At 41.7% G+C, this 72,089-nt stretch overlaps 2 protein-coding genes across 2 annotated transcripts; both read right to left on the bottom strand.

Annotated features, from left to right (window-relative positions):
- Positions 1-4,451: 4,451 nt before the first annotated feature.
- On the bottom strand, positions 4,452-15,583 carry LOC145389556 (zinc finger MYM-type protein 1-like). The gene is made up of 2 exons (XM_080264818.1): positions 15,529-15,583; positions 4,452-6,724 (listed from the first exon to the last, which is right to left on the bottom strand). Exons 1-2 carry the CDS (start codon positions 15,581-15,583, stop codon positions 4,452-4,454), a joined length of 2,328 nt encoding a protein of 775 aa, XP_080120944.1.
- Positions 15,584-42,253: 26,670 nt separating this feature from the next.
- On the bottom strand, positions 42,254-44,089 carry LOC145389557 (zinc finger MYM-type protein 1-like). Its single transcript, XM_080264819.1, has one exon. It carries the CDS (start codon positions 44,087-44,089, stop codon positions 42,254-42,256), a length of 1,836 nt encoding a protein of 611 aa, XP_080120945.1.
- Between the last annotated feature and the right edge of the window lie 28,000 nt (positions 44,090-72,089).

The raw sequence follows: 72,089 nt of genomic DNA on the forward strand, positions 1-72,089 counted from the left end.
CTGCACAAATATCTGTCTTATATACAGGCTTATAATTATCTTCTTGCTCACAGCTCTAAAAGGGGAAGTTTGCCTCTTATATGCCTAGTACAAAGTGGTGTAACTGCACATTGGTAACAGACCATAAACTCTGATTTTGGCTGCTGTGTTTGATTAGAAAGATCTGGGACTAACATGCAGTAATAACTGAGGTATGTAACTCAGTGGTACCTACTTAAATCATTCATCTTGGTTGAAAGAGAGATTGTATACTCATCCATCCATCATCTAATCCTTTATTGCCCCAGTCAGAGTGTAGGGACCCAGGCCTAGACGACTCACTTCAGACATTTAAAGTGAGACAGACAGAGAGCGAAAGACAGAGACATGCATGCATGCACGCACACACACACTGAGTTTGATTGATCAGGTAGACATCAAAATGTTGAATCTGACTACTGACCTTGTGAATGGAGAGTTTATGGTATATAAGTTGCCTAATAACTGTAACAGCTTTGTTACAGTATCAGGTATACTGTACAGGTTACTTTGTACGCCAAACTTCCCCTCACCCACTGAACACTAATTATTGTAAATGAGATATTACCAAGGTTTTTCACAGCTGTGGTGTTGAAACATTACATTTTGTCTTGTGGTAACGATATTAACAGACAAGCTTCCATTAGTACGGGTTCTCCCTACCACTTACAGTCTTTAAATGTCTCGTCTCCTTCAGCATGGCAAACTTATCACTTGGAACCAAACACCTCTTCCTTCATTACTGTTAATCTGTGTAAGGTATCTGAGGAGTGTTAATTCCTGTGCTCAGGGAGACTAAAAATTAATAGTGGTATACTGTCAAGGGATGGCCACTGCATAGGCTACACACACTCACAGCCAAACAAGTCTGTGTTACAATGTTTAGAACAATATATGAAAGGAAAATATTGAACAGAATATGATTTACATTTGGAACATAAATTGCTCTAGTGTTTACCACTGGAATGTTGCTTTGCTTTTTTGTGTGAGTACTCATACACACTTCCATACACAATACAGTCTCTTGACATTATCTAGAAACTAAGAATGTCCCTTCTACAGTACTATAATTTTCTTTACTGGTACAATCTCTGCTGCACAGACACTGTATAACAGTGCAAGTCAGCACAGACTAATCCATCTACATCACTCAAAAATATAAATATTTCCTAGCAGTCTTGAGACTCTACACCAAAAAAATAATGTTCTTACCATAAAGGTTGGCAAAAAATTAGCAATTTTACCTTTAAACACTGCAGCTCTGAGGTGCATTTGCCAACCGTATACAGTACTGTAATGTACTGCTTGAGAATCTGTACATAAGTTCATGAATTGTATACAGAAAAGATGTTAGGAAGTTAATAAAACGGCTATGTCCAGTGGGTGAGTAAATCAAAATGTTGCCAATTGTATGAATTTTTTGTATGTCAGTAGATTTTGATAAGATATTGACTATTGAATTAAATGTGAACCAAACCTGATCTAGTACAAGGAATATTGAAATATACAAACTGCAGTGCATTAGGGTTATAGGCACTGTAACCTGTCAAGAGGGAGGGAAGGTGATTCATTGCTTAAGTTTTCTCTGGCACAAGAGTATCCTGACATTACTGTATATCACTAAGGATACCATACCGAATAACCCAAGTCCTTCCACATCTACAGTAGTTATTTGATTCTGGTTAATGCCAGATTTTTGTTGCTTGGAAACCCCTAGTAGTAATAGAGTTAACTAACTTTGGGGTATATATATATATATATATATATATATATATATATATATATATATATATATATATTTCTTTAGAGAACAATATATTTATCAGTCATAAATTTCAGAATGTTCAAGAAATTATTATGGATGAGCAGATGAAGGGTCAAGACTTTCACAATGATAAAAGCATTGTTATACACTTCCCTGTACCTATGATGTCATCTCTGCATCTTACTTTTTCACCCCCACTTTTGCAACAGTGATATCACACCCAAAAAACATTAGTTTGAAAAATGGCTCAAAAGCAGTTTTAGAATGGTAGTATAAAGCCAGCAGCCAAGATTTTGTCTGGCATTGTTCCCTGCTGTGTTTACTGCCCATCAACCCAGCCCCTCAGTAAGATTTATCCTCCACAAATTTGCAAAGCTTGCCACCCCTCCACTGCCTAGGAGAACTGTACAAAGGTTATTAGGCAGTCAGTACTTTTTGTTTTATTACAAAGAATAATACTGTGCTGAATAAGATATTTCCAAGCCCCTTCCCCTTTCCGTACAAATTCCCACACTTCCATGACCAGCACATTTGATTGACTGGAACAATCCGTTTCCACTCCTTCCCCTTTCACATATCACCTCCATGTCTGGATTCCTTTCAAAAGAAGATCAGGATGGCATGGTAATTTTTTTTCTCTGCATTCTGTGTCTTTACAGTTATGTTTATCTTCATTTACTTTAGGTTTCTTTTTCCTCATCCATACTTTCTTCCCAGAGAAGTGAGTTTTCCTTGCTTTGCATTCAGCTTAAAATCAGAGCTTTAGAAAGGTGTTAAAAAAGAAAAAAATGTATGCAGGGTGGGGCAGTAAGGTTAAAATTCCCAGCGTCGTGACTTATTCCACCAGTAATTTTTACATCCATTATCTGTTAAAAAAAAAAAAAAAAAAAAAAAGTGAGGTACGCTCATTAGTAAAACACTGGTGCGAGATGGAGGATTAGAATCACCTCAGGCCGGGTGCAGGAATGTGTTAATACTGAATGTAAGGCTTGCTTCTCTACTTCTGTACATAGTAACTTATAATTGATGTATTTGAGAACCAGCTATGTTATGGTTTCTGCATATTGCTTACAATACAGTATTATGATGGAAAGTATCCTTGGATGATGAAGTCAGAGTTACTGAACATTATAAACTCTGACACTGAAAAGACAGGATATGTGTGACATTTATAAAGACAGCATTGCTGTACTGTGTATTTATAAGTCCAGAATAAGTTATCAGATAATGAATTGTATTTTTACCCGATAACTCAGTTAATGTGGTTATCAAATCACATGCATCAAATCACATGACAGAGAAATATAATGGTAAGAAGATGATAGGGAGTCTCGTAAACCTTTGTGTGACCCTTCTCATTTTTGTAACATCTCACTTCATTGTGGCATCTTTTTATTTTGTGAAATCTCTTTATATTATGACATCTCCCTCCCCAGTCTGACTGCACCTTTTCCCTCCACTCCCATTACACCTCCTCTCACCTCATCTCCTCCCCAGTTTAACCCCACCCAGTCCCTCTTCTTTCACCTCCTGCTGTCTTCCAGAAAAAAAAAAAAAAAAAAAGCAATTAAGGAAGCTTTTCCTATGGTGTGAGTCATCTGGACTTCAACTCATTATCTCTAGATGATGATGTTCTTGCTGCCATCAGATATTTTTATTCAGCTTAATCAAGGTTCTAAAACTGAAATGATTTTTTCAGGAGCTGTTTGGACTGTCATTCATGGACTTTGTCATAGAGGAGAAGAGGAAGTGAGAAAAAAAGTGGAACAAAACTCCACCTTCTGCCTTCATTCTCTAGTAAGTGTCTGAATGTGTCTGCATTGTTATGTTTTGGCTCTAGGCCCATCTGGACATGAATTTGGTGGTCCAGTTTTTTTTTTTTTTTATTAGCCAGAGAGATTGTTGGGAAGGACTGTTGCTATAAGTTGTTTTGGCAAGGGGGGACAGACGGATATGGAGGTGTTGGTGTGATGGTTGCGGAGAAATGGGTGGAATATGTTAATGAATTGTATGAGAGCAAGCGATAGGATATTGGTAGTGAAAATTCTGTTCGGTAGAAGGATAGCTGTGATTATATCGGCATATGCTTCACAGCCAGGATTGGATGAAGCAGAGAAAGATAGATTTTGGGATGATTTAATGCATGTAGTGGGTGGTATGCAGGATGATGAGATAGTGGTTGTGGGAGGGGACCTTAATGGTCATGTAGGTGAAGCAGCACAAGCAGTGGCGGCGCCAGGAAATTTTCATTGGGGGGCTGAGGAGGGGCTGGGGTAAAATGTGGGGGGGCTTCACAAAATGTCATCAAACTGAAGTGTTGATGGAAAATTGATATGTACATATTCATAATATCCGAATGTACTGAGGTTCATTTTAGACACCTGTACTCTTTGAAACTGCGGTGTTAATGTACAACATTTCTTATCTCATCAAAAATTCTGCCAAATGAAATACATAAAACTAGCAAGGAAATTCAGATTAATGTATATGCAACATAATAACATTTATTATTTCCAGTTTATTCCATAAGATTGAAGTTTAACTCAATTAATTTAGACATCATGTGTAAGCAAGCAGTTAACATGACAGAAAAAAATTCTATGTTATGAAGTTAATACAATCTGAAGAATCAGAAGAATTTTTAAATCAAGGTGTAACGACTGTCACGTTACTTTAAAACTATGCGCCTGTTCTGGTGATTGGCAGCAAATGTGTCTATAATGGCATCAATGTTCAGCTGTTTGGCCCTCCTAGAATTAATTGATATTACAGCAAGGTTGCTGGTGCGGTTGTTGCCACTGCTGTTCCTCAAGTATGTCTTGAGGAGTTTCAGACATGAGAAGCTCCTCTCACAGGCAGCTGAGGTGACAGGGAGGGTCACTGCAATGCATACAAGTTTATACAGATCTATAAAGGTGTCCTTGTTTGACTCCAGCATGGCTGCGAGCTCAAGTGGTGTGGACACTTCCAGGCCATTGTCTCTCTTCCTAGCTATTAGTCTTGTCAATTGGTGGACCTCCACTGCAAGATCACCCTCTGCCACTCCATAACTGGCTGCCATTCCTGACAGCGCTTTTTTGTCCAGAAATGTAATGTGCTTAGGATTCAAGGCAGCAGCACCCATCAGAACATTACAGGCATCAGATGAAAATCGCCTGCTCAGCTCATTGAGCATTCTATCTATGATGGCATAGAAGGTCCTTCTCCTGGCATCTGGTATAGCTCCATCCCTCTGACCTGTACTGGATGTTATGATGAATTCATCCAGGTGTCTGGGAGCAGATCGTTGTCTACCTGGACGCTCAGTCTCAGTGCGTATCCCAACTACCTTGCACAAATCCTCAGCAGCCTCCTCTAACTCCTTCCAGGCAGCTTCAGTCCTCATTTCTGTCAGTCCAGACATGACAGACTGCATCAAGTCCTCTGCAGAGGCCAGCTGAAGGTCATGTGACTGGAGGTGGTTTGACAGTTGTTTGGTCATCAGTAACACTTTTTCCATGGCCATCAGAATTGTCACAAATTGCTGATCTAGCAGGATGCACAGGCCCTTTGCCTCAGTGGCTCTGTGTGCATTGTCTCCCTCCATGAGACGTTTCAAGGTTGTCACTATGGCAGGTAGGGTTCTTTTCACTGCCAGACAAGCAGCATGTTGGGAGGTCCATCTTGTGTCAGACAGTTGCTTCAACTCTATGTGCTGCCTTGTGGGATTTAATTCTTTTTGCACCTTTATAAATTCTTCATGTACTACTGACGTAGAGAAGAACTTGTACAAGCTCTGTATAGCCTGGATATTGTGTACACAATCAACGAGCACAAGGTTGAGCCTGTGAGCATAACAGTGGACATACACAGCCTGTGGTACCTTTCTCCTAAACCTCTCCTGTATACCACTGATGTGCCCTGACATGACTGCAGCTCCATCGTAGCACTGGCCAATGCAGGCGTTGTGGTCAGTACCACATTTGGCCAGGGTCTCCAAGATCTTGTTGAGCAATGAGTCTGCATCCAGACCCTCGGCTGCTGTGAAGTCAAGGAACACCTCATGAAGGCTCTGTTTGTGGAGATACCTCACCACAATGGACAGCTGTTCTTGTTTGCTGACATCCTTGGTCTCATCCACCATTAGGGCAAAATGCTCTGCTCTTAGGACCTCGTTGCTGATGTCCTCTCTGATTATTGAAGCTATGATGGCGAGCAGTTCATTTTGGATATCGTGGTGCGTATATTTAGCATTGCCAGGACCACCACTCAGTTTCTTTTTGACAATGTCATCATACCTGGAAATCAGGTCCAGCAGTTCCAGGAAGTTACCTTTGTTGCCAGAATCAGTGTCTTCCTTGTGACCTCTTTGGGCAACATTTTGGCAGGCTGTGTAGAGCAGTACGTCTATTACTGCTCTAATGTAATGTCTGTTTTCCTTTACAGTTTTTTCATGGTTGGTAGTAAAAGCATGTAGGATCCTAGAACCTGTTGCTTTCTGCATCTTAAACTCTGTCCAAGCTTGCATAGAAAACTTGTGTCCTGCTGAATTAACATGAGACTTCAGAGATGAGGTTGCCTTCTTCCAGTTCCGAAAGCCGTCATGGGTGAAGGACTTCTCACATTTGCTTAAGTGTACATGACCGAAATGACGACATGCAAAGCAGAATGCAGCATCTAGGGTCGTGGAGTACTCCAGCCACGAATGATGATCACGCCAGTTCTTGTTGAATGACCTTGACTGGCCACTGTATTCTGTGGCTGGGTATCTCTTCAAGTCTGGACAGGTGGGACCACTATCTGGAAGCTGGCTCAGGTCCTTGGGTCCAGGTAGTAGTTTCTCACCATGGGTGTGAGAAGTGCCCTCTTGTGGCTGGGGTTCTGCACTAGCCTCACCTAGTAAGGCTGCAGACTCACAATCACGATCACCACTGTCCAGGTCCTCATTAACAGCAGGTGTGTCTGTAGGAGGATCATCATCTCACGGCCTCTTCTTGGGAATCTTGGGTAACAGGTAGCGTTCCATGATCAACCTGGCCTATGTGATCAAATATGATAAACCACCATCAGTTACTTTCATAAACAGGGAAAACAGCATAAACAAGCACACAGATCACAGAAGCATAAAACTGCATATTAGCATTACAACAGACCAGATATTTTCACACTATTTTATTCTTCCTTCCACAGCTTCTTATAATCTTATAGTAGCCTATATACATTTGTAAGTAGAAAAAAATCAACTTACACCATACCTGTAAATCAGTGCAAGACGAAAACCACAACTAATAAGCTCAGCTGCTCAGTAATTCAGTGTCTACTGCACTAAGCAATTAACAGCCAACAGACTCGGAGATCTACACACAACCGCGTCGCGTGGTAGACTGGTCTGGTAGCTGACGGGAATCGAACAGGAATGGCTCATCGTGCACTTGATTCGTGAATGCTGGGCTAGGCTAGGAGCCTAGGACCATGTAGGCCCTATAGCAGTGTGAATCCTTTACTTCATTTTAATCAAATATATTCAAATTTATTAACTTCCTGCCTCGAATTATGACATAATCGACATTCAATTATATTTCTGAAGACGAGATAATAATCGTACAGTCGTAATACACTAAAAGAATGGCTAATGTAGTTTAATAAAATAATGCTGTATTTTACTTTCACTTATCATTTTCATTATAGGATATGTAAACTAACCATCTGAATTACAAGAATTTCACAGAATATATTATAACATAAGTTACCCTTAGTATTAGAACTAGGCTGGAAGTTTTCCTTAGAAGTTGAGTCAACTGATAAATTTTCCGTAATTTCCGTGAAATTACTATAATTCAGAATCTGCTAAATGCTAACAGCTAAAAATAATAATCACGATTTAATCTATTGTCTTGAATCTTTTCCTAAACTTATAACACTTCGTTTCGTCAACTTTTGTGTATTATTTGTAAATAGTAATACAAAATTGAAAGTTCAAATAAGGGACGTCCTGCCTAAATTCGCCTTTGGAATCTGGCAATATTGCTGATGGGGGGGCTTGGCTCATTATTGCAAGCCCCCCCTTGGCGCCGCCACTGAGCACAAGGTTATGAAGGAGTGCAAGAGGGATGTGCATATGGTATAAGGAATGCAGAAGGGGAAAGGATGCTCGAGTTTGGGGAGGCAACGGACATGATTGTGTGCGACACGTATTTTAGGAAAAGAGACAGTAGGTTAATTACGTATGAGTCTGGGGGAAATAGCAGTCAGATAGATTATTTTCTGGTTAGGAGGGCCGATAGGAGGTTAGTGAGGGATGTTAAAGTTATAGGAAGTGAGGAGTGTGTGCAGCAGCACAAACTACTGATTTGTGATATGGTGCTTAAGGAACGATTGATGAAAAAGGGGACTTATGTACCTAGGAGGAAAATATGGAAGCTGAAAAACCAAGTAGTAAGGGATGCCTTCTATAGCAAGTTGAGGAGAGTGGTGGCTGAACAGGGAGCTGTAGACAGAGGCGTTAATGAACAGTACAGAGCCCTCAAGAACAATCTCTTGAGAGTTACTGATGTAACATGCGGTTGGGCAAGAGGACCACCAAGACATAAAGTAACTTGGTGGTGGGACGAGGGTGTAGAAGCTTCAGTTAAGGAGAAAAGAAGGCTTTTCCGGGAATGGAAGAAGGTTGGTAGCAAAGAGGAATTTTTGGCTGCCAAGCATAGGGCTAGAAGAGAGGTATACCAGGTACAGGGCAAAGTCTGAGTCACAGAGACTTTTAATTGATAACCTAAATCATGGGGAAAGGAAAAATATGATATTTAGGGTGGCAGGTCAGGTGAAGAGGGATAATCGGGATATTATAGGTGAGCAGTGTGTGAAGAATGATGAAGTAAGGGTACTGCTGAACAGTGAGGATATTAAAGATGCATGGAGAGAGCATTATAACCGGTTGTTGAATGAAGGAGTTTGACTGGGACAGAGAGGGTTTGGAGCCAGCAGATCCAGTGTCTGGCCCTTGCCCTTTGATTGATGCTGCTACTGTGAGTGAGGCAATAGGCAGGATGAAGGTGGGGAAGGCAGCAGGTGTGTCAGGGTTGACTGCCGAAATGTTGAAGGCCTCAGGCGATACAGGGGTGAGTTTAGTCACTGACCTGATAAATAGGATTATTTATGAGTGTGTTGTCCCAGATGATTGGCTGAAGAGTGTAATTGTAAATGTGTATAAAGGGAAGGGTGATGCCCTGGAATGAGGAAATTACAGAGGTATAAAGCTTTTAGATCAGATAATGAAGGTAATGGAGAGAGTTTTAGAAGGTATGATTAGAGAAAGAGTGAATATTGATGAGATGCAGTTTGGGTTTATGCCAGGTAGGGGGACCACTGATGCCATATTCATTGTTTGACAGCTTCAGGAAAAATGTATTGGTAGGAGAAGGGATCTTTATTTTGTTTTTGTTGATTTGGAAAAGGCCTTTGACAGAGTCCCTACAGAGGTGGTGAAGTGGGCAATGAGAAAGCTTGGCTTGGAGGAGTGGCTGGTTAGGGTGGTTATGGCCATGTATGTGGGTGCTCACACCCAGGTGAGAGTGAATGGAGATTTGAGTGATGAGTTTTCTGTGAATGTTGGTGTGCATCAGGGGTCAGTCTTGAGTCCCATGTTGTTTATCATGGTACTTGAAGCCATTTCACGTGACTTTAGAAACGGACTCCCGTGGGAGTTGTTGTATGCTGATGATTTGGTTTTGATTGCAGAGAATGAAAGGGAGGCGGAGGAAAGGTTTAGGAAGTGGAGAGATGGTATGGGGCAAAAGGGTTTAAGGGTAAATGCAGATAAAACAAAAGTGATGATATCTAGGGTTGGTGGCGGTACTGTCAAAGACGAGGGAGAGTGGCCATGTGCAGTTTGCCACAAGGGCGTGGGAAGCAATTCCATCTTGTGCAGTGTGTGTGATAAATGGGTGCATAAGAGATGTAGTGGTATCAGAGGTAGACTACGAGATAATGCTGATTTTATTTGTACGGCGTGCCGGGGTGAGCAGGTGGAGATTGTCAGACGTGAAAGGATTGAACTTGCTGGTGAATCTCTTGAGTGTGTGGAAGAGTTTTGTTATTTGGGAGACATGTTGTGTGCTGGAGGTAGCTCTGTGGCTAGGGTGAGAAGTGGTTGGAAGAAGTTCAGGGAGCTCTTGCCTCTCCTGACATTGAGAGGGCTCTCCCTATGTGCTAAGGGGTCTTTGTATGCAGCATGTGTTAGGAGTGTAATGCTGTATGGCAGTGAAGGAGGAAGATATTCGCAGGCTCAGACGTACAGAAATGACAATGATTAGGTGGATGTGCAATGCGTCCCTGCCTCCAAGGCCTGGAGGGGCTTGGTTTACAATGGAAGAGTTGAGAGGTAGGATGGGACTGGAGTGTATTGGTGTTGTGATGAGGAGAGGTAGACTGAGATGGTTTGGACATGTGAAGAGGATGGGGGATGATAATTGGGTGAGGAAGGTGAGAAGTGTTAATATTGGGGGTGGGGTTATGAGGGGTAGACCGAGAAAGACATGGGACGAGGTCATTAAGTGTGACCTTAGGGTTAAGGGACTGAACAGGGAGGCTGCAATGGATCGTACAGCGTGGAGAGCCGCCATTAGGTGACCAAGGCCGACACATGCAAGCATGTTGGAGCCTTTAAAAACGAAAACGTGTGTATGTGTGTGAACCTGGTGGACTGAAGATTGAAATTGCTTGTGTATTTTACCATCACTTTGGTGGATAGGGAGGGGATTAGGGGTGTTTGTAGACCCAGGAGGGGAGCTGTCCAACTATACATGTTCCACACCATATGAAGGCATCCCTCTGCAGCATTATTCCTTGTAAAAAGAGCAGTTATATTCAGCTTACAGGAATTTTTTTTTTCCCCTATCAGCATGATAGACTTAATTTATGCACGATAGTGCCAGGTGATCGGACTGATTACCCAAAGGTGATTTTAATCGTGTTACCATCACATGTTTCTGTTCACTTTATCTCGCTCAGTTTATTCCTGCCAGTGTCTTTTTAATTTTATTCTTAACATCTTCTAACCATTTTATTCTCAGCTTAGAATAGGCATTTCAAACTGGAGGTGCGATTATAAGTCCCGACTCCCAACATACGAGGCCTTGCTTGGGTTGAATAAAATCACATGATACTAACTAAAGATAGTTATCACCTGAGGGTCAGTGAATTAATCAAGGGTCTTGGATGAAAAGTGTTAATTTATAATATATTCTTCAGGTTCTGACATTGAATCTGCCTTATGGAAGCTGCATGGTCATGGAATCTCCGTTGTTGAAAATACCTGTTTTGACGGTCATCCACTTCTCAGTCAACTGCTTCCACTATCAAGTAAGTAGCCACCTGATGATTTTGTGTGTGTGTGTATTTACCTATCTAATTTACCTAACTGTATTATACAGGATTTGCTCTAAGCTCGTCATGTCTAAGGTTAGATACCCTCTGAATAGACCTCGTATATGCATGCACATTTACATACACATACACATGCAGGCATATGCATGTACACATGCACATACAGGTCCATATACGTGCACATTTGCATACACGTACACATACAGCCAAATTTACGTACCATACTTATACACATATAGGCACATTTACCTATACATACAGATACAGGCACATTTATGTACACATACATATAGTCATGTTTTGATATGCATAGTCACATTGAAATTCACATACACAGAGCCACATTTATACATATGTATTCATATACAACCATATTTACATGCACATATAGGTACATTTAGATAAATACATAAACAGATAGAGAGATATTGAACACATACATTACCACACAGTGTAGAGTTGTGAGATGAAAAAAGAAAAAAAAAGAGAGAGAGAGAGAGAGAAAAGAAACGTGGGGATGAAGTCATACATTGTGACCCCAGGGATAAGGGACTGAACAGAGGCTGTTAGAAATCAAGCAGGATGGAGAACCATAAAGTGACAAAGGCCAACACATTAAGCATGTTGGAGCCTGTATAAACAAATTGAAACAACGCTGCTCTGTGGTGGAACTCTGAAGGTGCCATGAAAAAAAAAAAAAAATAATAAGTTGTCTATCCTCCATTTCCTCTCTTTATTTTTTTCTTCTGTTTGTTTAGCCAGGGAAGAAGGAAGCAGAGGCTGAAAGCCTATAAAATTGTTCCCTTCAGGAAAAAATAAGAAGTGATTAATTCAAAATCTGTTCATTTAGATTTTAGAGATACCAAGACACAGTGTGCTGAAAAGACTGGTGGGAAATACAGGAAAAGGAAGACAGTTCCAGAGTTGACCTGTTGCATTCATGAAGGACTGGAAGTATCAGTTAATTCTTGCATTAGAGTTGGACAGAAAAGACTCATTAAATTTAATGGTGCCATGACTCATTCTTAGATCTTTAGTGGAAAAGTTTCTAGAGAAAGGAAAGAAGTTGTATGCGGCTTTCATGGATTTGGAGAAAGCATATGACAGGGTGGATAGACAAGGATTGTGGAAAGTATTAAGAATATATGGAGTAGATTGGAAGTTGTTGAATGCTGTGAAGAGTATGTATGATGGTGCTAAGGCTGCAGTGCGTGTTGATGGTGAACTAAGTGAATTTTTCTCTTTGAAGGTTGGGTTGAAACAGGGATGTGTCATGTCTCCATGGTTGTTCAATCTGTACATGGATGGGGAAATAAAAGAGGTACAAGGTAAGGTAGTGGATGTTGGAGTGCCCCTGGTGAGAGAGGATAGAGTTTGGAAACTCCCTGTACTGTTGTTTGCAGATGATACTGTGTTGTTGAGTGAAGACGAAGGGGAGCTGCAAGGCTTGGTGGATGAGTTTGGGAGAGTGTGTAAGAAACGGAATCTAAAGGTGAATGTAGGGAAGAGTAAAGTGATAGTCTTTGAGAGAGGTGAAGTCAGTGAATGTACAGCGAGGTTGGATGGTGAGGAATTGGAAAATGTGAGTACGTTTAAGTACTTGGGTAGTGTGATGAGTAAGGATGGAGGTTTGGAGGATGAAGTGCTTGAAAAGGTACAGCAGGGAAGAAAGGTTGCTGGTTCCTTGAAAGCAGTGATAAGAAACAGGGAAGTGAGCATGGAAGTGAAAAAGTTACTACATGACAGTATTGTGATACCAACGCCAACGTATGGAAGTGAAGCTTGGACGTTGTTGGAAGGACACAAGTCAAGTGTGAGAGCAGTGGAAATGAGTTATTTAAGAGGACCCTGTGGAGTCACAAGGAGAGACAGGCTGACGAATGAGGATATAAAGGAGCGTTGTGGTGTGGATGTGGATGTGATAGGAAGCGTTATGAGGAACACATTGAGGTGGTTTGGCCATGTGGAGAGGATGGAGGGTGAAAGACTGACGAAGAGAGTGTATGTGAGTGAGGTGGAGGGAGGGGGAGGCTGAGGATGAGATGGAGGGATGGGGTGGAGAGGTATATAAGAGAGGGGGGTGTGAGTTGGGAGCAGGGCAGTGAAATAGCGGGGGACAAGGCGATGTGGAGGCTATTTGTTTGTGGCCACCCCAAACGGGATTGAGGCGTCTGGCAATAGATAGATAGATAGATGACTCAGTTCCCCAGTTCTCTCAGATGAAACCAAGCTAGTAATACAGTATCTGCACACAGGGAAAGTGTATAGAGGATACCATAATGAAAACTGCCATTTCTCATGCTACTGTATCAACATAAAACTACAAAGATCAGATTGACACAAGTATCATACCTTCTAACACATTAGGACTATCTACATACATTACACCTTGATAGATTGTACTAACACAGTACTATCCCTCAGAATATGTTATCTGCATTAAAAAAATATATATATATATCTATAGCCCGACGCCCTAATCCCGCAAAGGGTGGCCGCAGACAAAACGCCTCCAAGTCGCTCTGTCACCCACCATTTGACTACCCTCCCCCAACTCACCCCCCCTCCCTCATATACCTCTCAACTCCATCCCTCCACCTCATCCTCGGTCTACCCCTACCTCTGCCTCCCTCCACCTCACCTACATACACGTTCATTCTCCATTCTCTCCACATGTCCAAACCACCTCAGTGTATTTCTCCTAATCTTCTCAACCACATCCACATGTACTCCACAACGTTCCTTCACTTCTTCATTCGTCAACCTGTCCCTCCATGTCACTCCACATGCCCCTCTCAAGTAACTCATTTCCACTGCTCTCACTCTTGACTTGTTCCCCTCTTGCAAGGTCCACGCCTCACTTCCATACATCAGGGTAGGGATCACAATACTATCATGCAGTGACTTCTTAACTTCTATACTCACCTCTCTATTTCTCATCACTGCTTTCAGTGAACCAACAACCTTCCTTCCCTGCTGTACCCTGTCACACACTTCATCCCCCAAAGTTCCAGCCTTACTCATCACACTACCCAAGTACTTGAATGCACTCACATTCTCCATATCCTCACCATCCAACCTCACTGTACATTCTGTGACTTCATTCCTCTCAAACACCATAATTTTACTTTTGTTTACATTAACTTTCAGCTTCCTCCTCCTACACACTGTCCCAAATTCATTCACCAAACCTTGCAACTCCCATTCATCTTCACTCAACAATACTGTATCATCAGCAAACAGCAACACCGGAATCTTCCAACTCTCACCCTCATTCATTAGAGCCACCCCCACATCCACTGCCCTACCTTGCACCTCCTTTACAACCCCATCCATGTATATATTAAACAGCCATAGAGACATCACACAACCCTGTTTCAGTCCTACATTGAGATCAAAGAACTCACTCAGCTCACCATCCACTCTCACCATAGCCCTAGCTCCTTCGTACATACTCTTCACAGCACTCAACAATTTCCCCTCCACTCCATATATTCTTAATACCTTCCACATACCTTGCCTATCTATTCTGTCATAAGCTTTCTCCAAGTCCATGAAGGCAGCATACACTTTCTTTCCCTTCTCTAGATACTTTTCCACTAAACATCTTAGAACAAATATCTGATCTACACACCCTTTTTCCTTCCTAAATCCCCCTTTTTCTTCTCCAACTAGCTCCTCTGTCATATGCCTAACCCTATCAATGAGTATTCTACCATATATTTTACCAGTCACACTAAGAAGGGAAATTTCCCTATGGTTACCACATACTTCTCTCTCCCCTTTTCCTTTGTATAAAGGAACAATTATACCTGATTTCCAGTCCTCTGGAACCCTTCCCTCTTCCCAAGCCAATCTACACAACTTCCATATCCACTCCACAACAATCTCATCCCCACACCTCAGCATTTCACCACACACTCCATCAATTCCTGGGGCCTTTCCCAATTTGATCTTCTTCATCGCTTCCACTACTTCCGACCTACTGATCTCTTCCTCCCTCTTCTCATCTCTTCTTCTCCCAGCCATTCCCCAACCACTTATACTCACACTGCTCTCACTTTCTACATTGAACAATTCCTCAAAGTGCTCCTTCCATCTCCTCAATTTCTCTCTCTTCTCCACCAACAATCTATTATTCCTATCTTTCACTCCCCTACTATTTCCCCTTTCACACTGCCTTACTTTATTTACCTCCTTCCAAAACAATTTCTTACTCTCCCTCCATTTCACACTCAGATTCCTCCCAAACTCTTCATCCACTTTCTTCTTACTCTCCTTCACCAGTCTTAACACAAATGCCATCTCTCGTAATACATTAGCTACATAAAAGAAAACCAGTTAGATGATATTAACATGATACGATACCATCTCTTTCAGCTCACATTGCATACTGTTCATTTCTGCATCACTGTCTATCCACCTAAAGCCAGACGCCATGATCCCGTAAGGGGTGGCTATTTGAGTTAGTTGTTTACGGGGAGGTGCACTAACTCTCCGCCAAACCACTTGTGGACACGTAGGTAACACGTGTGGGTTGGTTATATGGTTACCACCCAGCTTTGTAAGTGGTTTCCTGGCATACAGGCAGCCATTAGGCTTGTCATGCAATGTAAAGCCTTCTGTTAAGGAAAGAGGAGGAATAAAAAATGACAGGAAAAATGAGGGAAATGGGAAGGTGAGGCAGGCAGACACAGAGAAAGAATGATAAAGGTGAAGGAGTAAGTAGGCAGCACTACATCAAGTGAGTGGATGATGGTCACCACCACCTACCACAAGATAATAAAGTACATCAATTAAATCCTTCTCATAGTTTTCACAAACTCTCCCAGACCACTTGCCAGCTCAGCCAGGCAGACAGGTTGATGAACAACACCAACACCAACTCTCTCCCTGCTTGTATATCAACAGGTCATCTCGCTCCTCAATGCACCTTACAAGATGTTCGTCTCTCGTATCGAACTCTACGAAGTGTACAAGATCGAGATCATTGGAGACGCCTATATGGTTGCATCAGGACTGCACGATGAAAAGGTGAGTAGGTTAGGGTAGAGTAGGGCAGGAGAAAGGCAGGAAAAGCAAAGATGTTTGGGATAGAACAAGCAGTGAATATATGTATCAAGATATATTCTGGCAGCATTGGCAAAGAATTATTTAGCACCAGATCATTTTTCACAGTATGCTCAAGTTGTGTATAAATTGCCAAAGGGTACCAAAATATTTGTAGCTTTTAAAAAGTGGAGTTATACCAAAGTATTTTTTTTTTTTTTTAAATGGGGTAGAGTCTAGCACAGATTTTTTTGTCTATGCATGGCAGGTGTGTGGTGTATCACTGTGGTGCTCGGGTAACTCACTCTCTCCCTCACTAGACACACCCATAGGCTCCACCAACCTGGACCACTCATATACACTTCACCTGTCTACAAAATCATGAGCCACATGGGCCTAGGTAACGTCATGTTGATTGTACACATAAGGCCGCTGACACACTTGCCTGAAGTATGTAATTGACATGGTGAAACAACAGCACTCAGGGAGTGCATACTTCTGCCCAGGTAGCACCACCACCCTTTTTGACCTTGACCTTTGATCTGTTTGTTTCCAAAATTTAATCATTTGTTCCTTTGCTGGTCCTCAGTCAGTAATCATTATTTGGTGCAGTTCCATTCACATTTTTCTATAATGTTGCTAACAGTTAGACAGACAGACAGACACAGACAAAGAGAGACAAAAATATAACCTCTTTGGCAGAGGTAATGAAGCACAGGGTTAGTGTGTGTGTCTGCACCGCACGAGTTCGGAATATTTTACCATACGAATTGGTCTCATCTTAAACGTCAGGACCAACTGCCTAGCCCCGGGCTTCTACGCTCCTCATGGGGCAACATAGGATTGGATGATGGATGGATGGATGGATGAATTGGTCACTCAGAATTGTTCACATCATGCCTGGGATGTGTACTCAGAAGAACTTGGCTTGTGTTGGTCAGTGTTAATGTTATTTTGTTGGTCGTCTCCCTCTCTCTCTCACCTCCCTCACAGCTGACAGTATCAGAATATGGAAGTATGATAATCTTCACTGGAATATTCAACATTTGAAGCTTACTTCAGTGAAAAATTAGCCTGTAGACCTCTGGAGGTTCCCAGTGGTGAGTAAAAGTTTTGACATGGGCCAAAGTAAGATACATAAGATGTCCCTCAAGATTCAAGAGTAAATTCAAGATGGTTTCATAACTCAGACCTTGAAAGGTTCCCCACTGACAACTAATATTGCCAAGCAATTGCCAGACAGTGCTGGTGCATCCCCTAAGCTCATTTGGACATGAACCCAATGGACCGGAGGCTGAAACTAACCTCTTTTGGAGGACAGGGAGTGAGTTGTGGCTAACATTACACAAACATTAAGTGCTCAAATAGCTAAGTTATATCAGAGGTGTAAACAGTGTTCATACCAGAGTTAATTATTTTGTTCATTTTCCACATATCTGGTCCTGTCTGTGCCTCCTGCGTATTCATCTGTGTACACAGATCATTAAGAATAGTAAATTTTTAATGTTATTGAACTTGAATGTATCACTGAGCTATATTGCTGTATTTTTGACATAGCATACTTCAAGTATTTAGTACTGTGCTTGATGAACATCAGCACCACCCTCATTAACACCACCACTGCCAAACATCATCACATCCTAAGCTTATATCAGGACATCACTTCAGCTGTCAGCATAGATTTGGAATGGGTGGAATCACATGTCACATATGACATGTTTCCTGCTTGTAGTCCATTTTTCAGGGGATAGGGAGGGAGGTGAGGGGTAGAACAGCTGCCTTGTTATATCAGTGCCACCACAAGAAGGCTTCTCCCTCTGGCAAGGTTATGTGGAGCCTGATAAGGTGCCACTGCTAACTGTGTGGGGCGACAGATGCAACATCCATCCAGTAAAGGGATGGCCCTGCAGGGACGATTGCTGGTCTGCAGGTGATGGGTCCATTTGACATTTCAAATTATGGTTACTTGACAATAAAAACTGTATATAGTTTTAATAACACAATTTCTGTTTGTAGTATAATGTGAATGATAATTAAGGAAAATTCACTGTGAAGTCTGTGGCACCTTGAGTACAGATGAGTGGTTGAGGGTTTGTAGGTAGCTACTGTAGGTTGTATGTGCCAGACTTGCTGTAACCCTAGGCTCATCAGGGCATGAATGCAGTGAGTGCCATAAAGCGGTCATCTGTCTGGTTGCTCCTAGAAATTTTTTGTTAAGGCGTAAACCTACCACTGGTGAAGAGAAAGGATGAAGGGAGTCATTGTCAGGTGAGTTGTTGAAATTTAAGTAGTGGAGGGAGGGCAGCATGATGGCAGGGGACAGGATGACATGGTGATTTGTTCATAACAAACCCATCATTGATAAAGGTCGATCTATCTATCTATCGCCAAACGCCTTAAACCTGTAAGGGGTGACCACAAACAAATCGCCTTCACGTTGCCCTGTCCCCTGCCATCTTGCCCTGCTCCCAGCTCACACCCCCTCTCTCATAGACCACTCCATCCCTCCATTAAGGTGCCTGATATAAATAGACAGGCACATTAGAAAGACAAAGATAGATTAATAGGCAGACAGATGGGCTGACTGATAGACTGCACAGAGGTAAATTCATATAGTCAATAGCTCAGTAGGGTTAAAATAAAAAAAAAGTATTACATAAGTCAGATAGTTAATAGTCATCTTAACCCTCTCATGATCTGTCATATTGGCCTGTGTTAATAGTTATGTTCCTATGGCCTAATGGGAACTGAATTATTTTGGCATTAGCTGCATTAAAGTATAACCAGTTTAGCTAGGCGTTAAATTGCCATCTTGAATACTATAGCAAAAACTTAATCTGCAGAATTTGGTGCTAGTCACAAAGAACTGTGGGAGGAGTGTAGAGCCTGAGTATTGTATTATTCAAGTTTTCCCAAAATTCGAAGGTTTCCCGCCTGCCCATAACTCTCTAACAAATGCAAATCCTTCGACTCATACAGACACTTGAAGATTTCGGCCGTTAATGAACGTATTTACAGCCGTAGAAAAGATCATTGCATTAGAAAATATATATATAACTTCTTGCCAAAGTTTTAATTAAACTTACAGGTACAAGAAATGCTTGTATGTAATATGCAATGTTGCACCATTATTGGAACCAGGTGGTTGTTGACGATGGAGGTAGGCTTCATTACAGTAGGTGCGGTGTAATTACCATGTATCGCTAATAATCTGTGTCACAAACATAGCGATGATTGACTCCCTATTAGGTAGGTATCTTGTGGTTTTTCTGATGTATAGTGAAAATGATTTTACGGATAATGTGAGGAAATTCGTCCGTGTGTAGTCGGCCCAGGAACTGTAAGGTGTGGCCAGGTGACAAATGTGCACAGTTAAATTTGCTTACACTATCCGTAAAAACATTTCCATTATATATTAGGGGCATCAAAAGATAGCCACGTAATATGCAGCGAATTATCATAATATTTCAGAGACAGATTATTGACGAAATACGGAAATGGGATGCTCATAATTCAAGGTATTTATTTATTTTTTTTTCGCGTCTTTAACGGGCGATCTTAACATACCAAGTGGATTTTTGCTGTCATTTAGTGTATGTGTGTTTTCGTGTGCAAATTAATATTTCTATTTTCTATTAATATTTGTAATTTCGAGGATCTTGGGTTAGGTTAGGTTGCGATAGCATGTCGGATGAGTCAGAAAGGACCATCAGGGTAAATTAGGTTAGATTCATTTTGTTAAATAGGTTAGGTAGGCTGAGTTTTGTGGCATAGGCACGGTAGTTGCACTACTTGAAGGACTTCGAATTATGATTCGTAGTTATTCAATATAATCGAACAAGATGTGACCTAGCTGTGAGTGGAGGGACTTTTTAAATGATGCAACTGAGTCAGCACGAACAGTATCATCTGACAGAGTTCCAGAGGTCTATACATCTGATACTGAAAAACCTGTGTCTACACTCGGCTGAAGTGCGGGGCTTGGCCACCTTGAATCTATGGCCCCTGGTGTGAGTTAACGAAGGAAGAGAAAAAAGCTCTGGTGGTGCAACTGGGGACTGGTGATGGAAGATTCTCCAGCATTTAATGAGGTCAGCTCTGATCAGTCTCCCTTTCACAGAATACAGACCCAGGTTTTCAGACGGTCAGCATAACTGAGTTCAGACAGGCCATTGATTTGCTTAGTCCATCTGCGCTGTACAGACTCCAGGAGCCTCAGGTCTCCATGGTAGCCTGTATTCCATACAGTGGAGGCAAACTCCAGGATAGGTCTGATGTGGGATTTGAACAAAGTCAACCTAAAATCTCGGTCACAACAGAGGGTGGACTTCAATAAATTATTTGCGAGTCCTGCTGCCTTTTTTACGGTAGTAGCTGATAGATATTTGTATAACATGGTATTTGAGCCACCCCATTACATCAGTGCCACCATTTGAAGGTTCCCTACTCCAGCATCAGTCCCCTGGTATGAGGTTAGTGAAGGCTGTACATAATCCTCCAGTACAGTCTTACCTAGTAAGGTATGGAATGATTAGCATCATATTCTGTTGTTCATTTATTTTTAGTTGTAGGGAGAGATGGGAATTTATTCCTAGTTATAATTTATAGTGTAGATAGGATTTTTTTTTAATTAGTTGTGTACGGTGCAAGAGTTAACTGTTACTCCCAGTCCCTCATGCAACAGGTCAACTCTGGAACTGCCTCCCTCTGTATTTCCTGCTAGCTATGATCTCTAGTCTTTCAAACGCAGTGTGTCCACGCATCTTGAAATGGTCGGATCTTGAATTTGGCTCGCTTTTTTTTTTTTTTTTACGGTTTGCAGGCTCCTGGCCTTTAGTTCCTTCTTCCAAGCATTAAAAAAAAATACACACACACACACACACACACACACACACACACACACACATTAACCTCATAACCTAGGCTTAAAACATCATTACATCATTAGCAATATCAGCAGGATGATACTGTATTGTGTATGTACTGCACGTCATTCATATCATAAACAATCTGGTATGTCATGCCTTGTATCCAGTAACCCTGTTTCTATAATCATTTCACCTTAACTTGGCCCAGATATTAACCCCTAAACCACGGCTGTCGACAGCCAACCCCCCCCCCCTCTGGTGTGGTGGGGTTGTATCGCGGTCTGAGTTGTTTACCTCACCTTTTCATCAGCTGAGAATTATCAGGGTAGTAATGAAGTTTGTTTTCAGCTGCACAGTTCCCTAGTAATTGAAATGTATTTGAAAATTGTGTTTATATGGTTTTGGAGTTTTCTGTACAGGAATTTTAATTGATAGCTAAGTACCCTGTTGGTGCTAAAAGAGAAAAAGTTGGTGTGTAGTGTCATAATTGTACACTTTTCTTTCAGTGTGAGGGAGATGAGTACAGAGGACCATGTGATGACCAAGACAGACATGGTACAAGAGATGAAGAATCGTGTTTGGGTTAGAGGCAGTTGACACCAGGTGACTGGTGTGGATTTACCAGGTGTAAGAGCCATGAATGAGAGTATCAAACTGCTGCCGTCAACACTGCATCATCACAAACCACCTTGACATCACACCAGTCCAGTACTTCCTTCAAGGTACCATATAATACTCTGTTTGTATGGTGTGTGGGCATTATCTCTTAAACTTGGTTACATGACCTTTTCCTTTTTGTATGACTCTTGATGATCTGGTGGTAGAGTTCTTGGTTCAGGGTAACAGTGATGCTGTAAAGGCAGGTTTGAATCCTGTACACTCATGTCTCTCTGTACAATGGGATTATGTCAGGTGAAAACCTATCACAACGATTTATCATGTACCAAGGTCGATAGAATGGGTTCATTGTGGTTAGGGAGGGTGCCCTTGATTGTCAAATAAAAAATCTATAAAAACATTCCGTTTGCCCTTGGCACCCCTGAGTAGCACCACCCTTTCCACCAGGGGCATTGTCGTTGCCACACATGATTCCAAATCCCAAGTTTCAGTATGTCAAACAAAAATAGTATACAGTGTTTAAAATTGCACACTGCACCATTTGTTACTTGCACTGCTATATTGTGATAGCAGTGGCATTTCATTGGCCATACACACACAAAATTGAATGAAAGGCGGATGACCACAGCAAATGGGCAACCATCTTGGCTCAGTCACCTTACTGGGAGTCATCGTTCTGGTGAGTTTGTGACCATTTTGCCGTCGTTATCCCAAATATGTGTCTGACTTATTGTTCATCATTATAGCAATGTATCGCATTGCTAAGAAACATACATCGACACATGACTTCATGGGTGTCAAGGGGTAGTTCTATACAGATGTTGCCAGGGACATTGGTCTGTCTCCCTACCCTTGAATGATCAAGAATAAGGTTGCAGAATATCACACCCCTGTGATCTGAAGGTGGAAATGGGACAGGCCCCCCTTGCCCCTTCTCTCTCTCTCTCTCTCTCTCTCTCTCCATCATGTAAAACTGTGGCAAGGCAGCAGGTCACTATCTTAATATTAATCCTTGAAACCAGTGTTATATGTGTTTTACAGGGTATGTTAGTATTGGACAATTTCATGCAGCTTTGGGTAGTTGTGTAGCAGTGATGGGGTTGGTAAAAGCTGCATTACTGTCCATCACAAAAACAATACAAAATACATCATCAGTTTGAAGGTTAAATGTTCTGGGCTGTGAAAGCTTTGCCTTAACCCTAAGTTGTATGTCCTAAATTGGTGTACATTGGAGTAACTTTTTCCCAATGCTTGGTACTCCTCCTGGCTTTTTCACACTCCTTGTTACTCCTCCAGGTGTCTTGTCCAATTGCCTTTACTGCCTCTGTGTGTTGTTCCTTCACTCACTCTTCTTTCTTTTTCCTCCATACAGAATTGAGTCTATGCCATTTCTCCCTCACTCAGATAGCTATTATGTAGTCATAATTGAGTCCTGGGAAATTCTCAGCTCCATCCCACAGGCTATACAGTATATGTGAAACACCACAGGTCATGGCACTGATGCATCAAGTGCTGGGTTGTTCACTTTAATCGTTGCATTCAGTGTGATGCATTTTTGAATCATATTATTGCTGTCAGTGTATAGTATATAATGTTGTATATAATTCTGCCTTACTCCAGGGAATTTTATTCAGCTCCAGGGAGACCTTTCTGGCATTCATTGAAGCATATATATATATATATATATATATATATATATATATATATGGTGAACTGCATGAAAGGTAGGCAATGATTGATTATGTGTGTGTGGATGAAAGGATGCCAAGATGTGTAATGGATGCAAGAGCTTATAGAGGTTGGGGGAGTGGACTTTCTGACCACTACTTGGTGGCCAGAATTAGGATCCAAGTAAGATGGAGAAATAGAAGAAGGGAAAGACGAGAGGAAGGAGTAGTTGCAAGGAGAGTGGAAAGGTTACAAGAGGACGAGAAAAAGACAGAGTATAAGAGAGAAGTGGAAGAACGATTGGGCATATATGAATTGGGAAGAGAAAACGGAGGGGGGTGTAAGGAACAGTGTGGTGGACTGAAGAGGTGAGACAGGCTGTGGCACAAAAGAAGAAAGGATACAATGAATGGATGAGAAATAGGGGCGTGGAAGAAGTTGAGAGGCGGAAGAGAGAGTTATATGTAGAAAGAAAGAGAGAAGTGAAAAGATTAGTAAGAGAGAGTAAGAAGAGAGTGGATGAGGAATTTGAGTGTAAAGTGGAGGGACTGTTAAGAAAATTTTCTGGTAAGAGGTGAAGAGAGTAAGACAGGGTGGAAGTGAGGTTAGCAGGGGAGTGAAAGATAAAAATGGTAAATTACTAGTGGAGAAGGGAGAAAAAGTGAGCAGATGGAGAGAACACTTTAAGGAATTGTTGAACATACAGGATGGAAGTAATGCGAGTATAAGTGGCTGGGGAATGGCTGGGAAAAGGAGGGAGGTGAGAAGACAGGAAGAAATCAGTAGGATAGAAGTTGTGGAAGCAATGAAGAAAGTTAAATTGGGGAAAGCCCCAGGAATTGGTGGAGTGTGTGGTGAAATGCTGAAGCATGGGGGAGAGATAGTAGTAGAATGGATGTGGAAGATGTGCAGATTGGCCTGGGAGGAAGGTAGAGTCCCGGAGGATTAGAAGTCAGGTATAATTATTCCCTTGTACAAAGGGAAAAGGGAAAAAGAAGTGTGTGGTAATCATAGGGGCATTTGTCTTCTTAGTATAATAGGAAAAGTGTATGGTAGGATACTTATTGACAGAGTTAGAGAAAGAACAGAGAAATTAGTTGGAGAAGAACAGGGAGGCTTTAGGAAGGGAAGAGGTTGTGTAGATCAGATACTCATTCGTAGATCTTTAGTGGAAAAGTTTCTAGAGAAGAGAAAGAAGTTGTATGCGGCTTTCATGGATTTGGAGAAAGCATATGACAGGGTGGATAGACAAGGATTGTGGAAAGTATTAAGAATATTTGGAGTAGATGGGAAGTTGTTGAATGCTGTGAAGAGTATGTATGATGGTGCTAAGGCTGCAGTGCATGTGGATGGTGAACTAAGTGAATTTTTCTCTTTGAATATTGGATTGAAACAGGGATGTGTCATGTCTCCATGGTTGTTCAATCTGTACATGGATGGGGTAATAAAAGAGGTACAAGGTAGGGTAGTGGATGTTGGAGTGGCCCTGGTGAGAGAGTGTAGCGTTTGGAAACTCCCTGTACTGTTGTTTGCAGATGATACTGTGTTGTTAAATGAAGACGAAGGGGAGCTGCAAGGCTTGGTGGATCAGTTTGGGAGAGTGTGTAAGAAACGGAATCTAAAGGTGAATGTAGGGAAGAGTACAGTGAAGGAGGAGGATATTCGCCGGCTCAGATGTACAGAAATGACAGTGATCAGGTGGATGTGTAGTGCGTCCCTGCGTTCAAGGTCTGGGGGGTCTGGGTTTACGATGGAAGAGTTGAGAGGTAGGATGGGACTGGAGTGTATTGGTGTTGTGATGAGGAGAGGTAGACTGAGATGATTTGGACATGTGAAGAGGATGGGGGATGATAATTGGGTGAGGAAGGTTAGAAGTGTTAATATTGGGGGTGGGGTTACGAGGAGTAGACTGAGAAAGACATGGGACGAGGTCATTAAGAGTGACCTCAGGGTTAAGGGACTGAACAGGGAGGGTGCAATGGATCATGCAGCATGGAGAACCGCCATTAGGTGACCAAGGCCAACGCATGCAAGCATGTTGGAGCCTTTAAAAACAAAACAAAACGAAACGATCATCATCATCATCCGGACCTTCTTTCCCACCCAAGGGCAGGGTGAGGAGTAGCAATGTCCAGACAGCCCAAATTTGCCCAGTCCAATGGGCCATGCTTCCATTCACTCATCATTCATGCCCCCGGAATCTTGGCTCTATTGGATTTGCCAAAAACCTTCACCACGTTCTGTAGCTTCACATAAACGTATCCGATTGAGTCAATCCGGACGCTGCCACGTTAAAAAGGGGTGCCAGATTTCCTGATCATGCACTTCTCCTCACAACATTCATCCAGCCAGCTCGATCTCTCATCAATTCCCTAGCCTCACTGACTTCCAAACCTCTCTTCCTCACACACTCATCCACCATATCTCTCCACCTTCTCCTTTGCCTACCTTGCCTCCTCCCTCCTTCAAATTCACTCAAGTTTACCTTTTTCACCACTCTGTTGTTATCCATTCTCTCCACATGACCATACCTTCTCAGTACACTCTCTTCGATTCTGGTGTCCACCAAGTTCATCACTCCACGCCTTTCACAAATCACATTATTTCGTATCCTGTCCACCTTCTGTACTCCACATACATTCCTCAGCAGTCCCATCTCCACTGCTCCTACTCTTGACTTTTCATTTCCATGCCACACCATAGTCTCACATCCATATGTTAAAGTTGACACTAACAGTCCCTCATGTAAGCCTCGTGCAACTGCAACACTCAAGCCTCTGTTTCTTATCAAGGACTTCGTTGCACCAGCTACTTTTCTTCCTTATGTCACACTACTTTCAACTTCTTTTGCACATTTTCCTCTCTTTTCTATCACTGTACCCAGGTATTTGAACTCTCTCACCAATTCCAGTCTCTCTCCATACACTAACATCGCACTGGGAGTCACCTTCTCACTCAGTAACCATCACTTTACTCTTTTCTGCATTTACTCTCAAGGCATGATGCTCACAGACATCAGCACAGCTCTGCACTAGCCTACCAGGTTCTTGTCTGGTGCTTGTAAGCAGTACTGCATCATCAGCATACAACAGTTTTGAGATATTCCATCCATCACTATTCATTACCAATGCCATTCCTCTCTCCATTACTCATGTTTTTACTTCTCTCATCACCCCATCCATAATACCTTGCCTAACGATGGGTTTTTACTTTACCAATTGGGTCGTTAAACTGGGTATATCTGTACCCTTTTCATATGGTATGTAAAGTAAAGAAGAATGTTAATGTAAGGTAGGTTCATGTTAAATATAAGCTGTACCATAAAAAAGCTACAAGAACACATTCTCAGGTGCTGCTTAGTCTTGTAGGATGGAAGTTAAAACTGAATAAAATTAATAGGGATTTATTAACAGGACAAGTAACTTATCAGGAAAAGATTTATAATCCAATCTGCAAGGTATGTCAGCTATGTATGTGCTAAGATACACCTGCACTATGCATGAGAAAGGTCTGATGCAAGCATTTTTGGCAAGCCTGTTAGTCAGCATGAGTTAAATACTGTATGTATGAAAGCTTTACCTAATTCTGATAGGAGGAGGCTTGATGCAGAGGCAATTGAGGAGCATGCAGAGGATGGAGCAGCACACAGCAATGGAACATATGTTGGAGTGATGGGTGAGGCTGTAGCAGAAGAGGGGAATGGTGTGGTAGAGGACGGTGAGCTGGCGGAGAGGGATTTAATGGCTGGTGGCAATGGGGTCGCAGATGATGTGACATCACCAAATGGGGCGACTGCTCACCTTGCGTTTCTCAGTGACGTCCTAGGTAGGGAGTAGCAACATCGTTGTATAGGCCATTGATCTACTGTACTGTTGCAAACATTAAAATTGCTCCACTTTTTAGTCAGACACATATGGAACCTGTACAGATATTTTGAAAAGTTTACTGGGCTCCAGAATTCACATCGCTGGGTTGTGAAAGTTATCACTTACTGTACACTTTTGTTACAAAGTGTATCAGTATTTATGTTCACAGCTGTACATGTACAGCTTTATGGGTACTGAATCTGTATTTTACATAATTTTGAAAACTGTAAGGAAAGCAGAATTCTCAAATGTTATTAGTTCTATAACAGTGTCCAGATTTAAATATGATTATGATACTTTGGTATGGTGTGATTTTTAAAAATTGATTGGGAGTAGTAGAAAGTAACTATCCAGGAATGTATGTGGGTTACGTAGGTGGGCGAGATAGTAGGAATAGATTCTTGAAGGGTGTAGCATAACAGTCTGTTGATCAGAAGAGAGAAGAAAGTGTATTTAGATGCTATAGTCATTCAGAGAGAATGGATGATGAATTTGCTCATAGTCAGCAGAGGTAACAAGGAGACACAGCAGCACATTATCCTCTTTAATATGACAGCTCCACATAACCGCCGCCATGCAGCGCCCACCGTTGCCAGAACACAAAACAAAACAAATGAAGGCAGAGATGCGACATTAACTTAACAGAATTCCCTCTCTTCTTTCTTTAAAAAAAAATGATACAACAATAATTTAACAGAATTCCCTCGTTTCTTTCTTAAAAAAAAATAATAACTTTTCCAAAAAGACACAAACTTTAGTTACATACCTATGTCAGTAAGATCTCCCTTTTGCAAAATGTTTAACAATTTGAAAGTATTCACTCCTTTCTTTGTAAGGCAATCAGACAATTGCAATTCTGATCTAACCCAAATCATCTTTAAACAACCTTCCTGTATTAGCTGTTTTAGTGTGGCTAAATCTATTCTCAATCTCTTTTCACTTACATTTTTCATGGAGTGAACATTTTCAACCAAAGAATGATTATCCACATAGCAACAAATAGGAATTACATTCTTTTCATGTTCATGAAACAGGATTTCAGACAGGACACTTCCCAAATAATAGCACATATCTACAGCATCTGATGCAGCAAGGGTTTCAGCAGCCAAAGTGCTTTTAACTACTCTTCTTATTTTCTTTGCCTCCCATGCAAGTGGACAACTTTTACCATCTTCTCCAACAAGAAATATTATGAACCCTTCAGCACTTGAATATCCATCAGGCAAACTAGCATGGGATGCATCACTAAAGGCTACCAGCTTGATCTTGTTCAAATCTCCTAAGTGAGAAAACTTTAAACTACAGTCCACCATTTCTGTTTTTCTCAAACACTTGTTGGCTTGGATCACATTATCTACCTTGGGATGGTTCAGAACACAACTCATGTCAAGCACATCATAACTCACATCAGGTCTAGTATTTGTACTCAACCATCCAATCTGACCAACTAGACTTCTAAGATTTTCCTGCTCTATTGCATTACAATATTCCATCTTATTACAGCCTCGAGTGACATTGACAGGTATAGGTTTTACATTCTTAAGATACTCATTTTGACTCAAGGTTATTCCACTATCATCTTGTTTCACTTCTAGACCAATATATTTGAAAACACCAGATGTTTCCATTCCTACCTGAAACTCTGACTTAATCTTGGCAATTACATGATCTCTGAACACTTCAGTTCCACCCCATATAAAATCATCTACAAGCATTAGAAAAACACCTGACAGTTCACCTTCATGATACCAATAAAATCCAGCTGGATCTGCCTTCAGTTGAGTACATCCCAGTTTTATGAGTAATGTTTTGACTGTGAAATACCATACCCTTGCTGCATCATTCAATCCATAAACACATTTGTTGAGCTTCCACAGAACCTTCTCAGAACAAACAGCTTCTTTTGGTGGCCTCAAAAATACCTCTCTTTCAAAATTATCTCCTTGGAGAAAAGCAGCTTTGATATCAATGGAGTTACATTTCCAGTTCATAGAAGCCATAAGTGACAAAAATATTCTCAAAATCTCTTTGCCTCCAGTGGGGGAATCTGTCCTAATGTGGTGGGATTCCTCAAATCCACGTGCCACAAGTCTAGCTTTTACCTGTTGTTTACCATTTACATTTTTCTCAGTACACACCCACCTCACAGACAATGATTGTTGACCTCTGTCTGGTACTTCCTCATACACTTTAAATTTTTGCCAGTTCTCTAACTCTCTTTGTTTTGCTCTTAGCACATCAACATCACTTTGCCTAGCATCAGATAGGAATACTTCATTGGTGTCTAGAGTCAATGGTTCATTATCCTTCTCTTGTGGTGGAATGGAGGATTCCTCCTGCCACTGTTTCACCCCTAAAGCCCAGTCTATTGACTTAGGCGCACAACCATCATCCTGAATATTGAACCAGTTTTTGTACATTCCTGTTGCCTTACCCGCACGACTTAAAATAGTAGCTACTCTCCATTCATCAGAGTCAACAGGTCTGTACCTCACTCTCTGTCCTACTTTCGGAATGCTAACAGATCTAATTGAGAGAGAATCCTGTTCAGTGTCTTTCCTGTGTATGTCCTCTATGATCTCATTATCATCTGAGGTGCTCTCATCAGCTTCATCGTCATCTACGTCATGAACAGTTCCAATGACATTATTATTTAAGGTACAAACATCATCATTATTTGACCTACTTCTTACTTCACCTAAAAGCCTCTCTTTACCATTCTCAATATCAGTGCTCATATCATACTTCATTTCCGTAACTCTTGTTACATGTACCTTTACAATATAACTTCCATGTTTAATGATGACAGTTTTACCTTCCTGACCTATTACTGTACCAGGTCCCTTCCATTCATTATCACTCTCTCTTTTGAAATACACAAGCTCTCCATTCTGGAAGGTCCTTCCAACAGGCCTAACCTGATGCCTTAATGCACGTCTTATTCTTTCTGAAGTCTCAGCCCTTATAAATGCCTGGCGACTTGTATGAAGAGCATTCAGGTGCTTACCAAGTGTTTCACTTATTGTTGTGCCTTCCAGAGCTGGTAATGAATCATTCATGACATTAGGGAGCTTAGGGTTTCTGCCAAAAACCAATTGATACGGACTGTAACCCCCACCATCTGCAAACAATTTTTAGCATTTACAGCCCAAGCAAGTGCTATGTGTAGAGGACATGTGGGTTGATCAGCTATTATTTTCCTCACCATCTCATCAATTACTGCATGGTTCCTCTCACAGAGTCCATTGCTAAATGGACTCTCTGCAGCTGTGTGCATCACTCTAATATTTAAGTTCTCACACATGTCAGAAAACTCCTCATTGGCAAATTCTCCTCCATTATCAGCCAAAAATTTGTCTGGTGAACCTATACCAGTTCCTATCCACATTTCTACAACTTTATCAATGATCGTCTTCCTCCTCTTATCATATATAATTACAGACCTACTGTATCGTGTGGCAACATCAACAAGGTGCAAGAAGTATACCTCCCCTTTCTTCCACTCTTTTAAATCTATGGCCACAACCTCATTAAAATCTCTGGCTAAAGGTAAACTCACCACAGGCCTAGAAGGGGTTTTCTTATACTTCCTACAAATATTGCAATCATCAGTTATTTCCTTCACTAATCTGAAATAGTCTGTATCCTGTACCCCAGCGTCCTTCAATAACTGACTTAGACGTTTTACAGAGGGATGGGCAAACTGTTTGTGCAACTTCAACACACACTTCTTTTTTTCTTTCTTATCTGAACCTACAGTGAACATGACTTGCTTTACATCACTGGAATTGTTCTCTGTGATTGGAATACAATAATGACCCGAGACAGTACATTGTAACTTAATGCTCTTACCTAGCACAACTGCACAGTCATTTTCAACATCTAACTTAACTTTAGCTCTTTTCATTGATGGCTTACCAAATAGGAGAGGTATGTCACATTCTACTACATCAGATTTAATTTTACAATGGAAACCTGCCAAAACACATGGAAATGTAACCTTCTTTAAAGAGGGAACAACTACACCATCACCAAATTTAAAGGTAGCTCCACTATTTTCTTCATGAACTTTCATACGTTTGTCATCAGGCAGTGAATCTAAGTAACTCTGTAGCCAATCCACCCCACAAACAGTAGATGAACATGCAGAATCCAATACAGCACAGTTGAAGGTGTCACCAACTAAATTTCTCATTTCATCACAGGACCCACTTCCACATGTTAGGTACACTTCATCCTCGTCTTTAGGTCCACATTCAGGAAGTGACTCTACCTTTGCTTCATATACCTTTTTCTCTCTGTTTGTACATTTATTTGCATAATGATACTCAGATCTACATATATGACATCGCGTAACATTACCTCTTGAGTCCACTGGGTTCTTTCGTGTACCCTTTTCAGTTCCACTCACAAAATTCCTGTAGCTAGGTCTATGTCCTCTTGTGGTGTTGTTGTTTCCTCCGCCAGTGCTGTTACCATTCCTCTTGTATCTCCCTTTGTCCGTAAAATTCACTTCCTCAGCAACATACACTGGCTCTGTCTTTATGGTGATGCCAGAATGAGCTTGGGAACTTTCTTGTGCAGCACTCGATGCAGGTACAGACTTAATCCCGAAGAATTTTCTGAGAGCTTCTACCATTTGTTGAAACATAGTATCTGGCTTACTGTAATCCACTGCTGTTAAAGCTAATTGCTTGTCTCTATGTGATAGGCCTGCACAGTCAAGTAATTTAAATGCTAGGATACAGTTAGGAATGATAATGCCATGCTTTGATAGTTTCTTGTGCCGTTTTTCAAACTCAGTTATGTAGGCCTCTATGCTGCTGCTCTCACTTATCCGGAAAGTATCAAATTCAGACCAAGAATCATAAGCACTGGTTAATTTATCCTTCATGTACCACTTATCAAGACTTTGTAGCAGTTTAGTCATACCATCTTCACAATTCAAGTCTTGGATATTAACTTCACTAAAAACTCTGTCCCTTACCTCACTGCCCTCCAGAAAGGACAGGGCAACACTTAAAGCTTGTTTCTTAGGAGGTATAGTTGTCACTATCTGCCAAGCTTCCAGTTCGGTTTTCCACCTCTCATAACTCTTGTCCCCACCAAAAACAGGTGGAACACACTTCCCAGCTTGGCCACTCATCTTCTCAGTCGTATCTCGGTCTTCTTTAAATATACAGATCACCTCTGCTGACCCAACTACGCTCTGCTACCATTTGATGAATTTGCTCATAGTCAGCAGAGGTAACAAGGAGACAGCAGCAGCACATTATCCTCTTTAATATGACAGCTCCACATAACCACCGCCATGCAGCGCCCACCGTTGCCAGCACCCAAAACAAAAACAAAACAAAACAAATGAAGGCAGAGATGCGACATTAACTTAAAAAATGACAGTTGGGTGGGGAAGGTGAGAAGAGTGAACATCTGATGTAGGGTTGTAAGAGGCAGACCGAAAAAGACCGGGGATGAGGTAATTGAGTGTGACCCCAGGGATAAGGGACTGCATAGCGAGGCACTACCCAACCCAACATTGTAAATGGTTTCTTGGTTCACAAGAAACCATTTGGCCTTTCACGTAGTGTAGAGAGACCCGAAGGCAGTACTTCACTGAGTGAGTGGATGATGGGTGCTCCCATCTGTCGTGTAAGAAAATATTATTTGGTAATGAAATTGCTGGGCATTGGAGTGCATAGCTATGGAGCGTCAGGTGCCATGTCATGAACTTTAGAGTTATGAAGTGAAGCCAGTAAACAATACATACCAGAGTGCACTAAATTAGCAGAATCATTTCTAATGCATGAGTGAAGTGCTTACTCTAACTTGTGCATACAGCCATACTTTGTATGGTTTGTTACTAACATCAGTGTATTGGATTGCAGTCAAGTAATTTATTTTTAATGCTGACATTGCCTAATATTGAATAGTTTTTGCTTTGCTAATGAGTGTATCATCCACAGCATGAACTCCAGAAGCTTCCCCAACATGTCAAACCATCATCAGAAGTGTCGGTTTGATCATCAGACGCCTGCATCATCACTGCTTCATCAGTAGGTTAGTAATGTATATATAGTTGTTGTTGTTTTAGTCCTCCATCCTGTCATGTTTTCAACTTTGGCCATTGCCCTTTTGCCTAACTGGTAACCACTATGTTCAGACAGTTTTGTGGATTTAGTAGATTGTATTGTACAAGATTCGTTTCGTTTCGTTTCGTTTTTAAAGGCTCCAACATGCTTGCATGTGTCGGCCTTGGTCACCTAATGGCGGCTCTCCACGCTGCACGATCCATTGCAGCCTTCCCTGTTCAGTCCCTTAACCCTAAGGTCACAATTTGTGCTGAAGTACAGGTACTCAGCAAAAGCAGTAAAGGCTTTTGAGCATTTATGAGCAGAGGTGTGTGTAGGTGTGAAATTTACTGGGCCCCATTCGACTTGGCTTACATCAGGCAGCATGAAAGTCAATGAAGGACACTACAGATTTGTTTCCCACTAGTCAAAACAAATTCCACATAGTCCAACCTCAGAACTGGTGGAAGAATTGGCATGTAGTGAATACTGTAGACTTGTTTTCCGTAAGCCAGACCTAATTCAGTGCAGTCCAGCCTCGCAGTGGATGTGGGGCTTTTCATGTAAAGGAAAGACTGGATATGGTACCTTTTATTTGTCACTGAAAAAGAGAATCACAAAAGTTGAACACACATAAAGTACTCTATGCCAGTATAAAAACGTGCATCATATGAACTAAGCAAATGACGTGAAAAATAATGCTGTTTTAAACAGTGATGTTTTTCATCTTTGCCATTTCCATCATGACTTCTTGATAAGTACAAATTTTCAGATTACCAGAACTTTTCTGCCTGGCCCCGGGCTCATGATGAATATTGATATTAATGGTGTACAGTAATGTATGTATGTATGAAATATAAACCAGTGTTATGCTGTAAAATAGTGCTCTCATTACCTGTAAAAAAATAGGATAAGAAAGAGTCATGTAGTCACAATGACCTTTATTATGCATTTTGTCTTTGGCACACACAGACTTACAGTCAGGAAAAAAACATGTGGAAGCAGAAATAAGTACAATATAAGTTATAAAAATTTGACCTAGTTGAGTAGAAACTAAGTATGTTGTGTTTGGTTTTATACTCAGTTATTTCTAAGTGCTTCACCAGTATTTTTTTTATATTACAGGAGTATCATTAATACTATATCAGGGTATTCCAAGTACGCTCCTTCCATACACTACCGTACACACACCAGCACAGTTGCTCACCATACATTGCAGGTATTGACAGTATCAGCACCAACACTACGCCTCTCAGGAGTAACGTATGAGCAAGGTGTACACTGAGTTACAAATGGCTTGGGGTATATTCATTAATTTTCTGTTGCTTAAGTAGTGTGTGAGATTGTTTACATATCCAGGAGCTGCCAAACACTTCACAGTTGGACTCGGTTAAATAATTCATCCTCATCATCATCTAAACCTCTTTTCCAACCCTAGGATGTGGTGAGGTAGGGCAGAACAATGTACGTTTTATTATTGTGGCTGCTGAACAGTTTCATTTAGCTTAAGAACCTTAGTTGTATAGGGTTATTGTAGGCTATATCTGTGTCCCCAGGTTGAAACATCATTCCTGAGCTAAATAAAATCACTTGGAGATAGTAAGAGTAAAATAACAGCCATCTGCATTGGTGGTGTTAACTTTAGATAAGTATGCATTAGGTATAGGGTCTTGTCCTTTATTACCCTCCAGCTAAAGTGTGTGTAGAGGGTGTGCAGAAAGAATGGCTCTTGGGTCTGCATACTTTTGCCAGTCAGTAAAGTGGGTTCTCATCAGTTAACCCCTTCAACGTGATAGCATTTTGTATTCTAAGCACACGACCACCAGATAATTTTATTCAGTATAGGGCGGATCTTTAGCTGAGAAGAAGGTAATTTGTCTGCAATTGAACCCCCCCCAAGTTTTAAAAATATCTTCTGTATTAAATATAATGGTCTGGAGGTTAGTAAAAGTAAAATATCAGAGCAGTTGTTAGGCTGAAGGGATTAGTCACGGTGCAGTACTGGTAACTCTTTTGAATTTCTTTACAGTAATGATGTAGTCACTCGTGTACAACCTGCAGCATGTCCTGTTATTCATTTTGTTTGACCTAAAATTAATATGGTTGAGTACAGTTAACTCACAGTATGCTCTAAATCTTATAAACACTGGCATGCCATTCTTTAAATTCCACAAGCCTTATTTTTAGCAACACCTGTAGTCTTCTTGCACTGAGTACATTCACATCAGACAAAACACACAACAGAAAATTTAATTATTTTACCCTAATAACACAGTCTGGAACTAGGTAAAGTGACAGTTTGAATTTTCACTTTGGTTGAACAGATGGAGGGTGAAAGACTGACGAAGAGAGTGTATGTGAGTGAGGTGGAGGGGGAAAGAGGGAGGGGGAGGCTGAGGATGAGATGGAGGGATGGGGTGGAGAGGTATATGAGAGAGGGGGGTGTGAGTTGGGAGCAGGGGAGTGCATACGCACTGGGACAGGGCGACTTGATGATCAGTTTGTGGCCACCCCAAACGGGACTGAGGCGTCTGGCAATAGATAGATAGATAGATAGATTTTTTATTGACATATTTATTTGAACCCCACAACAGCATCCTGTTGTTTATAGAGCCACAAGAGAGTAATTTTGTTGTCACTAAGTTATGTGCGGATGAGCGAGATGTTCTAGTGTGGACTCGTTATGATTGCTCACTAGCTAATTATGGGCTCATTATGTTCAGTTAGTGACACCCGACAATAACCGAGTGGATAGGGCTTCAGAAACAATTTACGACAAAGGTACCAGGAAGTGAGGGATGTATTATGTAAAGGTAGGGGGATGTACAAGTAAGTGAGCCAGGTCTATTGTATATGGTTGTGATGAGCATTTGTGTGTGTGCATGTGTAGTGATGTGAACTGCCAAGATGTATAAAAGTGTGTATGTAGAGAAGGGTAAGGCTGTTGATAGGTGTGATACAAGTGCCTCCATAACCCAAATGTTGTGGGTGTATTGGTGCAGTACAGGGGTAATGGTCAGGATATTGTACAAATCATTACACATAACCATTACACTAAGGGCCATATTTTGAATGGCTCTGGAGATTTCATAATACAGTACATTTTTCTCTGCAATTAAGGTATGCATATTACACCTTATCTTTCTCCTTAATATTTCTTTATTTCAAGTATGGCCTTAGTTTGCATCAGTAATTTACAAAAGCAGGTGCTGAAGAGAAGCCTGCATGTGGTGGCATTGTGACCCTGGGTGGAGCAGCTGAGTTGTCCACTCAGGAGCCAAACCTCCTCATGCTTCCTGCACCTTGCCCTGAGAACAACCCTGGTCCTATCCCGGTGAAACACTTTTTACCAATAAGGGGTACCAGTTCTCTGTACAGTGTATGTACTATACCGTACCTGTAGGACGGATCCATAGAACCAGTTGCTTACCTGTGGTCAGTGGGTCTGCTCAGCCAGACAGATTGGCATTAGGCATTCACAATAACAGCATCTTACAAGAGGAAAATAAGATGTAATAGGCAAAATATTTTGCTGAGAAAGAGGCATTATGAAATCTCCAAAATGACAGAAATACAGCAGGGAATTGAGATTACTAGGAAGGTTACTGTTAACATTGGTTTGGTGATTGTAGGGACTTAAAACAGAGAGGAAATATAAACTACTACAAGTAACCACACACTGTACATTAAAATTCTGTCGTGATTAGAGCACTGTCACATGTTTGTAAAAGCACGGCAGACACTAAAAGCTTTCCCATAACCTACAGACATACTGGACAATTTTGTACATTTCCATCACAATCATTAAGTCAGACAATTTTCTTGATACTTGATGGTAAAATCTACTTGAAGTTTCTGCACAAATATCTGTCTTATATACAGGCTTATAATTATCTTCTTGCTCACAGCTCTAAAAGGGGAAGTTTGCCTCTTATATGCCTAGTACAAAGTGGTGTAACTGCACATTGGTAACAGACCATAAACTCTGATTTTGGCTGCTGTGTTTGATTAGAAAGATCTGGGACTAACATGCAGTAATAACTGAGGTATGTAACTCAGTGGTACCTACTTAAATCATTCATCTTGGTTGAAAGAGAGATTGTATACTCATCCATCCATCATCTAATCCTTTATTGCCCCAGTCAGAGTGTAGGGAGCCAGGCCTAGACGACTCACTTCAGACATTTAAAGTGAGACAGACAGAGAGCGAAAGACAGAGACACGCATGCATGCACACACACACACACACACACACTGAGTTTGATTGATCAGGTAGACATCAAAATGTTGAATCTGACTACTGACCTTGTGAATGGAGAGTTTATGGTATATAAGTTGCCTAATAACTGTAACAGCTTTGTTACAGTATCAGGTATACTGTACAGGTTACTTTGTACGCCAAACTTCCCCTCACCCACTGAACACTAATTATTGTAAATGAGATATTACCAAGGTTTTTCACAGCTGTGGTGTTGAAACATTACGTTTTGTCTTGTGGTAACGATATTAACAGACAAGCTTCCATTAGTACGGGTTCTCCCTACCACTTACAGTCTTTAAATGTCTCGTCTCCTTCAGCATGGCAAACTTATCACTTGGAACCAAACACCTCTTCCTTCATTACTGTTAATCTGTGTAAGGTATCTGAGGAGTGTTAATTCCTGTGCTCAGGGAGACTAAAAATTAATAGTGGTATACTGTCAAGGGATGGCCACTGCATAGGCTACACACACTCACAGCCAAACAAGTCTGTGTTACAATGTTTAGAACAATATATGAAAGGAAAATATTGAACAGAATATGATTTACATTTGGAACATAAATTGCTCTAGTGTTTACCACTGGAATGTTGCTTTGCTTTTTTGTGTGAGTACTCATACACACTTCCATACACAATACAGTCTCTTGACATTATCTAGAAACTAAGAATGTCCCTTCTACAGTACTATAATTTTCTTTACTGGTACAATCTCTGCTGCACAGACACTGTATAACAGTGCAAGTCAGCACAGACTAATCCATCTACATCACTCAAAAATATAAATATTTCCTAGCAGTCTTGAGACTCTACACCAAAAAATAATGTTCTTACCATAAAGGTTGGCAAAAAATTAGCAATTTTACCTTTAAATGAAAGACTGACTAAGAGGGTGTATGTAGGTGAGGTGGATGGAGGGAGAGTGAGGGGTAGACAGAGGATGAGGTGGAGGGATGGAGTTGAGAGGTATATGAGGGGGGGGGTGAGTTGGGGGGAGGGGAGTCAAATGGTGGGTGACAGAGTGACTTGGAGGCGTTTTGTCTGCGGCCACCCTTTGCGGGATTAGGGCGTTGGGCTATAGATAGATAGATAGATAGACCTTTAAACACTGCAGCTCTGAGGTGCATTTGCCAACCGTATACAGTACTGTAATGTACTGCTTGAGAATCTGTACATAAGTTCATGAATTGTGTACAGAAAAGATGTTAGGAAGTTAATAAAACGGCTATGTCCAGTGGGTGAGTAAATAAAAATGTTGCCAATTGTATGAATTTTTTGTATGTCAGTAGATTTTGATAAGATATTGACTATTGAATTAAATGTGAACCAAACCTGATCTAGTACAAGGAATATTGAAATATACAAACTGCAGTGCATTAGGGTTATAGGCACTGTAACCTGTCAAGAGGGAGGGAAGGTGATTCATTGCTTAAGTTTTCTCTGGCACAAGAGTATCCTGACATTACTGTATATCACTAAGGATACCATACCGAATAACCCAAGTCCTTCCACATCTACAGTAGTTATTTGATTCTGGTTAATGCCAGATTTTTGTTGCTTGGAAACCCCTAGTAGTAATAGAGTTAACTAACTTTGGGGTATATATATATATATATTTCTTTAGAGAACAATATATTTATCAGTCATAAATTTCAGAATGTTCAAGAAATTATTATGGATGAGCAGATGAAGGGTCAAGACTTTCACAATGATAAAAGCATTGTTATACACTTCCCTGTACCTATGATGTCATCTCTGCATCTTACTTTTTCACCCCCACTTTTGCAACAGTGATATCACACCCAAAAAACATTAGTTTGAAAAATGGCTCAGAAGCAGTTTTAGAATGGTAGTATAAAGCCAGCAGCCAAGATTTTGTCTGGCATTGTTCCCTGCTGTGTTTACTGCCCATCAACCCAGCCCCTCAGTAAGATTTATCCTCCACAAATTTGCAAAGCTTGCCACCCCTCCACTGCCTAGGAGAACTGTACAAAGGTTATTAGGCAGTCAGTACTTTTTGTTTTATTACAAAGAATAATACTGTGCTGAATAAGATATTTCCAAGCCCCTTCCCCTTTCCCTACAAATTCCCACACTTCCATGACCAGCACATTTGATTGACTGGAACAATCCGTTTCCACTCCTTCCCCTTTCACATATCACCTCCATGTCTGGATTCCTTTCAAAAGAAGATCAGGATGGCATGGTAATTTTTTTTCTCTGCATTCTGTGTCTTTACAGTTATGTTTATCTTCATTTACTTTAGGTTTCTTTTTCCTCATCCATACTTTCTTCCCAGAGAAGTGAGTTTTCCTTGCTTTGCATTCAGCTTAAAATCAGAGCTTTAGAAAGGTGTTAAAAAAGAAAAAAATGTATGCAGGGTGGGGCAGTAAGGTTAAAATTCCCAGCGTCGTGACTTATTCCACCAGTAATTTTTACATCCATTATCTGTTAAAAAAAAAAAGTGAGGTACGCTCATTAGTAAAACACTGGTGCGAGATGGAGGATTAGAATCACCTCAGGCCGGGTGCAGGAATGTGTTAATACTGAATGTAAGGCTTGCTTCTCTACTTTTGTACATAGTAACTTATAATTGATGTATTTGAGAACCAACTATGTTATGGTTTCTGCATATTGCTTACAATACAGTATTATGATGGAAAGTATCCTTGGATGATGAAGTCAGAGTTACTGAACATTATAAACTCTGACACTGAAAAGACAGGATATGTGTGACATTTATAAAGACAGCATTGCTGTACTGTGTATTTATAAGTCCAGAATAAGTTATCAGATAATGAATTGTATTTTTACCCGATAACTCAGTTAATGTGGTTATCAAATCACATGCATCAAATCACATGACAGAGAAATATAATGGTAAGAAGATGATAGGGAGTCTTCTAAACCTTTGTGTGACCCTTCTCATTTTTGTAACATCTCAATTCATTGTGGCATCTTTTTATTTTGTGAAATCTCTCTATATTATGACATCTCCCTCCCCAGTCTGACTGCACCTTTTCCCTCCACTCCCATTACACCTCCTCTCACCTCATCTCCTCCCCAGTTTAACCCCACCCAGTCCCTCTTCTTTCACCTCCTGCTGTCTTCCTATGGTGAAGTTATCTGGACTTCAACTCACTATCTCTAGATGATGATGTTCTTGCTGCCATCAGATATTTTTATTCAGCTTAATCAAGGTTCTAAAACTGAAATGATTTTTTCAGGAGCTGTTTGGACTGTCATTCATGGACTTTGTCATAGAGGAGAAGAGGAAGTGAGAAAAAAAGTGGAACAAAACTCCACCTTCTGCCTTCATTCTCTAGTAAGTGTCTGAATGTGTCTGCATTGTTATGTTTTGGCTCTAGGCCCATCTGGACATGAATTTGGTGGTCCAGTTTTTTTTTTATTATTAGCCAGAAAGATTGTTGGGAAGGACTGTTGCTATAAGTTGTTTTGGCAAGGGGGGACAGACGGATATGGAGGTGTTGGTGTGATGGTTGTGGAGAAATGGGTGGAATATGTTAATGAATGGTATGAGAGCAAGCGATAGGATATTGGTAGTGAAAATTCTGTTCGGTAGAAGGATAGCTGTGATTATATCGGCATATGCTTCACAGCCAGGATTGGATGAAGCAGAGAAAGATAGATTTTGGGATGATTTAATGCATGTAGTGGGTGGTATGCAGGATGATGAGATAGTGGTTGTGGGAGGGGACCTTAATGGTCATGTAGGTGAAGCAGCACAAGCAGTGGCGGCGCCAGGAAATTTTCATTGGGGGGCTGAGGAGGGGCTGGGGTAAAATGTGGGGGGCTTCACAAAATGTCATCAAACTGAAGTGTTGATGGAAAATTGATATGTACATATTCATAATATCCGAATGTACTGAGGTTCATTTTAGACACCTGTACTCTTTGAAACTGCGGTGTTAATGTACAACATTTCTTATCTCATCAGAAATTCTGCCAAATGAAATACATAAAACTAGCAAGGAAATTCAGATTAATGTATACGCAACATTATAACATGTATTATTTCCAGTTTATTCCATAAGATTGAAGTTTAACTCAATTAATTTAGACATCATGTGTAAGCAAGCAGTTAACATGACAGAAAAAAATTCTATGTTATGAAGTTAATACAATCTGAAGAATCAGAAGAATTTTTAAATCAAGGTGTAACGACTGTCACGTTACTTTAAAACTATGCGCCTGTTCTGGTGATTGGCAGCAAATGTGTCTATAATGGCATCAATGTTCAGCTGTTTGGCCCTCCTAGAATTAATTGATATTACAGCAAGGTTGCTGGTGCGGTTGTTGCCACTGCTGTTCCTCAAGTATGTCTTGAGGAGTTTCAGACATGAGAAGCTCCTCTCACAGGCAGCTGAGGTGACAGGGAGGGTCACTGCAATGCATACAAGTTTATACAGATCTATAAAGGTGTCCTTGTTTGACTCCAGCATGGCTGCAAGCTCAAGTGGTGTGGACACTTCCAGGCCATTGTCTCTCTTCCTAGCTATTAGTCTTGTCAATTGGTGGACCTCCACTGCAAGATCACCCTCTGCCACTCCATAACTGGCTGCCATTCCTGACAGCGCTTTTTTGTCCAGAAATGTAATGTGCTTTGGATTCAAGGCAGCAGCACCCATCAGAACATTACAGGCGTCAGATGAAAATCGCCTGCTCAGCTCATTGAGCATTCTATCTATGATGGCTTAGAAGGTCCTTCTCCTGGCATCTGGTATAGCTCCATCCCTCTGACCTGTACTGGATGTTATGATGAATTCATCCAGGTGTCTGGGAGCAGATCGTTGTCTACCTGGACGCTCAGTCTCAGTGCGTATCCCAACTACCTTGCACAAATCCTCAGCAGCCTCCTCTAACTCCTTCCAGGCAGCTTCAGTCCTCATTTCTGTCAGTCCAGACATGACAGACTGCATCAAGTCCTCTGCAGAGGCCAGCTGAAGGTCATGTGACTGGAGGTGGTTTGACAGTTGTTTGGTCATCAGTAACACTTTTTCCATGGCCATCAGAATTGTCACAAATTGCTGATCTAGCAGGATGCACAGGCCCTTTGCCTCAGTGGCTCTGTGTGCATTGTCTCCCTCCATGAGACGTTTCAAGGTTGTCACTATGGCAGGTAGGGTTCTTTTCACTGCCAGACAAGCAGCATGTTGGGAGGTCCATCTTGTGTCAGACCGTTGCTTCAACTCTATATGCTGCCTTGTGGGATTTAATTCTTTTTGCGCCTTTTTAAATTCTTCATGTACTACTGACGTAGAGAAGAACTTGTACAAGCTCTGTATAGCCACAAAAAACTCTGCTGCAGCCTGGATATTGTGTACACAATCAAGGAGCACAAGGTTGAGCCTGTGAGCATAACAGTGGACATACACAGCCTGTGGTACCTTTCTCCTAAACCTCTCCTGTATACCACTGATGTGCCCTGACATGACTGCAGCTTCATCGTAGCACTGGCCAATGCAGGCGTTGTGGTCAGTACCACATTTGGCCAGGGTCTCCAAGATCTTGTTGAGCAATGAGTCTGCATCCAGACCCTCGGCTGCTGTGAAGTCAAGGAACACCTCATGAAGGCTCTGTTTGTGGAGATACCTCACCACAATGGACAGCTGTTCTTGTTTGCTGACATCCTTGGTCTCATCCACCATTAGGGCAAAATGCTCTGCTCTTAGGACCTCATTGCTGATGTCCTCTCTGATTATTGAAGCTATGATGGTGAGCAGTTCATTTTGGATATTGTGGTGCGTATATTTAGCATTGCCAGGACCACCACTCAGTTTCTTTTTGACAATGTCATCATACCTGGAAATCAGGTCCAGCAGTTCCAGGAAGTTACCTTTGTTGCCAGAATCAGTGTCTTCCTTGTGACCTCTTTGGGCAACATTTTGGCAGGCTGTGTAGAGCAGTACGTCTATTACTGCTCTAATGCAATGTCTGTTTTCCTTTACAGTTTTTTCATGGTTGGTAGTAAAAGCATGTAGGATCCTAGAACCTGTTGCTTTCTGCATCTTAAACTCTGTCCAAGCTTGCATAGAAAACTTGTGTCCTGCTGAATTAACATGAGACTTCAGAGATGAGGTTGCCTTCTTCCAGTTCCGAAAGCCGTCATGGGTGAAGGACTTCTCACATTTGCTTAAGTGTACATGACCGAAATGACGACATGCAAAGCGGAATGCAGCATCTAGGGTCGTGGAGTACTCCAGCCACGAATGATGATCACGCCAGTTCTTGTTGAATGACCTTGACTGGCCACTGTATTCTGTGGCTGGGTATCTCTTCAAGTCTGGACAGGTGGGACCACTATCTGGAAGCTGGCTCAGGTCCTTGGGTCCAGGTAGTAGTTTCTCACCATGGGTGTGAGAAGTGCCCTCTTGTGGCTGGGGTTCTGCACTAGCCTCACCTAGTAAGGCTGCAGACTCACAATCACGATCACCACTGTCCAGGTCCTCATTAACAGCAGGTGTGTCTGTAGGAGGATCATCATCTCGCAGCCTCTTCTTGGGAATCTTGGGTAACAGGTAGCGTTCCATGATCAAACCGGCCTATGTGATCAAATATGATAAACCACCATCAGTTACTTTCATAAACAGGGAAAACAGCATAAACAAGCACACAGATCACAGAAGCATAAAACTGCATATTAGCATTACAACAGACCAGATATTTTCACACTATTTTATTCTTCCTTCCACAGCTTCTTATAATCTTATAGTAGCCTATATACATTTGTAAGTAGAAAAAAATCAACTTACACCATACCTGTAAATCAGTGCAAGACGAAAACCACAACTAATAAGCTCAGCTGCTCAGTAATTCAGTGTCTACTGCACTAAGCAATTAACAGCCAACAGACTCGGAGATCTACACACAACCGCGTCGCGTGGTAGACTGGTCTGGTAGCTGACGGGAATCGAACAGGAATGGCTCATCGTGCACTCGATTCGTGAATGCTGGGCTAGGCTAGGAGCCTAGGACCATGTAGGCCCTATAGCAGTGTGAATCCTTTACTTCATTTTAATCAAATATATTCAAATTTATTAACTTCCTGCCTCGAATTATGACATAATCGACATTCAATTATATTTCTGAAGACGAGATAATAATCGTACAGTCGTAATACACTAAAAGAATGGCTAATGTAGTTTAATAAAATAATGCTGTATTTTACTTTCACTTATCATTTTCATTATAGGATATGTAAACTAACCATCTGAATTACAAGAATTTCACAGAATATATTATAACATAAGTTACCCTTAGTATTAGAACTAGGCTGGAAGTTTTCCTTAGAAGTTGAGTCAACTGATAAATTTTCCGTAATTTCCGTGAAATTACTATCATTCAGAATCTGCTAAATGCTAACAGCTAAAAATAATAATCACGATTTAATCTATTGTCTTGAATCTTTTCCTAAACTTATAACACTTCGTTTCGTCAACTTTTGTGTATTATTTGTAAATAGTAATACAAAATTGAAAGTTCAAATAAGGGACGTCCTGCCTAAATTCGCCTTTGGAATCTGGCAATATTGGGGGGGCTTGGCTCATTATTGCAAGCCCCCCCTTGGCGCCGCCACTGAGCACAAGGTTATGAAGGAGTGCAAGAGGGATGTGCATATGGTATAAGGAATGCAGAAGGGGAAAGGATGCTCGAGTTTGGGGAGGCAACGGACATGATTGTGTGCGACACGTATTTTAGGAAAAGAGACAGTAGGTTAATTACGTATGAGTCTGGGGGAAATAGCAGTCAGATAGATTATTTTCTGGTTAGGAGGGCCGATAGGAGGTTAGTGAGGGATGTTAAAGTTATAGGAAGTGAGGAGTGTGTGCAGCAGCACAAACTACTGATTTGTGATGTGGTGCTTAAAGAACGATTGATGAAAAAGGGGACTTATGTACCTAGGAGGAAAATATGGAAGCTGAAAAACCAAGTAGTAAGGGATGCCTTCTATAGCAAGTTGAGGAGAGTGGTGGCTGAACAGGGAGCTGTAGACAGAGGCATTAATGAACAGTACAGAGCCCTCAAGAACAATCTCTTGAGAGTTACTGATGTAACATGCGGTTGGGCAAGAGGACCACCAAGACATAAAGTAACTTGGTGGTGGGACGAGGGTGTAGAAGCTTCAGTTAAGGAGAAAAGAAGGCTTTTCCGGGAATGGAAGAAGGTTGGTAGCAAAGAGGAATTTTTGGCTGCCAAGCATAGGGCTAGAAGAGAGGTATACCAGGTACAGGGCAAAGTCTGAGTCACAGAGACTTTTAATTGATAACATAAATCATGGGGAAAGGAAAAATATGATATTTAGGGTGGCTGGTCAGGTGAAGAGGGATAATCGGGATATTATAGGTGAGCAGTGTGTGAAGAATGATGAAGTAAGGGTACTGCTGAACAGTGAGGATATTAAAGATGCATGGAGAGAGCATTATAACCGGTTGTTGAATGAAGGAGTTTGACTGGGACAGAGAGGGTTTGGAGCCAGCAGATCCAATGTCTGGCCCTTGCCCTTTGATTGATGCTGCTACTGTGAGTGAGGCAATAGGCAGGATGAAGGTGGGGAAGGCAGCAGGTGTGTCAGGGTTGACTGCCGAAATGTTGAAGGCCTCAGGCGATACAGGGGTGAGTTTAGTCACTGACCTGATAAATAGGATTATTTATGAGTGTGTTGTCCCAGATGATTGGCTGAAGAGTGTAATTGTAAATGTGTATAAAGGGAAGGGTGATGCCCTGGAATGAGGAAATTACAGAGGTATAAAGCTTTTAGATCAGATAATGAAGGTAATGGTGAGAGTTTTAGAAGGTATGATTAGAGAGAGTGAATATTGATGAGATGCAGTTTGGGTTTATGCCAGGTAGGGGGACCACTGATGCCATATTCATTGTTTGACAGCTTGAGGAAAAATGTATTGGTAGGAGAAAGGATCTTTATTTTGTTTTTGTTGATTTGGAAAAGGCCTTTGACAGAGTCCCTAGAGAGGTGGTGAAGTGGGCAATGAGAAAGCTTGGCTTGGAGGAGTGGCTGGTTAGGGTGGTTATGGCCATGTATGTGGGTGCTCACACCCAGGTGAGAGTGAATGGAGATTTGAGTGATGAGTTTTCTGTGAATGTTGGTGTGCATCAGGGGTCAGTCTTGAGTCCCATGTTGTTTATCATGGTACTTGAAGCCCTTTCACGTGACTTTAGAAACGGACTCCCGTGGGAGTTGTTGTATGCTGATGATTTGGTTTTGATTGCAGAGAATGAAAGGGAGGCGGAGGAAAGGTTTAGGAAGTGGAGAGATGGTATGGGGCAAAAGGGTTTAAGGGTAAATGCAGATAAAACAAAAGTGATGATATCTAGGGTTGGTGGCGGTACTGTCAAAGACGAGGGAGAGTGGCCATGTGCAGTTTGCCACAAGGGCGTGGGAAGTAATTCCATCTTGTGCAGTGTGTGTGATAAATGGGTGCATAAGAGATGTAGTGGTATCAGAGGTAGACTACGAGATAATGCTGATTTTATGTGTATGGCGTGCCGGGGTGAGCAGGTGGAGATTGTCAGACGTGAAAGGATTGAACTTGCTGGTGAATCTCTTGAGTGTGTGGAAGAGTTTTGTTATTTGGGAGACATGTTGTGTGCTGGAGGTAGCTCTGTGGCTAGGGTGAGAAGTGGTTGGAAGAAGTTCAGGGAGCTCTTGCCTCTCCTGACATTGAGAGGGCTCTCCCTATGTGCTAAGGGGTCTTTGTATGCAGCATGTGTTAGGAGTGTAATGCTGTATGGCAGTGAAGGAGGAAGATATTTGCAGGCTCAGACGTACAGAAATGACAATGATTAGGTGGATGTGCAATGCGTCCCTGCCTCCAAGGCCTGGAGGGGCTTGGTTTACAATGGAAGAGTTGAGAGGTAGGATGGGACTGGAGTGTATTGGTGTTGTGATGAGGAGAGGTAGACTGAGATGGTTTGGACATGTGAAGAGGATGGGGGACGATAATTGGGTGAGGAAGGTGTGAAGTGTTAATATTGGGGGTGGGGTTATGAGGGGTAGACCGAGAAAGACATGGGACGAGGTCATTAAGTGTGACCTTAGGGTTAAGGGACTGAACAGGGAGGCTGCAATGGATCGTACAGCGTGGAGAGCCGCCATTAGGTGACCAAGGCCGACACATGCAAGCATGTTGGACCCTTTAAAAACGAAAACGTGTGTATGTGTGTGAACCTGGTGGACTGAAGATTGAAATTGCTTGTGTATTTTACCATCACTTTGGTGGATAGGGAGGGGATTAGGGGTGTTTGTAGACCCAGGAGGGGAGCTGTTCAACTATACATGTTCCACACCATATGAAGGCATCCCTCTGCAGCATTATTCCTTGTAAAAAGAGCAGTTATATTCAGCTTACAGGAATTTTTTTTTTTCCCCTATCAGCATGATAGACTTAATTTATGCACGATAGTGCCAGGTGATCGGACTGATTACCCAAAGGTGATTTTAATCGTGTTACCATCACATGTTTCTGTTCACTTTATCTCGCTCAGTTTATTCCTGCCAATGTCTTTTTAATTTTATTCTTAACATCTTCTAACATTTTTATTCTCAGCTTAGAATAGGCATTTCAAACTGGAGGTGCGATTATAAGTCCCGACTCCCAACATACGAGGCCTTGCTTGGGTTGAATAAAATCACATGATACTAACTAAAGATAGTTATCACCTGAGGGTCAGTGAATTAATCAAGGGTCTTGGATGAAGAGTGTTAATTTATAATATATTCTTCAGGTTCTGACATTGAATCTGCCTTATGGAAGCTGCATGGTCATGGAATCTCCGTTGTTGAAAATACCTGTTTTGACGGTCATCCACTTCTCAGTCAACTGCTTCCACTATCAAGTAAGTAGCCACCTGATGATTTTGTGTGTGTGTGTATTTACCTACCTAATTTACCTAACTGTATTATACAGGATTTGCTCTAAGCTTGTCATGTCTAAAGTTAGATACCCTCTGAATAGACCTCGTATATGCATGCACATTTACATACACATACACATGCAGGCATATGCATGTACACATGCACATACAGGTCCATATACGTGCACATTTGCATGCATGTACACGTACAGCCAAATTCACGTACCATACTTATACACATATAGGCACATTTACCTATACATACAGATACAGGCACATTTATGTACACATACATATAGTCATGTTTTGATATGCATAGTCACATTGAAATTCACATACACAGAGCCACATTTATTCATATGTATTCATATACAACCATATTTACATGCACATATAGGTACATTTAGATAAATACATAAACAGATAGAGAGATATTGAACACATACATTACCACACAGTAAAGAGGTGAGAGATGAATTAAAAAAAAAAAAAAAGAGAGAGAGAGAGAGAGAAAAGAAACGTGGGGATGAAGTCATACATTGTGACCCCAGGGATAAGGGACTGAACAGAGGCTGTTAGAAATCAAGCAGGATGGAGAACCATAAAGTGACAAAGGCCAACACATTAAGCATGTTGGAGCCTGTATAAACAAATTGAAACAACGCTGCTCTGTGGTGGAACTCTGAAGGTGCCATGAAAAAAATAATAATAATAATAATAAGTTGTCTATCCTCCATTTCCTCTCTTTATTTTTTTCTTCTGTTTGTTTAGCCAGGGAAGAAGGAAGCAGAGGCTGAAAGCCTATAAAATTGTTCCCTTCAGGAAAAAATAAGAATTGATTAATTCAAAATCTGTTCATTTAGATTTTAGAGATACCAAGACACAGTGTGCTGAAAAGACTGGTGGGAAATACAGGAAAAGGAAGACAGTTCCAGAGTTGACCTGTTGCATTCATGAAGGACTGGAAGTATCAGTTAATTCTTGCATTAAAGTTGGACAGAAAAGACTCATTAAATTTAATGGTGCCATGACTCATTCTTAGATCTTTAGGGAAAAGTTTCTAGAGAAGGGAAAGAAGTTGTATGCGGCTTTCATGGATTTGGAGAAAGCATATGACAGGGTGGATAGACAAGGATTGTGGAAAGTATTAAGAATATATAGAGTAGATTGGAAGTTGTTGAATGCTGTGAAGAGTATGTATGATGGTGCTAAGGCTGCAGTGCGTGTTGATGGTGAACTAAGTGAATTTTTCTCTTTGAAGGTTGGGTTGAAACAGGGATGTGTCATGGACATGTCTCCATGGTTGTTCAGTCTGTACATGGATGGGGAAATAAAAGAGGTACAAGGTAAGGTAGTGGATGTTGGAGTGCCCCTGGTGAGAGAGGATAGTGTTTGGAAACTCCCTGTACTGTTGTTTGCAGATGATACTGTGTTGTTGAGTGAAGACGAAGGGGAGCTGCAAGGCTTGGTGGATGAGTTTGGGAGAGTGTGTAAGAAACGGAATCTAAAGGTGAATGTAGGGAAGAGTAAAGTGATAATCTTTGAGAGAGGTGAAGTCAGTGAATGTACAGCGAGGTTGGATGGTGAGGAATTGGAAAATGTGAGTACGTTTAAGTACTTGGGTAGTGTGATGAGTAAGGATGGAGGTTTGGAGGATGAAGTGCTTGAAAAGGTACAGCAGGGAAGAAAGGTTGCTGGTTCCTTGAAAGCAGTGATAAGAAACAGGGAAGTGAGCATGGAAGTGAAAAAGTTACTACATGACAGTATTGTGATACCAACGCCATCGTATGTAAGTGAAGCTTGGACGTTGTTGGAAGGACACAAGTCAAGAGTGAGAGCAGTGGAAATGAGTTATTTAAGAGGAGCCTGTGGAGTCACGTGGAGAGACAGGCTGACGAATGAGGATATAAAGGAGCGTTGTGGTGTTGATGTGGATGTGATAGGAAGCGTTATGAGGAACACATTGAGGTGGTTTGGCCATGTGGAGAGGATGGAGGGTGAAAGACTGACGAAGAGAGTGTATGTGAGTGAGGTGGAGGGAGGAAGAGGGAGGGGGAGGCTGAGGATGAGATGGAGGGATGGGGTGGAGAGGTATATAAGAGAGGGGGGGTGTGAGTTGGGAGCAGGGCAGTGAAATAGCGGGGGACAAGGCGATGTGGAGGCAATTTGTTTGTGGCCACCCCAAACGGGATTGAGGCGTCTGGCAATAGATAGATAGATAGATGACTCAGTTCCCCAGTTCTCTCAGATGAAACCAAGCTAGTAATACAGTATCTGCACACAGGGAAAGTGTACAGAGGATACCATAATGAAAACTGCCATTTCTCATGCTAGTGTATCAACATAAAACTACAAAGATCAGATTGACACAAGTATCATACCTTCTAACACATTAGGACTATCTACATACATTACACCTTGATAGATTGTACTAACACAGTACTATCCCTCAGAATTTATCTGCATTAAAAATATATATATATATATCTATAGCCCGACGCCCTAATCCCGCAAAGGGTGGCCGCAGACAAAACGCCTCCAAGTCGCTCTGTCACCCACCATTTGACTACCCTCCCCCCAACTCACCCCCCCTCCCTCATATACCTCTCAACTCCATCCCTCCACCTCATCCTCGGTCTACCCCTACCTCTGCCTCCCTCCACCTCACCTACATACACGTTCATTCTCCATTCTCTCCACATGTCCAAACCACCTCAGTGTATTTCTCCTAATCTTCTCAACCACATCCACATGTACTCCACAACATTCCTTCACTTCTTCATTCGTCAACCTGTCCCTCCATGTCACTCGACGTGCCCCTCTCAAGTAACTCATTTCCACTGCTCTCACTCTTGACTTGTTCCCCTCTTGCAAGGTCCACGCCTCACTTCCATACATCAGGGTAGGGATCATAATACTATCATGCAGTGACTTCTTAACTTCTATACTCACCTCTCTATTTCTCATCACTGCTTTCAGTGAACCAACAACCTTCCTTCCCTGCTGTACCCTGTCACACACTTCATCCCCCAAAGTTCCAGCCTTACTCATCCCACTACCCAAGTACTTGAATGCACTCACATTCTCCATATCCTCACCATCCAACCTCACTGTACATTCTGTGACTTCATTCCTCTCAAACACCATAATTTTACTTTTTTTTACATTAACTTTCAGCTTCCTCCTCCTACACACTGTCCCAAATTCATTCACCAAACCTTGCAACTCCCATTCATCTTCACTCAACAATACTGTATCATCAGCAAACAGCAACACCGGAATCTTCCAACTCTCACCCTCATTCCTTAGAGCCACCCCCACATCCACTGCCCTACCTTGCACCTCCTTTACAACCCCATCCATGTATATATTAAACAACCATAGAGACATCACACAACCCTGTTTAAGTCCTACATTGAGATCAAAGAACTCACTCAGCTCACCATCCACTCTCACCATAGCCCTAGCTCCTTCGTACATACTCTTCACAGCACTCAACAATTTCCCCTCCACTCCATATATTCTTAATACCTTCCACATACCTTGCCTATCTATTCTGTCATAAGCTTTCTCCAAGTCCATGAAGGCAGCATACACTTTCTTTCCCTTCTCTAGATACTTTTCCACTAAACATCTTAGAACAAATATCTGATCTACACACCCTTTTTCCTTCCTAAGTCCCCCTTTTTCTTCTCCAACTAGCTCCTTTGTCATATGCCTAACCCTATCAATGAGTATTCTACCATATATTTTACCAGTCACACTAAGAAGGGAAATTTCCCTATGGTTACCACATACTTCTCTCTCCCCTTTTCCTTTGTATAAAGGAACAAATATACCTGATTTCCAGTCCTCTGGAACCCTTCCCTCTTCCCAAGCCAATCTACACAACTTCCATATCCACTCCACAACAATCTCATCCCCACACCTCAGCATTTCACCACACACTCCATCAATTCCTGGGGCCTTTCCCAACTTAATCTTCTTCATCGCTTCCACTACTTCCGACCTACTGATCTCTTCCTCCCTCTTCTCATCTCTTCTTCTCCCAGCCATTCCCCAACCACTTATACTCACACTGCTCTCACTTTCTACATTGAACAATTCCTCAAAGTGCTCCTTCCATCTCCTCAATTTCTCTCTCTTCTCCACCAACAATCTATTATTCCTATCTTTCACTCCCCTACTATTTCCCCTTTCACACTGCCTTACTTTATTTAACTCCTTCCAAAACAATTTCTTACTCTCCCTCCATTTCACACTCAGATTCCTCCCAAACTCTTCATCCACTTTCTTCTTACTCTCCTTCACCAGTCTTACACAAATGCCATCTCTCGTAATACATTAGCTACATAAAAGAAAACCAGTTAGATGATATTAACATGATACGATACCATCTCTTTCAGCTCACATTGCATACTGTTCATTTCCGCATCACTGTCTATCCACCTAAAGCCAGACGCCATGATCCCGTAAGGGGTGGCTCTTTGAGTTAGTTGTTTACGGGGAGGTGCACTAACTCTCCGCCAAACCACTTGTGGACACGTAGGTAACACGTGTGGGTTGGTTATATGGTTACCACTCAGCTTTGTAAGTGGTTTCCTGGCATACAGGCAGCCATTAGGCTTGTCATGCAATGTAAAGCCTTCTGTTAAGGAAAGAGGAGGAATAAAAAATGACAGGAAAAATGAGGGAAATGGGAAGGTGAGGCAGGCAGACACAGAGAAAGAATGATAAAGGTGAAGGAGTAAGTAGGCAGCACTACATCAAGTGAGTGGATGATGGTCACCACCACCTACCACAAGATAATAAAGTACATCAATTAAATCCTTCTCATAGTTTTCACAAACTCTCCCAGACCACTTGCCAGCTCAGCCAGGCAGACAGGTTGATGAACAACACCAACACCAACTCTCTCCCTGCTTGTATATCAACAGGTCATCTCGCTCCTCAATGCACCTTACAAGATGTTCGTCTCTCGTATCGAACTCTACGAAGTGTACAAGATCGAGATCATTGGAGACGCCTATATGGTTGCATCAGGACTGCACGATGAAAAGGTGAGTAGGTTAGGGTAGAGTAGGGCAGGAAAAGCAAAGATGTTTGGGATAGAACAAGCAGTGAATATATGTATCAAGATATATTCTGGCAGCATTGGCAAAGAATTATTTAGCACCAGATCATTTTTCACAGTATGCTCAAGTTGTGTATAAATTGCCAAAGGGTACCAAAATATTTGTAGCTTTTAAAAAGTGGAGTTATACCAAAGTATTTTTTTTTTTTTTAAATGGGGTAGAGTCTAGCACAGATTTTTTTGTCTATGCATGGCGGGTGTGTGGTGTATCACTGTGGTGCTCGGGTAACTCACTCTCTCCCTCACTAGACACACCCATAGGCTTCACCAACCTGGACCACTCATATACACTTCACCTGTCTACCAAATCATGAGCCACATGGGCCTAGGTAACGTCATGTTGATTGTACACATAAGGCCGCTGACACACTTGCCTGAAGTATGTAATTGACATGGTGAAACAACAGCACTCAGGGAGTGCATACTTCTGCCCAGGTAGCACCACCACTCTGTTTGTTTCCAAAATTTAATCATTTGTTCCTTTGCTGGTCCTCAGTCAGTAATCATTATTTGGTGCAGTTCCATTCACATTTTTCTATAATGTTGCTAACAGTTAGACAGACAGACAGACACAGACAAAGAGAGACAAAAATATAACCTCTTTGGCAGAGGTAATGAAGCACAGGGTTAGTGTGTGTGTCTGCACCGCACGAGTTCGGAATATTTTACCATACGAATTGGTCTCATCTTAAACGTCAGGACCAACTGCCTAGCCCCGGGCTTCTACGGTCCTCATGGGGCAACATAGGATTGGATGATGGATGGATGGATGGATGAATTGGTCACTCAGAATTGTTCACATCATGCCTGGGATGTGTACTCAGAAGAACTTGGCTTGTGTTGGTCAGTGTTAATGTTATTTTGTTGGTCGTCTCCCTCTCTCTCTCACCTCCCTCACAGCTGACAGTATCAGAATATGGAAGTATGATAATCTTCACTGGAATATTCAACATTTGAAGCTTACTTCAGTGAAAAATTAGCCTGTAGACCTCTGGAGGTTCCCAGTGGTGAGTAAAAGTTTTGACATGGGCCAAAGTAAGATACATAAGATGTCCCTCAAGATTCAAGAGTAAATTCAAGATGGTTTCATAACTCAGACCTTGAAAGGTTCCCCACTGACAACTAATATTGCCAAGCAATTGCCAGACAGTGCTGGTGCATCCCCTAAGCTCATTTGGACATGAACCCAATGGACCAGAGGCTGAAACTAACCTCTTTTGGAGGACAGGGAGTGAGTTGTGGCTAACATTACACAAACATTAAGTGCTCAAATAGCTAAGTTATATCAGAGGTGTAAACAGTGTTCATCTATCTATCTATCTATTGCCAGACGCCTCAATCCCGTTTGGGGTGGCCACAAACAAATCGCCTCCAAGTCGCCCTGTCCCCCGCCATTTCACTACCCTGCTCCCAACTCACACCCCCCTCTCTCATATACCTCTCCACCCCATCCCTCCATCTCATCCTCGGTCTCCCCCTCCCTCTTCCACCCTCCACCTCACTCACATACACTCTCTTCGTCAGTCTTTCACCCTCCATCCTCTCCACATGGCCAAACCACCTCAGTGTGTTCCTCACAACGCTTCCTATCACATCCACATCAACACCACAACGCTCCTTTATATCCTCATTCGTCAGCCTGTCTCTCCACGTGACTCCACAAGCTCCTCTTAAATAACTCATTTCCACTGCTCTCACTCTTGACTTGTGTCCTTCCAACAACGTCCAAGCTTCACTTCCGTACGTTAGAGTTGGTATCACAATACTGTCATGTAGTAACTTTTTTACTTCCATGCTCACTTCCCTGTTTCTTATCACTGCTTTCAAGGAACCAGCAACCTTTCTTCCCTGCTGTACCCTTTCAAGCACTTCACCCTCCAAACCTCCATCCTTACTCATCACACTACCCAAATACTTAAACGTACTCACATTTTCCAATTCCTCACCATCCAACCTCGCTATACATTCACTGACTTCACCTCTCTCAAAGACCATCACTTTACTCTTCCCTACATTCACCTTTAGGTTCCGTTTCTTACACACTCTCTCAAACTCATCCACCAAGCCTTGCAGCTCCCCTTCATCTTCACTCAACAACACAGTATCATCTGCAAACAACAGTACAGGGAGTTTCCAAACACTATCCTCTCTCACCAGGGCCACTCCAACATCCACTACCCTACCTTGTACCTCTTTTATTACCCCATCCATGTACAGATTGAACAACCATGGAGACATGACACATCCCTGTTTCAAACCAACTTTCAAAGAGAAAAATTCACTTAGTTCACCATCCACACGCACTGCAGCCTTAGCACCATCATACATACTCTTCACAGCATTCAACAACTTCCATCTACTCCATATATTCTTAACACTTTCCACAATCCTTGTCTATCCACCCTGTCATATGCTTTCTCCAAATCCATGAAAGCCGCATACAACTTCTTTCCCTTCTCTAGAAACTTTTCCACTAAAGATCTAAGAATGAATATCTGATCTACACAACCTCTTCCCTTCCTAAAGCCTCCCTGTTCTTCTCCAACTAATTTCTCTGTTCTTTCTCTAACTCTGTCTATAAGTATCCTACCATACACTTTTCCTATTATACTAAGAAGACAAATGCCCCTATGATTACCACACACTTCTTTTTCCCCTTTTCCTTTGTACAAGGGAATAATTATACCTGACTTCCAATCCTCCGGGACTCTACCTTCCTCCCAGGCCAATCTGCACATCTTCCACATCCATTCTACTACTATCTCTCCCCCATGCTTCAGCATCTCACCACACACTCCATCAATTCCTGGGGCTTTCCCCGATTTAACTTTCTTCATTGCTTCCACAACCTCTATCCTACTGATTTCTACCTGTCTTCTCACCTCCCTCCTTCTCCCAGCCATTCCCCAGCCACTTATACTCGCATTACTTCCATCCTCTACGTTCAACAATTCCTTAAAGTGTTCTCTCCATCTGCTCACTTTTTCTCCCTTCTCCACTAGTAATCTACCATGTTTATCTTTCACTCCCCTGCTAACATCACTTCCACCCTGTCTTACTCTTTTCACTTCTCTCCAGAACATTTTCTTACAGTCCCTCCACTTTACACTCAAATTCCTTCCAAATTCCTCATCCACTCTCTTCTTACTCTCTCTTACTAATCTTTTCACCTCTCTCTTCCTTTCCACATATAACTCTCTCTTCTGCCTCTCAACTTCTTCCACGCCCCTATTTCTCATCCATTCATTGTATGCTTTCTTCTTTTGTGCCACAGCCTGTTTCACCTCTTCAGTCCACCACGCTGTTCCTTGCACCACCCTCCGTCTTCTCTTCCTTCCACACACCACATCACATGCTGCACATATTTCTTCTGTAAATATCTTACACACACCTTCCACGTCTCCCATCTGCTCCAATTCATATTTGCCCAATCGTTCCTCCACTTCTCTCTTATACTCTGCCTTTTTCTCATCCTCTTGTAACCTTTCCACTCTCCTTGCAACTACTCCTTCCTCTCGTCTTTCCCTTCTTCTATTCCTCCATCTTACTTGCATCCTAATTCTGGCCACCACCAAGTAGTGGTCAGAAAGGCCACTCCCCCAACCTCTATAAACTCTTGCATCCAATATACATCTTCGCATCCTTTCATCCACACACACATAATCAATCATTGCCTTCCTTTCATTCAGTTCACCACCCACCCTTCTCATCACTCGCCATGTATACCTGTGGATCATTTTATGCCTGAAGAGGGTATTGGCTATTACCAACCCCCTCCCAGCACAGATGTCCACTAACGCACTCCCATTCTCATCTATCTCAGCAGGCACACCCCACTCACCAACTATTCCATCCACCTTCACATTACCAACTTTACCATTCATATCATCGATCAAAAACACTCTCTCATTCCTTCCAAACTTTTCCATGCACACTTCCACATTTGTCCAGAACTCTTCTCTCACTCTTCTAGCACGATCTTGCGTTGGCGCATACACACACACAATCGCCCACATTTGTATTCCAACTTTCAACTTTACCCACACAATCCTTGACCCAACTGATCCATACTGTCTTATGCTCTTCTTCCATCTTTTACTCACAACTATACACACTCCTTCCTTTGCCCTCTCATTCTCATCTACTCCTGCACATATACCCCATCCATACTCCCATTCTCTCACACTTTCTCCTCTCCATTTTGTTTCAGTTATTCCACATACATCCACTTTCGCATCCTCAAGCACCTGGACAATCTCTCTCTCTTTCACCTCATCATTCGCTCCTCTTACATTCCATGGTCCTGTCTGTGCCTCCTGCGTATTCATCTGTGTACACAGATCATTAAGAATAGTAAATTTTTAATGTTATTGAACTTGAATGTATCACTGAGCTGTATTGCTGTATTTTTGACATAGCATACTTCAAGTATTTAGTACTGTGCTTGATGAACATCAGCACCACCCTCATTAACACCACCACTGCCAAACATCATCACATCCTAAGCTTATATCAGGACATCACTTCAGCTGTCAGCATAGATTTGGAATGGGTGGAATCACATGTCACATATGACATGTTTCCTGCTTGTAGTCCATTTTTCAGGGGATAGGGAGGGAGGTGAGGGGTAGAACAGCTGCCTTGTTATATCAGTGCCACCACAAGAAGGCTTCTCCCTCTGGCAAGGTTATGTGGAGCCTGATAAGGTGCCACTGCTAACTGTGTGGGGCGACAGATGCAACATCCATCCAGTAAAGGGATGGCCCTGCAGGGACGATTGCTGGTCTGCAGGTGATGGGTCCATTTGACATTTCAAATTATGGTTACTTGACAATAAAAACCGTATATAGTTTTAATAACACAATTTCTGTTTGTAGTATAATGTGAATGATAATTAAGGAAAATTCACTGTGAAGTCTGTGGCACCTTGAGTACAGATGAGTGGTTGAGGGTTTGTAGGTAGCTACTGTAGGTTGTATGTGCCAGACTTGCTGTAACCCTAGGCTCATCAGGGCATGAATGCAGTGAGTGCCATAAAGCGGTCATCTGTCTGGTTGCTCCTAGAAATTTTTTGTTAAGGCGTAAACCTACCACTGGTGAAGAGAAAGTATGAAGGGAGTCATTGTCAGGTGAGTTGTTGAAATTTAAGTAGTGGAGGGAGGGCAGCATGATGGCAGGGGACAGGATGACATGGTGATTTGTTCATAACAAACCCATCATTGATAAAGGTCGATCTATCTATCTATCGCCAAACGCCTTAAACCTGTAAGGGGTGACCACAAACAAATCGCCTTCACGTTACCCTGTCCCCTGCCATCTTACCCTGCTCCCAGCTCACACCCCCTCTCTCATAGACCACTCCATCCCTCCATTAAGGTGCCTGATATAAATAGACAGGCACATTAGAAAGACAAAGATAGATTAATAGGCAGACAGATGGGCTGACTGATAGACTGCACAGAGGTAAATTCATATAGTCAATAGCTCAGTAGGGTTAAAATAAAAAAAAAGTATTACATAAGTCAGATAGTTAATAGTCATCTTAACCCTCTCATGATCTGTCATATTGGCCTGTGTTAATAGTTATGTTCCTATGGCCTAATGGGAACTGAATTATTTTGGCATTAGCTGCATTAAAGTATAACCAGTTTAGCTAGGCGTTAAATTGCCATCTTGAATACTATAGCAAAAACTTAATCTGCAGAATTTGGTGCTAGTCACAAAGAACTGTGGGAGGAGTGTAGAGCCTGAGTATTGTATTATTCAAGTTTTCCCAAAATTCGAAGGTTTCCCGCCTGCCCATAACTCTCTAACAAATGCAAATCCTTCGACTCATACAGACACTTGAAGATTTCGGCCGTTAATGAACGTATTTACAGCCGTAGAAAAGATCATTGCATTGGAAAATATATATATAACTTCTTGCCAAAGTTTTAATTAAACTTACAGGTACAAGAAATGCTTGTATGTAATATGCAATGTTGCACCATTATTGGAACCAGGTGGTTGTTGACGATGGAGGTAGGCTTCATTACAGTAGGTGCGGTGTAATTACCATGTATCGCTAATAATCTGTGTCACAAACATAGCGATGATTGACTCCCTATTAGGTAGGTATCTTGTGGTTTTTCTGATGTATAGTGAAAATGATTTTACGGATAATGTGAGGAAATTCGTCCGTGTATAGTCAGCCCAGGAACTGTAAGCTGCAGCCAGGTGACAAATGCGCACAGTTAAATTTGCTTACACTATCCGTAAAAACATTTCCATTATATATTAGGGGCATCAAAAGATAGCCACGTAATATGCAGCGAATTATCATAATATTTCAGAGACAGATTATTGACGAAATACGGAAATGGGATGCTCATAATTCAAGGTATTTATTTATTTTTTTTTCGCGTCTTTAACGGGCGATCTTAACATACCAAGTGGATTTTTGCTGTCATTTAGTGTATGTGTGTTTTCGTGTGCAAATTAATATTTCTATTTTCTATTAATATTTGTAATTTCGAGGATCTTGGGTTAGGTTAGGTTGCGATAGCATGTCGGATGAGTCAGAAAGGACCATCAGGGTAAGTTAGGTTAGATTCATTTTGTTAAATAGGTTAGGTAGGCTGAGTTTTGTGGCATAGGCACGGTAGTTGCACTACTTGAAGGACTTCGAATTATGATTCGTAGTTATTCAATATAATCGAACAAGATGTGACCTAGCTGTGAGTGGAGGGACTTTTTAAATGATGCAACTGAGTCAGCACGAACAGTATCATCTGACAGAGTTCCAGAGGTCTATACATCTGATACTGAAAAACCTGTGTCTACACTCGGCTGAAGTGCGGGGCTTGGCCACCTTGAATCTATGGCCCCTGGTGTGAGTTAATGAAGGAAGAGAAAAAAGCTCTGGCGGTGCAACTGGGGACTGGCGATGGAAGATTCTCCAGCATTTAATAAGGTCAGCTCTGATCAGTCTCCCTTTCACAGAATACAGACCCAGGTTTTCAGACGGTCAGCATAACTGAGTTCAGACAGGCCATTGATTTGCTTAGTCCATCTGCGCTGTACAGACTCCAGGAGCCTCAGGTCTCCATGGTAGCCTGTATTCCATACAGTGGAGGCAAACTCCAGGATAGGTCTGATGTGGGATTTGAACAAAGTCAACCTAAAATCTCGGTCACAACAGAGGGTGGACTTCAATAAATTATTTGCGAGTCCTGCTGCCTTTTTTACGGTAGTAGCTGATAGATATTTGTATAACATGGTATTTGAGCCACCCCATTACATCAGTGCCACCATTTGAAGGTTCCCTACTCCAGCATCAGTCCCCTGGTATGAGGTTAGTGAAGGCTGTACATAATCCTCCAGTACAGTCTTACCTAGTAAGGTATGGAATGACTAGCATCATATTCTGTTGTTCATTTATTTTTAGTTGTAGGGAGAGATGGGAATTTATTCCTAGTTATAATTTATAGTGTAGATAGGATTTTTTTTTTAATTAGTTGTGTACGGTGCAAGAGTTAACTGTTACTCCCAGTCCCTCATGCAACAGGTCAACTCTGGAACTGCCTCCCTCTGTATTTCCTGCTAGCTATGATCTCTAGTCTTTCAAACGCAGTGTGTCCACGCATCTTGAAATGGTCGGATCTTGAATTTGGCTCGCTTTTTTTTTTTTTTTACGGTTTGCAGGCTCCTGGCCTTTAGTTCCTTCTTCCAAGCATTAAAAAAAAATACACACACACACACACACACACACACACATTAACCTCATAACCTAGGCTTAAAACATCATTACATCATTAGCAATATCAGCAGGATGATACTGTATTGTGTATGTACTGCACGTCATTCATGTCATAAACAATCTGGTATGTCATGCCTTGTATCCAGTAACCCTGTTTCTATAATCATTTCACCTTAACTTGGCCCAGATATTAACCCCTAAACCACGGCTGTCGACAGCCAACCCCCCCCCCCTCTGGTGTGGTGGGGTTGTATCGCGGTCTGAGTTGTTTACCTCACCTTTTCATCAGCTGAGAATTATCAGGGTAGTAATGAAGTTTGTTTTCAGCTGCACAGTTCCCTAGTAATTGAAATGTATTTGAAAATTGTGTTTATATGGTTTTGGAGTTTTCTGTACAGGAATTTTAATTGATAGCTAAGTACCCTGTTGGTGCTAAAAGAGAAAAAGTTGGTGTGTAGTGTCATAATTGTACACTTTTCTTTCAGTGTGAGGGAGATGAGTACAGAGGACCATGTGATGACCAAGACAGACATGGTACAAGAGATGAAGAATCGTGTTTGGGTTAGAGGCAGTTGACACCAGGTGACTGGTGTGGATTTACCAGGTGTAAGAGCCATGAATGAGAGTATCAAACTGCTGCCGTCAACACTGCATCATCACAAACCACCTTGACATCACACCAGTCCAGTACTTCCTTCAAGGTACCATATAATACTCTGTTTGTATGGTGTGTGGGCATTATCTCTTAAACTTGGTTACATGACCTTTTCCTTTTTGTATGACTCTTGATGATCTGGTGGTAGAGTTCTTGGTTCAGGGTAACAGTGATGCTGTAAAGGCAGGTTTGAATCCTGTACACTCATGTCTCTCTGTACAATGGGATTATGTCAGGTGAAAACCTATCACAACGATTTATCATGTACCAAGGTCGATAGAATGGGTTCATTGTGGTTAGGGAGGGTGCCCTTGACTGTCAAATAAAAAATCTATAAAAACATTCCGTTTGCCCTTGGCACCCCTGAGTAGCACCACCCTTTCCACCAGTGGCGTTGTCGTTGCCACACATGATTCCAAATCCCAAGTTTCAGTATGTCAAACAAAAATAGTATACAGTGTTTAAAATTGCACACTGCACCATTTGTTACTTGCACTGCTATATTGTGATAGCAGTGGCATTTCATTGGCCATACACACACAAAATTGAATGAAAGGCGGATGACCACAGCAAATGGGCAACCATCTTGGCTCAGTCACCTTACTGGGAGTCATCGTTCTGGTGAGTTTGTGACCATTTTGCCGTCGTTATCCCAAATATGTGTCTGACTTATTGTTCATCATTATAGCAATGTATCGCATTGCTAAGAAACATACATCGACACATGACTTCATGGATGTCAAGGGGTAGTTCTATACAGATGTTGCCAGGGACATTGGTCTGTCTCCCTACCCTTGAATGATCAAGAATAAGGTTGCAGAATATCACACCCCTGTGATCTGAAGGTGGAAATGGGACAGGCCCCCCTCGCCCCTTCTCTCTCTCTCTCTCTCTCTCCATCATGTAAAACTGTGGCAAGGCAGCAGGTCACTATCTTAATATTAATCCTTGAAACCAGTGTTATATGTGTTTTACAGGGTATGTTAGTATTGGACAATTTCATGCAGCTTTGGGTAGTTGTGTAGCAGTGATGGGGTTGGTAAAAGCTGCATTACTGTCCATCACAAAAACAATACAAAATACATCATCAGTTTGAAGGTTAAATGTTCTGGGCTGTGAAAGCTTTGCCTTGACCCTAAGTTGTATGTCCTAAATTGGTGTACATTGGAGTAACTTTTTCCCGATGCTTGGTACTCCTCCTGGCTTTTTCACACTCCTTGTTACTCCTCCAGGTGTCTTGTCCAATTGCCTTTACTGCCTCTGTGTGTTGTTCCTTCACTCACTCTTCTTTGTTTTTCCTCCATACAGAATTGAGTCTATGCCATTTCTCCCTCACTCAGATAGCTATTATGTAGTCATAATTGAGTCCTGGGAAATTCTCAGCTCCATCCCACAGGCTATACAGTATATGTGAAACACCACAGGTCATGGCACTGATGCATCAAGTGCTGGGTTGTTCACTTTAATCGTTGCATTCAGTGTGATGCATTTTTGAATCATATTATTGCTGTCAGTGTATAGTATATAATGTATATAATTCTGCCTTACTCCAGGGAATTTTATTCAGCTCCAGGGAGACCTTTCTGGCATTCATTGAAGCATATATATATATATATATATATATATATATATATATATATGGTGAACTGCATGAAAGGTAGGCAATGATTGATTATGTGTGTGTGGATGAAAGGATGCCAAGATGTGTAATGGATGCAAGAGCTTATAGAGGTTGGGGGAGTGGACTTTCTGACCACTACTTGGTGGCCAGAATTAGGATCCAAGTAAGATGGAGAAATAGAAGAAGGGAAAGACGAGAGGAAGGAGTAGTTGCAAGGAGAGTGGAAAGGTTACAAGAGGACGAGAAAAAGACAGAGTATAAGAGAGAAGTGGAAGAACGATTGGGCATATATGAATTGGGAAGAGAAAACGGAGGGGGGTGTAAGGAACAGTGTGGTGGACTGAAGAGGTGAGACAGGCTGTGGCACAAAAGAAGAAAGGATACAATGAATGGATGAGAAATAGGGGCGTGGAAGAAGTTGAGAGGCGGAAGAGAGAGTTATATGTAGAAAGAAAGAGAGAAGTGAAAAGATTAGTAAGAGAGAGTAAGAAGAGAGTGGATGAGGAATTTGAGTGTAAAGTGGAGGGACTGTTAAGAAAATTTTCTGGTAAGAGGTGAAGAGAGTAAGACAGGGTGGAAGTGAGGTTAGCAGGGGAGTGAAAGATAAAAATGGTAAATTACTAGTGGAGAAGGGAGAAAAAGTGAGCAGATGGAGAGAACACTGTAAGGAATTGTTGAACATACAGGATGGAAGTAATGCGAGTATAAGTGGCTGGGGAATGGCTGGGAAAAGGAGGGAGGTGAGAAGACAGGAAGAAATCAGTAGGATAGAAGTTGTGGAAGCAATGAAGAAAGTTAAATTGGGGAAAGCCCCAGGAATTGGTGGAGTGTGTGGTGAAATGCTGAAGCATGTGGGAGAGATAGTAGTAGAATGGATGTGGAAGATGTGCAGATTGGCCTGGGAGGAAGGTAGAGTCCCGGAGGATTAGAAGTCAGGTATAATTATTCCCTTGTACAAAGGGAAAAGGGAAAAAGAAGTGTGTGGTAATCATAGGGGCATTTGTCTTCTTAGTATAATAGGAAAAGTGTATGGTAGGATACTTATTGACAGAGTTAGAGAAAGAACAGAGAAATTAGTTGGAGAAGAACAGGGAGGCTTTAGGAAGGGAAGAGGTTGTGTAGATCAGATACTCATTCGTAGATCTTTAGTGGAAAAGTTTCTAGAGAAGAGAAAGAAGTTGTATGCGGCTTTCATGGATTTGGAGAAAGCATATGACAGGGTGGATAGACAAGGATTGTGGAAAGTATTAAGAATATTTGGAGTAGATGGGAAGTTGTTGAATGCTGTGAAGAGTATGTACGATGGTGCAAAGGCTGCAGTGTGTGTGGATGGTGAACTAAGTGAATTTTTCTCTTTGAATATTGGATTGAAACAAGGATGTGTCATGTCTCCATGGTTGTTCAATCTGTACATGGATGGGGTAATAAAAGAGGTACAAGGTAGGGTAGTGGATGTTGGAGTGGCCCTGGTGAGAGAGTGTAGCGTTTGGAAACTCCCTGTACTGTTGTTTGCAGATGATACTGTGTTGTTAAATGAAGACGAAGGGGAGCTGCAAGGCTTGGTGGATCAGTTTGGGAGAGTGTGTAAGAAACGGAATCTAAAGGTGAATGTAGGGAAGAGTACAGTGAAGGAGGAGGATATTCGCCGGCTCAGATGTACAGAAATGACAGTGATCAGGTGGATGTGTAGTGCGTCCCTGCGTTCAAGGTCTGGGGGGTCTGGGTTTACGATGGAAGAGTTGAGAGGTAGGATGGGACTGGAGTGTATTGGTGTTGTGATGAGGAGAGGTAGACTGAGATGGTTTGGACATGTGAAGAGGATGGGGGATGATAATTGGGTGAGGAAGGTTAGAAGTGTTAATATTGGGGGTGGGGTTACGAGGAGTAGACTGAGAAAGACATGGGACGAGGTCATTAAGAGTGACCTCAGGGTTAAGGGACTGAACAGGGAGGCTGCAATGGATCATGCAGCATGGAGAACCGCCATTAGGTGACCAAGGCCAACGCATGCAAGCATGTTGGAGCCTTTAAAAACAAAACAAAACAAAACGATCATCATCATCATCCGGACCTTCTTTCCCACCCAAGGGCAGGGTGAGGAGTAGCAATGTCCAGACAGCCCAAATTTGCCCAGTCCAATGGGCCATGCTTCCATTCACTCATCATTCATGCCCCCGGAATCTTGGCTCTATTGGATTTGCCAAAAACCTTCACCACGTTCTGTAGCTTCACATAAACGTATCCGATTGAGTCAATCCGGACGCTGCCACGTTAAAAGGGGTGCCAGATTTCCTGATCATGCACTTCTCCTCACAACATTCATCCAGCCAGCTCGATCTCTCATCAATTCCCTAGCCTCACTGACTTCCAAACCTCTCTTCCTCACACACTCATCCACCATATCTCTCCACCTTCTCCTTTGCCTACCTTGCCTCCTCCCTCCTTCAAATTCACTCAAGTTTACCTTTTTCACCACTCTGTTGTTATCCATTCTCTCCACATGACCATACCTTCTCAGTACACTCTCTTCGATTCTGGTGTCCACCAAGTTCATCACTCCACGCCTTTCACAAATCACATTATTTCGTATCCTGTCCACCTTCTGTACTCCACATACATTCCTCAGCAGTCCCATCTCCACTGCTCCTACTCTTGACTTTTCATTTCCATGCCACACCATAGTCTCACATCCATATGTTAAAGTTGACACTAACAGTCCCTCATGTAAGCCTCGTGCAGCTGCAACACTCAAGCCTCTGTTTCTTATCAAGGACTTCGTTGCACCAGCTACTTTTCTTCCTTATGTCACACTACTTTCAACTTCTTTTGCACATTTTCCTCTCTTTTCTATCACTGTACCCAGGTATTTGAACTCTCTCACCAATTCCAGTCTCTCTCCATACACTAACATCGCACTGGGAGTCACCTTCTCACTCAGTAACCATCACTTTACTCTTTTCTGCATTTACTCTCAAGGCATGATGCTCACAGACATCAGCACAGCTCTGCACTAGCCTACCAGGTTCTTGTCTGGTGCTTGTAAGCAGTACTGCATCATCAGCATACAACAGTTTTGAGATATTCCATCCATCACTATTCATTACCAATGCCATTCCTCTCTCCATTACTCATGTTTTTACTTCTCTCATCACCCCATCCATAATACCTTGCCTAACGATGGGTTTTTACTTTACCAATTGGGTCGTTAAACTGGGTATATCTGTACCCTTTTCATATGGTATGTAAAGTAAAGAAGAATGTTAATGTAAGGTAGGTTCATGTTAAATATAAGCTGTACCATAAAAAAGCTACAAGAACACATTCTCAGATGCTGCTTAGTCTTGTAGGATGGAAGTTAAAACTGAATAAAATTAATAGGGATTTATTAACAGGACAAGTAACTTATCAGGAAAAGATTTATAATCCAATCTGCAAGGTATGTCAGCTATGTATGTGCTAAGATACACCTGCACTATGCATGAGAAAGGTCTGATGCAAGCATTTTTGGCAAGCCTGTTAGTCAGCATGAGTTAAATACTGTATGTATGAAAGCTTTACCTAATTCTGATAGGAGGAGGCTTGATGCAGAGGCAATTGAGGAGCATGCAGAGGATGGAGCAGCACACAGCAATGGAACATATGTTGGAGTGATGGGTGAGGCTGTAGCAGAAGAGGGGAATGGTGTGGTAGAGGACGGTGAGCTGGCGGAGAGGGATTTAATGGCTGGTGGCAATGGGGTCGCAGATGATGTGACATCACCAAATGGGGCGACTGCTCACCTTGCGTTTCTCAGTGACGTCCTAGGTAGGGAGTAGCAACATCGTTGTATAGGCCATTGATCTACTGTACTGTTGCAAACATTAAAATTGCTCCACTTTTTAGTCAGACACATATGGAACCTGTACAGATATTTTGAAAAGTTTACTGGGCTCCAGAATTCACATCGCTGGGTTGTGAAAGTTATCACTTACTGTACACTTTTGTTACAAAGTGTATCAGTATTTATGTTCACAGCTGTACATGTACAGCTTTATGGGTACTGAATCTGTATTTTACATAATTTTGAAAACTGTAAGGAAAGCAGAATTCTCAAATGTTATTAGTTCTATAACAGTGTCCAGATTTAAATATGATTATGATACTTTGGTATGGTGTGATTTTTAAAAATTGATTGGGAGTAGTAGAAAGTAACTATCCAGGAATGTATGTGGGTTACGTAGGTGGGCGAGATAGTAGGAATAGATTCTTGAAGGGTGTAGCATAACAGTCTGTTGATCAGAAGAGAGAAGAAAGTGTATTTAGATGGTATAGTCATTCAGAGAGAATGGATGTGTTCTTATTAGTGAAAAGGCACAGTATATCTCAGTGAGTTTTAAGGTGGAATGGGATGTGGAAAGCCAAGAGGATGGCACGACATGATAATAAATGAATGTGTTGAGTAAATGAGGTATGGAAATTGAAACAAAAAAACTAACAAAGGCTAGAAGAGTGTACCATACTGTATAAGAATGCAGACAAAGGTTTCATTTATATACAGTGTACCATATTTAACTTGATGTTTGATAGAATGACTTATCCATAGGTTTTATGCAATGCATTCATCCATCCATCCATCCATCAGCCAATCCTACGTTGCCCCATGAGGAGCGTAGGAGCCCGGGCTAGGCAGTTGGTCCTGAGATTCAAAAAAAGGGGAAAAAAGCACACATACTCTGTAAAAAAAATGTTTGCATTGCCTTTTTCATGAGACAGAACCAAGTTTTCTAAAGCTTTATCGCTGACTTGATTGTTGTGTTGCATGACTCTAATGATAGTTCTCCTACTGTTGCCTTTTATATTAGCTGCAATGGTATCTAGAGCTTACACACCTCATTTTCATTTTGTTGGAAAATAGGGTTGAGATGATAATGAGAATGTGATTACTTCCAATCCATAGGTATAAAAAAAAAAGTAAGATGATGGTGATGATGATGATGACTGAATTTTTTTGTATCTTTTCAGTACTGTAGGTAGTGATGATGAAGGAACCACAGAAAGCATTTAGGCGAGGACTCCACATAATAAAAGCACCAACAACACTGCAAGTAGAAGTCTGGAATCCTCGGTAGTCATGGAGACCCCCCCTGGGAGTGAGTCAACTCCAGAGCCCCTCGGAGAGCCACCCTCAGCCCCTATCACCATCACCATCACCCCCAGAGAGCACCTGATCCTAAACCCACAGGCTGTCAGTGACACAAGCTTTAAGGACACCCAGGATTCAATTACGGAATCTTCACTCAGGTAGGTGGTGATCAGAAATAGTAGTGGGTATCTCTTTGTATGTTACAGTTTTAATCCCTTCAATCTTGGTGACTTTCCTTTTAGTTTAGTCTTGCTGCTCCCAGATGATTTGATTCAACTTAGGAAAGGCTTCTGTTATTGAAGGGGTTTATTAAAGCTACTTCTAAACCCTCCAGTTCAAAAAATCTCTCCTTAACTGAATGGAATCATCAAGAATTGACAATAATAAATTGAAATTTGACATCTCAGCCTCAGTGGGTTAGGATACTCATTGTGCAGTTACAGAATTTTCTCATAGGTAGACGGTGCTAAAGTATAGTAGTGATCACACAGTATATTCATCTGTTGCCAAATGCTGTATTGTGTCATATATCTGGGGTAGACCTCCTTACAGTTCTGCTCAGTAAATGACCCTGTCATTCAGTTGCTTTCATTCATCAGTTGATGTGCCTGCTTTGACAGTATCAAGATATATCTGTAAAGCATAATATTTATTCACGGAAGTAAGATTTCACGTACAGTTCTGTAATATCTTGAAGATCTCTGCTTGACATCCACGACCACAGGGAAAGCAATTAAACAACACATCCAATGCAAAACAACAGCAGCACTTTATTCTTGTTCCTCAGCCCACACCTCTTGGTCGCTTGTCTGCCGATCTCGGCGTATACACAAACACAGGGGAAGAATTTCATACACTCCAATCATAACATTCTTTCCCTCCTTAATTTCAAACTAAATAATAACTTGTAAAACAATTAAATGGTGATGCTAAACATAAACTCAAAATAGCACACTCTCGCACCCATACCATACAAAAAATATATATATATATATTTTCCTCATAAGCATCTTATATGGTATACCTAGCTTACAAATCAAGCCGGGTGGGCTTCTTTATAAGCCTTCCTGACCTGGTTGTGGTACCTGTATGAGCTGGGCTACCTAGAGGGGTACCTGAAGGAGACTGTGGGCAGTGCTTTTCCCCTATCACTGCTGGTTTGTCTGGCACTAGCCCTTGCTGATTTGTCTTGCTGCCCCATTTTTGCTCCCCAGTTGGGCTACTTCGGTCCTCAATGGATGCTGGAGCCTCTTTTAAACTTTTCTGAGGCAGCTGGGTAGCCTCCATGCTGACACCCATACCTCCCAGATCCCACTCATCCCCACTAAAATGTGGTGTGCTAACTTCTCTGGGGGGCTCTGATCTTGTTAACTCCTCCTTTCTAGACCTCATCTGATCTATATGTCTTCTAACAACTCTGTGATCACCTAGTTCTACCTTATATGACAGAGGCCCAGTTACTTCCACTACAATTCCAGGTAACCAACGACCTCCTCGCCCACTATAATTCTCTACAAATACTTCATCATTTACAGCAAATTCCCTCACCGTTTTTCCCTTATCATGATACATCTTTTGATTGTCTTGTTTCCTTTTCACCCTCTCTTTTAAGTTTGGCCTTATCAAGTCCAAAGGACCCTGCAAGGTCCTGCCCATAAGCAACTCTGCAGGGGTAGCTCCAGTTATTGACTGAGGTGAACAACGGTATCTGAACAAAAACCTTGCCAACGTAGTCTTTATGTCAGTCTTCCTCATTTTCAGAAGACTGTTTTTAAATGTCTGAACAGCTCTTTCAGCCATGCCATTTGAACTGGGGTGAAAAGGAGCACAAGTAGTGTGTACAATTCCATTCCTTTTCATAAACTCACCAAATTCACAACTGGTGAACTGGCTTCCATTATCAGTCACCAACATTGAAGGAAGCCCATGTGTAGTAAAAATGTCTCTCAACTCAGAAATGGTGGCTATTGCTGTGGCATTGTGCATTATTCTTACTTCCAACCATTTGGAATAGGCATCAATGAGGACCAAAAACATATGTCCCATGAATGGGCCTGCAAAGTCTACATGTACTCTTTCCCAGGGTCTTTCTGGGTATGGCCACACATGAAGGGGTGCAACGCTGGGTTTGTTTCTATTTATCTGGCAAATTTCACATGTGCTTACTGTCATTTCTATATCTTTGTCTAGCTTTGGCCACCATACATAAGATCTAGCAATACCCTTCATTGCGGACATACCTGGGTGTGCCTCATGTAGTTCTTTTAGTACCTGTTGTTGACCTGCAGGAGGAACCACCACCCTGTTTCCCCACATGATGCATCCTTCATCAGTGCTAAGTTCATACCTACGTACAAAAAAGGGTTTAAACTCTGGAGCGTTTACATCATCTGGCCAACCCATCTTAATGAAATGTAACACCTTAGCATACACTGGGTCATAGGCAGTCCATCTCCTTATGTGCTTAGCAGATACAGGTGAGTCCTGAATATGCTCCAACAACAACACAGTATCAGTGGGGATGGGCTCTGATGCTATCCTTTCCTTTAGTGGCAGCCTACTCAAAAGATCTGCATTGGCATTGTCACGTCCACTCCTAAACTGTATCTGATAATCATAGCCAGCGAGAATAATGGCCCAACGCTGAATTCTTGCACTGGCCCTGCTGGGCAGTTCTTTCTTTTCATGCAACAAGGACACTATGGGCTTGTGATCTGTAACTAGTATAAATTTTCTACCAAAAACATAATTATGGAAATGCTGCACACCATAGACAATAGCCAGACTCTCCCTGTCTATCTGAGCATAATTTCTTTCTGCATCATTCAGTGTGCGAGAAGCAAATGCTATTGGTTGTTCTGAGCCATCCTCATTCTTATGAGCTAACACTGCACCCACACCATAAGGAGATGCATCACATGATAACACCAGTGGTTTTCCTGGGTCATAATGCACCAAAACTTCACTAGAAAGTAGCATCTTTTTAGCTTTTCTGAATGCTGCTTCTTGTGGCTGCATCCACTGCCAACGTACCTCCTTTTTCAACAGGTAATACAAGGGTGCTAATACTGAGGAAAGGTTTCTGAGGAACTTGCCATAAAAATTTATTCCTCCTAAAAATGATCTCAGTGTCTGAACATCTGTTGGCCTGGGTGCATCCACAATAGCCTTTACCTTGTCCTCCAATACATGAATACCTTGTGCATCAATTTTATGCCCTAAATAACTTACACTGGTTTTAAAAAACTCACACTTGTCAAAACTCAGTTTCAGTCCCTTATCATTTAGTTTTTCTATGACCCGATTTAAATTTGCCTTGTGTTCTGTCTCAGTACTACCAGTAACTAAAATGTCATCTACATACACCACAGTATGAGGAACATCTCTC

This window comes from Coenobita brevimanus, unplaced genomic scaffold (genome assembly GCF_032717465.1).
Source record: "Coenobita brevimanus isolate Jiangsu-jjx unplaced genomic scaffold, ASM3271746v2 jjx.HiC_scaffold_1244, whole genome shotgun sequence".
Classification (NCBI taxonomy): Eukaryota; Metazoa; Arthropoda; class Malacostraca; order Decapoda; family Coenobitidae; genus Coenobita; species Coenobita brevimanus.

Excerpts from the sequence above, each read along its gene's own strand:
- LOC145389557 (XM_080264819.1), bottom strand. The coding sequence starts at position 44,089 with ATGGAACGCTACCTGTTACCCAAGATTCCCAAGAAGAGGCTGCGAGAT.
- LOC145389556 (XM_080264818.1), bottom strand. The coding sequence starts at position 15,583 with ATGGCGTCTGGCTTTAGGTGGATAGACAGTGATGCAGAAATGAACAGT. Across the intron at positions 6,725-15,528 it reads AGAAATGAACAGTATGCAAT|ACACACCTGCTGTTAATGAG; the intron begins GTGAGCTGAAAG and ends ATCCTCCTACAG.